General features: G+C 36.3%; 3 protein-coding genes and 1 pseudogene across 5 annotated transcripts; 1 reads left to right on the top strand and 3 right to left on the bottom strand.

Annotated features, from left to right (window-relative positions):
- Positions 1–12817: 12817 nt before the first annotated feature.
- LOC147509583 (BNR/Asp-box repeat family protein) lies at positions 12818–18786 on the bottom strand. Its single transcript, XM_086601879.1, has 8 exons — positions 18456–18786; positions 18288–18374; positions 17375–17502; positions 14520–14616; positions 14354–14431; positions 14031–14256; positions 13724–13947; positions 12818–13159 (listed from the first exon to the last, which is right to left on the bottom strand). Exons 1-8 carry the CDS (start codon positions 18657–18659, stop codon positions 13136–13138), a joined length of 1068 nt encoding a protein of 355 aa, XP_086458005.1. The 5' UTR covers positions 18660–18786; the 3' UTR covers positions 12818–13135.
- An 855-nt stretch (positions 18787–19641) lies between these two features.
- LOC147509582 (uncharacterized) lies at positions 19642–38882 on the bottom strand. 2 transcript variants are annotated; one of them, XM_086601877.1, is made up of 18 exons: positions 38695–38882; positions 36393–36573; positions 34498–34636; positions 32782–32933; positions 31470–31553; positions 31304–31366; positions 30282–30407; positions 29986–30192; positions 29594–29713; positions 27911–27960; positions 24441–24603; positions 24192–24329; positions 22700–22822; positions 22509–22607; positions 22222–22311; positions 21993–22077; positions 20226–20356; positions 19642–20128 (listed from the first exon to the last, which is right to left on the bottom strand). In XM_086601877.1, the coding sequence occupies exons 2-18, from the start codon at positions 36522–36524 to the stop codon at positions 19976–19978; spliced, it is 2055 nt and encodes a 684-aa protein (XP_086458003.1). In that variant the 5' UTR covers positions 36525–36573; positions 38695–38882; the 3' UTR covers positions 19642–19975. The 2 variants fall into 2 exon arrangements, with proteins under 2 accessions (XP_086458003.1, XP_086458004.1); XM_086601878.1 differs by having other exon boundaries at positions 36393–36568.
- An 11137-nt stretch (positions 38883–50019) lies between these two features.
- LOC147509581 (ubiquitin-conjugating enzyme E2 19-like) lies at positions 50020–50968 on the bottom strand (annotated as a pseudogene). Its single transcript, XR_015216581.1, has 4 exons — positions 50744–50968; positions 50595–50658; positions 50444–50501; positions 50020–50354 (listed from the first exon to the last, which is right to left on the bottom strand). The product of XR_015216581.1 is annotated as a ubiquitin-conjugating enzyme E2 19-like (transcript).
- A 7948-nt stretch (positions 50969–58916) lies between these two features.
- On the top strand, positions 58917–59741 carry LOC147509580 (uncharacterized). Its single transcript, XM_086597855.1, has one exon. The coding sequence runs from the start codon at positions 58917–58919 to the stop codon at positions 59739–59741; it is 825 nt and encodes a 274-aa protein (XP_086453981.1).
- The last annotated feature ends 12348 nt before the right edge of the window (positions 59742–72089 follow it).

The raw sequence follows: 72089 nt of genomic DNA, 5'->3' as shown, positions 1-72089 counted from the left end.
AGATCTTTTTATGCTTATTTCTTGGATAACGAATGGATTGAACAAATGTGCCTCATTTTGGGTAAATATCATCAGCAAGATAATATCCCATATCGTAGGCATTACCATTCACATTAAAATTAATAGTAGGAGCCTCACATTGCTCTAATGATTTAAAAACATGAGAACGATGAAACACGTTAATGTCATTATGCGAACCTGGTAAGCCAAGAAGCAATGCCAGATTCAACAGTGTTTGTCTGCAACGGCTTCAAGTACCAAAGTTGGCTCCTTCTTGTACCCCACATGTTGTCCAACCCATCCAGTTGGATAATTCTTCCACACCCAGTGCATACAGTCGATTGATCCAAGCATTCATGGAAAACCTTCCGCATTTTCAGCTAATATCCTAGCCGTGTCTGCCTGAGTTGGTCGTCTCAAGTACTCTTCCTCAAACGTTGTGATTATTACAGTGCACCAATGCTTCATAGATACAGATTATGTAGAATCTCCAATTTGAAAATACTTATCCGTTGAATTAGATGAATAACCAATTGTTAATTGTTCAACTGCAGCTAATCCCTTCTGCAACCCAGAAGTTGCTTACCGACCCAATCCATCCACCCTGTCTTGGAAGTAGTCGTTGAATTCTACAACAATTTTCAACATATACGTAAAAAACTCTATTTGCATATTGTACATTTGCCTAAACTTATGAGGAGGTCACCTACAAGGTGTTGTGAAGTAATCCCTTAGTATCTGTTGTTTACGTACATCACCCCCATCTCTAAACATATATGATCTACCCATCACAGATCCACCGCGTTTGTCTGTATCCACATATTCAATGGCTGCTTGAGCCATTAATTCCCCAGCAGTGTATAATAACTGCTACCTCTTCCTCCTCATTCGCCTAATCATATCATTATGCTCATCTCTTACTTTTTCCATATAGTAATCTTCAGCGAAGTACCAGAAGATGTGGTAGTACCAGAAGATGAACTACTACTACTAGATCCCCATAAACTTTGGTTGTATGCAATTCTATCTTGTCTAGACATTTTTTTCAATATTTAGTTTGGTTGTGGGGAAGAAGATAGTTGTTTGTTTGATCTGGAAGAAGAATAAAACGAAATATGTAAGGTAAAGTCACATGTGAATAGGTATGCTCGACTCTTGCCCCTGAGAATTAATCATGCTCCAGTGCTAAAGGTTAGACTCATCAAATATCTGTGGAGTTCTTTGTGGCATCTCAATATCATGAAACACCTTGGGTTGTGACTGTGGCAACTCCACTCCTTCTAGGAAATGAATGTTAGGCCTCAATGCTTCAGAAGTAGGCACTTCAAAGTTGGTGCCCCGGTATAACGCACCTAGCAAGAGACCTCGACCAACCCTCTTCCAATACAAGTCATAGTCTCCCGTAAAAATGGAAGTTGTTGCGTTCGACCAATCATTTGGGTTTGCTCTATAGCATACAAGAGTTGCAAGAAGAATATCAGAGGCTGTCATATCTATAGGTGGTGGGTAAGGTATAACAATCTCTCCAGATACTTAACGCCAACATCGGTCTCCAAGGTACCATGCAGTTACTGACCCTACAAATATCACTCACCGCTGAGAAAGAAACCTTGCATATATATATATATATATATATATATATATATATATATATATATGGTACTCAGTGTTCTCTGGAACATCTGGAATATCCTCATAAGGGGTCTAAAAGATGAAGGAAGAGGCCTAGGGTTGGCACTCAATTCGTGTAGCTCCTAAAAGCTTAATTTGTTGACGAGTGTTATGAATATTATGAGATAGATTATTATACCCCCTCTGCCTACGATGAAGCCCCCATGCTTGAATACGTGGAATCAGGTCATAAGTCTCATTCTCTTGCAACCTCTTCAACACAGGATGCATTACACAAAAATATTCGTACCACCAATACTAAATCAATAGATAAAATACAATATCAACATAAATATAAACATGTCAACATTAATAACTAGATAAATAAATGAGATGAAACAATAACTTAATAAATAAGACTTACCGGTATAATCCAAACAAAGGCTCACAAATTGCCTTTATTAACTGCTTTAGTCTCAACTGTGAGGTCTAGCCAATGGTAAATGTACGCTAAGATCGATTGACACCAGTCATAATCCCACATCCTCTCTACGTCTAAGATAGCGGCCATAAAAAACTATCAAAGTATCCAAATAGTACAGAACAACAAAGTAAAAGAGGAAGGCACGTATATATTCTTTGATCGACTCAATGCCAATATGATAGTCTATTAGCTTCTCCTTTAGCCTATCCAAGTATCTCGAAGTAAATCAACTTATATTTATAGCTTCTCCCTTAAAGTGCTCAGCTGATAATTTCAAGAATCCGTATTCCTCATCATCTTTTACCAAATCAAAACCTTCAAAGAAACTCATTCGCAATAGTAAAAACTTCCAAATTTTCATCAAAAGGAACGACATGTCCATAATCAATTGGGATACCCGTGAGCATTATGAAATCAAGAGGGGTAATCCCAAGCTCACCCTATGGCAAATGGAATGTGTGGGTAGATTTCCACCACCGCTCAACTATCCCAAACAACAATGCTTGATCATTTTGTCCCAAATTTGAATTTAAAAAGTTCCAAAATGGTGTAGCGGCTATAATGTTGGTAACCGTGACAAAATTAGAATCCATTTTTTATTTCAAACAATACCACCATAACACAGCATTTAAAAGTGCACAACACACTTTCCATAGGTGTATTACCTACATTCATATTACACGCAATACAACAAACTATTCAATACGATCTAATTTCAACTCAAATTTTTTTAACACAATGCAACAAATTCAAACTAATTACACAACAACAAACTTGATATAAACTAACATAAATAATAATAATTAACATAAAAAAAAATCTAAAACTTACTTGAGACTCCGCCACTCTATTTGCTACGTGTTGGACCGATGTTGACGCTAATGGTGGGTGTTCGTCGATTTCACAACGCGGTGGAAAGTTAAACCCAAGTTCAATTTCATCCTCCTCGCCCACATTTTGAGTTCTTGACGACGATCCTTTTTGCCTTTTTTTTTTTTTTTGATATTTTGTAACTTCCAAACCATTTACTACACTCTTCATGTGGTGAGGTTGATAGGGAATCATTGGTGGGGGGGGAGAAGTCATTAGGAATTGAAGAAATTGAAAAAAAATTGGAAATGGCGCCAAGAAAATCGCAATGGAGGCGCTGGAAGAAAGTGAAAGTGGGTTGTTTTGCGTCTGTTATATTTTTGACTCACAAAACGAGATGTTTCATTCCGTCTCGTATAAAATACCAGACGGGATGTTACATTCTGTTTCGGACAAAATATCAGACGGAATGTTTCATTCCCGTCTCGATCAAAATGCCTCTAGACGAAATCCAACATCCCGTCCGAGATTAATATTCACCTTTGCATTGGGCAGATAGCCTCACTTTGTTTTTCACCAAAACGGTGGAAAAAAAGGAAAATAGAACTAACGTGGAAGTGAATAAGAGTGGCTTGCATTGAAAATACTCTAACCCACACTTTGGGGTATATCGGGCGTGACTTGAAAACACACGTACCAGAACAACAATCACTTCGCTCATTTGATATGGGAAAGTTGTTGAAATTTTGGTGGTGAATGGCTGGAGATGGACTTTTGCAAATTTTAGAAAATTTAGGATTTGTGTTTGATTTGGTGTCGCCAACTAAGAATGTTTTTAGACTCGAAAGATGTGTCTTTTTAGGTTGTCATCTTTTGGAATATACCTAGCCTCTTTGAAAAGGTGTGATCCCTTTTTCCGTGGAAACACCTTTTGGAAAGGTGTGGTGACTTTTTGAAGATACATTTTCTTCTCAATAATTTCACGTATATGCTCATTAGTACTTTGTGTACTTTTAAAAGTATTTACAAACACAATCAGAGATCATTCAGTAGCCACCACAAGAGAAAATTACGGAGTAGGATGAGTTTACAATTTTTTACAACAGAAATTTAGATATAAATTACATATGCATTCGCGAAAAACAAAGAACCTAATGAACATTAGATCAGATGGAAAAAAAAAACTTGAACTTTTGAGAGAAAGATCATTACAACTGGAGCATACAACACTAAACACCAAAGCACATCCACCACCACCGCTACCCACCTCTCTTTTACAACTATATATATTCACCACCTTAAAAATGATTGTCGTACTCGCAAGTTATAATGATCTATTATCTCATATTCTCATCTAGTCCAAATGAGTACTATACCTCACTAGAGTTATCATATATTTTTTTTTTTTTTGATCAGTAAGCGAGGTTTTTAGAGAGGTCCCCTACCCCTTTTCATAATATAAAATAATAGCTTGTTACATCCTTACATATTGCTTTCCAGAAGCATCATCAAAAATAATTTTCTTTACATCCTCAGAGAAAGAACTAGGGACTAATTCTATGTATCTACTAGACGGGATGTTATGTGCCAAAGCGTCAGCTAGCCTATTTGTTTCCCTGAATACATGGATAATATTAAAGTACTCGAGCTCTTCCTTCATAGCTTGTATACTTCTGATTAGCTTCTCTACCACCCATGGATGTTTTTGTTGGTGTTCAAGAATGATATCACATTAGTCGAATCAATGCGATCAAGTTTTTGATGCCGCCTTTATTGCCATTTGAATGCCTTGCTCGATGCCAGCAGTTCAATCATCGAAATACACTTCAAATGTGAGCTGCCTTTACTTGCTGCTATCACTTCACCATTGCTATTGCGAATTATTGCTGCCCATCCCCCTTCTGATCCTTGTAAGGTCCCGTCTGTGTTCATGTTATGTATTGGCATTTCTGCCCGCACCCATTTGCAATACTCTTTTTCTCCTTTTTGAATGCCACTTCAATGTTCCATCTATCCATAAACTGAGCTTGTGGGCCTTGTGTCATGGTAATGTTCATACCCAGCAGCTTTAGTCCTTGTGTCTCGATCACGCTCTCAAGCATCCGTGGGCATCTGGCGTTTTATTGTTGAAGATAATCATTTCTAGCTTTCCAGATCATATACATGAATGCATTCCGCATAATACGAAACCCATCTTGAATACACCCTTTCCCTCTTGTCACCGATACAACCCATTCCAACTCTCCTTCCCATGTCGAAAGCAATCTCATTAAATCCCATTCTCTTAGTAAGTTCCATACCGCATTTTGTAAATTACACCAAGAAGAGATGATTTTCTGTTTCGGGCATTAACCAACATAGAACACACGACGGCTTGAACCTTCTTCCATTCTTTTTAGTTTCTTCAAGTGTTTTTCAGCCCCCACTCAAAGCCATCCAACTAATAAAAGAGTGTCGGGGTATTCTATTTGAAAACCAAACTATTTTGGCCCATGAAACCTTTTGGCGAAGATCATACACGCCTCTTTCATACTATACTCTCCATGGATTGATGATGTCCGGACTATCTTGTCTTCTTGCCCCATGATTTCAACCTCCTCTATCTCCCTCAAGAAAATCATTTAAGTGAATCTTAATCCATTGTGGAATGCTCCATCTCCCTCGCTTCTATATAGTCAAGAACCTTGTTCTCAACATGACATGTACTATCATATAACAATGTTTGTGGGAATTTCGACCTCAAGATCCCAAGAGAATACCGGGGCTCATTCCGTAAGCTTGTTTTTCTCCCATCGCCAATTTGGTGTGTGACAATCTCACGGTACCTCTTTTCGGCTTTAAGAATGTTTCGCCACTCAAGAACGATCTTGTGGAACCTTCATCACCCAAAAACTCTTGTCTTTTATCTTGTTCCTATATATCCATGTAACCCATAAGTTGTCTGCCTTTGTTACAATCTTCCAGATATGCTTCATTGTTGCCGCTTGGTTGACCTTTTCCAAGTCTCTAATCCCCAGTCCTCCTTCTTCATAAGGACAACATGCAGTTTCCCACCCTATTAAGGCATGTGATCATTACACAATCTGGCCCTGTCCATAAGAAGTTCCGGCATAATCTATTGATGTCCTCAAAAGTTTTCTGAGGGATATTGAACGAAGCCAGCCAGTAAACACTGAGGTTGTTTAAAACAGCTTTGATTAGCTGTAACCTTCCTGCATAAGATAGTAGCTTTCCCTTCCAGCTTTGAATTCTTTTTGCCACCTTCTGCACTAGAGGACTACAATCAGCAGATCTTAACCTTGTAGTAATCAAGGGTAGACCCAGATATCTCACTGGCAGCTCTCCTCTTTCAAAATGCAGAACTTGCTCAATATCTGTTCTTATGCTATCATCCACTCCTGCAAAGAATATATTACTCTTCTGTAGGTTCACCTCTAGCCCTGCCATTATTTTGAAAGTTTCCAGATTCTGCTTAAGAGTATTAGCACTTTGTATATCCCCATACATAAATGCCATTAAGTCATCAGCAAATGACAAGTGAGTGATGATAGGGTCTATGCACTTGTAATGTAGCCTATACATACCTCTCAAGCACTCTTGCATAATATCGATAAAGAGATCCATAACCATAACAAAGAGATAAAGGCGAGATTGGATCACCCCTGCCTTATCCCCCTTTTACCTCTAAAGTAACCATAAGAAGATCCATTAATCATAATAGAATAAGAAGTCCTCCACACAAGCTTTAATCCATGTAATGAACTCCGGGCCGGTATACCCACTCTTTGCATAGCAAATTCCAGGATCAATCATAGGCCTTTTTCAAGTCGATTTTTACAGCACATCTTGGTGGATGCTGGTCCCTGTGATAATTATGCATAATCTCATGCGATAGTAGAATATTATCTTGTATACTCCTTCCAGTTATGAAAGCTGATTGGTTAGAGTTAACCACTTTCGGCATATAGTCTTTCATTCTTTTCGTCATGACCTTGGTTATGCATTTGTACATCACTCCACAACATGCAATAGGCCTGTAATCCCCTAAGGAAGTAGGTATAAGAACTTTTCGGGATAAAGAGTAATACATGTCGAATTTACCTCCTTTAGCATCCGATTAGGATTGAAGAAATTTTTGCTGCTCTTATAAAATCTTCTCCAATAATTTTCCAAGTGCATTTGTAAAAGAATGAAGAGAAACCATCACTCCCCCTGAGCTTTATCATTACCAATGTCTGCTGGGGCCTCTATAATTTCATCTCTTGTCACTTCCTCCTGTAATCTATCCCATTCTCTCGTGTCAAGTTGTTGCCGAGGTTCCATATCTTGACACACAGAGAAATCCACTGGCGGCATGTTACTAGGGCTGTAAAGAGTTTCATAGAAAGCTACACACTCATCTCCTATAGCTTTTGAGTCTTGTATAACATTTCCAATATCTTTCAAGCAGGTTATCTTGTTTACCACCCTTCGTGCTTGCATAGACTTGAAGAAGTATTTGGTGTTATTATCTCCCACTACTATCACTTGATCCCTCGATTTTTGTCTAAACATGTCCTCCTCAGAGTTAATGGCTTGTACATGCGCTGTAATTGCTTCCCTTTCTTTTCTAATAAGCGTATGATCCATTGGCGAGCTTGCAATTGCGTTTGTACTTGATCCATTGACATTTTGTTTCACTGACTCTATTTATCACATTTCCCACTTCGCTCTCTATTCCATCAGATAGTGCCTCCTTTGTTAACCTTAGCTTTTTCATGAAAACAAACATCGGATTCCCAAATCACCGGACTCTTCCATGTATCCCCTACTACATCCATGAATCCCTCTCAAGATACCAAAAGTTAAAGAACTTAAAAGCTTTGCGTTGCTGATTTCTCGTGCTATAGATGTTACTATCATGGGTGAAAGTGATCGAAACTGCTCCCTGGTTTCTAAAATCAGCCTCATGGTCCCCATAAAGCTCCTACCCATTCTGCATTGGCCATCACTTTCGGTCCAATTTACTACTAACCCTCACCTCTTGCTTATTACTCCAAGTTAAGAAATTCCCTTTGCTTTTTATATCAACCAGTCCTGCAAAGCAGAAACAATACAATCTAACAGATCTGCATAATGAAACGGTCTCACCTCTGTTCCTCCTATCTTCTCTTGGGTATTTAGTATCGAATTAAAATCCCCAATATAATCCATGGTTTCTCGAATCGTGCAAGAAAGGTCTAGAATACTCCTCCATAGTTGCCTTCTTGTCCCCATGTCATTACTACCATACACCACTGTGGCTATAAACTCCTCTCCGCTATTGTGGCCACTTCCATCGTTATATGTTGCCCGTTTTTTGTAATAGCGTAGCCTCACATACTCTTGATTCCAGCATACCCATATGTTTCCCATTTCATTTCCATTCTCATTACCCTCCATATGCCATTCTGTAAAAGCTTTATTAAAAACTCTGTCTCGATTTTTATTCTTCACTCTAGTCTCAACAATACCCATCAAACTTATATCAAACTTCCTCGTCATTTCTCGAATTTCCACTTGCTTGAAGGCTTTGTTAAAACCCCTCACATTCCAGCATGCGAGGTTTAACATTTAAAAACTAGTTCACGGGACAAAGGACTTGGTGCAGTCCTTTCTTTGCTACTAACCTCTCCACTGTTGTTTTCTAATCCTCTTTTCTCACTGCTATTTGTTGTGCTTTTACCATCTCTTTCCTCGTCTGAACTTGTACAGAGAAGCTTAAAACTATTATTTTCACCTTGTTTCAATCTCTGAACCCTTTTCTGAAGTTCTGACTCACTTATTTTTTCATCTCGCTGGGACTTCCCCTTGTTAATCTCGAGTCCCTTCACTTCTTCCCCATCTGAGCTAGAATCAGCACCAATACTTCTTGCTTTACAGCTGTGTTTTTTGGACGGTGTTACCCATTCATTCTCCTCTTCCACAACTAAGATCTCCTGAACTTCCTGTGCTGAGGCACCCTTTTGTTTCACTTCTGTGTGTACTTCCATCTGTTTCCCCTCCTCATTTTCCAACCCTTTGTTAGCCTCATCATTTTTTATAGTCTTCTTCAGCCAAACCTTTTCCTTTCCCCCCTCTGTTCTGGGCTTCTTTGGGCAGCTCTGTTCAGTATGCCCAAATACTTGGCATGCAATACAACTTGGGGGTTTCCAGTTGTATTCAAAATCAATCTTATAGGCTCTTCTTTGGTCAAGAACCACTGGAATGCTCGTTGGATATTGACATTTTGTATTGATCTCTATGCACATCCTTGCATACATTGTTCTCGCCATATTCTGAGTAAGTCGGTCTGTGAACATAGGAACTCCTACAGCACTTCCTACTTGGCTAAATCCATCCTTATTCCACATCTCCATTGGTAACCCTTTAATGACGACCCATATTGGTATCGTTTTTAATTCTCGTGTTTCTGCCTCGACAAACAGCTTCCAAGGCCTAACCACAAACAACTTACTAGCGATGTGGAATGATCCGATATCCAATACTGCCTTGCGATCATCGTCCTTCTCAAACTTAAAAGTGAACATCGTGTCTGCATAAGGTTTCATTGTGAAGTTCTTCACTCTCCAAGTTCTACTAACGATCTCCTTAACATAGGAATAGTTCATCCTCTTCCCTACAAAAGACCCAACCACCAGGTTCTCAAATTTTTTGTTGAACTCTGTAAATTGAGAGCTCTGTACATGAATTACTGGTTTTCCATTGACTAGAGTCGGTGGAATATAGCTGAGTTCTTCTCTCCCATCAGACCCCTTTCCAATCACCTCTGCCCAACTGCTTTTGCTGCTCGATATTCCATTTCCGTTCAACAAAGCACTTTTACTATTTGCAGCCCCACTTTTTACATTCTCTGCATTCCTCTGTTGCTGTGTTTCTTCAGATCCTATATTTACGGTGTTGATGGCAGAGACGCTACCTTCAATATCTCGACTTCTCTGTTCCTTTCCGTAATACTCAACATCTTGTTGAAGTTTCTGGATCATCTCTTGGTTACCCACTTCCCCTTCTTTGACTCCTTTTCCCTTCAGACTTTGTTGCTGCTCGACTTCGTTTTTGTTTTCCAGTGCACCACAACTACGATGAACTATGTCCAGAGCAAGTTCTTTGATGTCTTTCTCTTCTGTTCTTGCCTTGCTTGGTCCCGTAGCTTCTCCAGCTACAGCAAGATCAAGTCTTTTTCTGAATCTTTCGAGGGATCCCGCACCATATGTCTTGAGAAAGACTGAACTTACCAAGTCCATATTAGACTCCTCACTCGAAGGTGATATTGTACCCAGTTCATCTCCCTCAATGCATACTCTAGCTGGTGTGCTAGGGTTTGCGCTCACTAAACTACCGAAAACTTGTGTGTTTTGCATGATTTTTGAATTTTTTTTTGTAAAAAGACCTAATTACCCCTAAGGTTAAGAATCACCCCTTAGAGGCCACCATTAACAACTAACTAAGCTCCTTATACTTGCAGTGTAATCTCCAGTTTACATAGGTTGTACTTGCAGTGTAGGCCTACAAGCTTTTGATAGTCAAAAGAGGAACCTGTTATTCTTTGCTAAGGGAACACTTAAAAGAGAAACAACTAATTTGTGGAGAAAAAGAGTGTAGTATCACAAATCAAAGTGAAAACCATTAGAGAAATAGTGAAGGGACTACTCGATCATGTGGCTTAAGAGCTTGGGGACGCCTCTTTAAAGATTACAATATAATATAGGGGGGCGCTGCGGGATAAAAAAATAATTGGTGTGCATATGAAATTATGAATGCACAATCAATGGGGTGCTCATTGAGCGCTCACATCTTAGGATATTCAGTTTCCCCCTCATAACTTACTGTACTAAAATGGTATCATGTTCTAGATGTTCTAGACAATGTAAGGGTGTCTAAAATGGATACCCATTTAATCGGATCAGGAACTGTAGAAAAAATCATAGTTACGGTTTCTAATTTTATGAACTATTTAAAAATGGGTACTAAAAAACCCGACCGTATAGAACCAGAATTGAATGATATTTTAAACAAAAGAATTGGACCATAACCGGAACCGAATGTTATCATACTTTTAATATAAAAATATATATAAATAAAGTATATAAAAACTCAAAACGTTCATTGATATATTACTAAATTATATTTATCAGTGTAATATATAGCTTTCATAGTATTTAATGTTATAACTAAAATAAAAATATAGCTTACAACTTTAAATATATGATTTTACTTAATTTTATTATTGAATGACATAATTACTTATATCAATATTTAAAAACCGATTTGTTTCGTGCGGTATTTTTGTGTTTTTAGTACACTATTTTTTAATACAAGAAATAAGCCAAAATGTCCAATTTCCAATTGTAATCATAGTCTAGGACAGTTGGATTTTGAAACCAATGATAAGGATATTTTTTGGCTTATAACTATTAGAAAAACCATATTTCACGTTTTAATTATTAATAAAGACACACACACACACACACACACACACACACACACATATATATATATATATATATATTTTTTTTTACTCTTTCCAATTTTATCTTTCTATGCACTGACATATGTGTATACTTCGTATACCAAGAGGTGGTATGCACTAACACTTGTGCATACCATTTTCTTTGTGATGTTTGGTATGAACTGATGTTTGTGCATACCTTGCATGGTATGCACTGACACTTGTGCATACCATTTTAATTGTGATGTTTGGTATGCACTGAGGTCTGTACATACCTCGCACACAGGGCCGGCCCTGAGCAGGTGCAATGTGGGTGACTGCACAGGGCCCCCAATATACAAGGCCCCCAAAAAATAATATTTGTAGAAAATGTCTATTTGGCAAATCACAAGCCCAAACCAATCAAAAGCCCAAAAAATTGGAAATTTTACAAATCACAATAAACAACGAAAATATCCCCTCATATTCTCTTTCCTCATTAATTATTTTCGTACAAATAGGAAATAAGATATATAATAAATGATCAGTATCGAAAAAAAGAAAAACATATCTCTTCTCAACGACTAGATATCTCTCTCAACGATTAGATACCTTATTAATTATTTGCCTAAATTAGTCAATTACTCAAATACAAAAAAATGAGTAAAAAAAAAAAAAAAAAAAAAACCCTCATTTTGTAGCCAAAAATGCAAAAAGGGAAATATTTCGATGATCCTTTGTGTCGATAGAAGAGTATTGGAAGAGGGTCACATTTCATTTGTTTGCAATACTAAGAGATGGTATGCACAAATGTCAGTGCATACCGATAGGTATCCACCGACACTTGTACATACTGTTTTCTTGTAATGCTTGGTATGAATAGACGTCGGTGCATACCATTTTATTGTGATCCTTAGGTATGCACCAACATTTGTGTATACCAAAGTACCGATAAGTGGTATGTACCGACACTTGTGCATACCATTTTCTTGTGATGCTTAGTATGCATAAACATCAGTGCATACCATTTTATTGTGGTACTTAGGTATGCACCGACGTCTATGTATACTAGGGTAATATTGTTTTTTTCAGACAATAGTCAACTAATGTACTTGAGGTGTTTTTGAAATAAGGGTGGGTTTTTGGGTTAATTATTTCATAATTTTGTCCTTATCAGTTTTGTTCCTTTTTAATAAGACTAATAAAAAATGTGTGTAAATAGTGAATTTCTAAAGAACCGGAATCGAGAATACCCACTATGAACCAGTGGTTATTATGGATAATGTTCCACAATTTTAAAAACCAGAACCGAAACCCAAATTGCAAATTAAATGGTTCTTGATTCTTACAACACTAAGAACTGGACCAGAACCGGAACATTGACCACTCCTAAGGCAATGAGTCTCGTAAGTTATTCAAGTTGTGCTTGTATCAGGTTGCACCTGCTTAATATAATTCTAGATAAAAAGGCTTAAAAGCAAATATATATACATAAATATAAAATAATATGAAATGATCAGTTAGACAAATGCCATAAAACCAGAAATGAAGTACTTTAAAAATTTTAAATAGCAGGAACCCTCGAGCGGAACCATTTTACACTGTTCATGTAGATATATCAAGATTTTGTTTAGTATAGATGACTCATTCAGTGTAGGTAACACAATTACCAACAGAATGTGTCTTCACGGTTACCCTTGATCTCTGCTTGATTCTGTGGTACCTCCTACTGGAATATGAGAGCCGGGGGCTGCTGCCCAAGGTTTCGCCAATACCTTGTCAAATCAATTGACTTTCAGAGTGATATGCTGCTAGGTACAGAGCAAAAGGGATTAGATTCTTTGTTAAGTTAAACGTAGCATTACTATGCAACAAAACTTTGAATGAACAATAGGCAGCACGAGGTTTTCTTCGTTTCCCCCAATAAGTAGGCAACAGTAGAACAAAATTCATTGTATGCATATGCAGTCATATGCTATGGGTTAGCAGAGACATGATGAGAACACCTAAACCCAGTCCATGTGGTATTGCTTCAATTCCACTACGTAGTAGGTTCCCTGATTTTTGTGAAAGATTATCCGAAAAACTCTGGACTCTGGATATCAAAAAATATCGTTTGCCTAGCATAATTGGTTGACAAATTGAATAGTTGGATGCCAATCATTTTCAGAATTGGTTTGGGACTGTTGGTAGGAATGGAAGAACTTATGGAATGGGGAGATTTTATATACAGATTATCAATAAGCAGATAAGATTGTATCTAAAATAAAAATCAGTGAATACTAAACATGTCTAGGTGAACCAAACAACCAGGAGCTGAAGTTTTCGATCAAGTTTTCTGAGCATGCGAAAATGGAAACCTAGTTAGTTACCTTGATTTGGGTTCTCTTATAGGTGTAAGTGATATGAACACATCCATCGCTGGCTTGTATGACAGCAGGATACGAGAACTCCATTCCCAAACTATCTTCTAATGTTAGTAAATCATTCCAGGTGTCACCATCGTTTCTGGAGACAGCAACTTTGAGCACTCCTCTCGATATGGTATTGTAAGCAAGTAGCAGACGGCCGTCTTCCAGTTTAACTCCATCAATTCCTATCATATAGACCTTCATGAAATGAACAGTGAAAGTAAGGGGACAAGATTGCACATGCGAAATGCAGGTTTAAATGCAAAACCTGAGTTTGGGTTGGGGAGTTCCGTAGGCTTCGCATAACTCCAGGTCAAGCCATCATCATTGGATTCTGCTATGCAAACTGAGCCAATCCCTTCAAAGGATCTTAGTAGAACACGCAATGTCCCATTCACAGTCTGGTAAGGAACTGGTTGAATTACACTAAGTGGGTTGTCTTTGATGAATATTGGTCCATGCTTGCTCCACGACCGTCCTGAATCAGTTGTAACCTATGACATAAGAATCCAAGAGTGATAACCTTAACTTTGCAGCGACAACGATCATAATGTATAGAAATCATCATTGAGATCTGTGGCGTTTAATCACCTCCACCCATGCACCCCAAGAATTCCAACTTTCCACTGAGGATCCACAGAGCAGGCGCCCACTATTAAGCAAGATAGGCTAAAAAACAGACAGCAACACAATGCTTACCATTTTATACATTCTATCTTAACCATATTACATATTGAAACTTGAATTCGTTTTGTACCTTATTCTTGCTTGGCCCCAATATTCCAGGTGGAAGCTGTTGTCTTTCTGACCAAGTGCAACCTTTATCAAACGACCGTTTCATGCATCCACTCCACCTGCAGTTTGAAATGTCATCAGAGAAACAACTTAGTGGGAAGATATTGGAAGCTTCCTTTCAATAACAATTCTTTCATATGGCACTATATTATAGATATTGGTTTTAACTCATTTAAAGTAGTTACTCAAATTGAATTCCTTGAAACAAGTATATGTACATGACGCAAATGCAGTTTGTCAGTCTAACGGACTAGATAACATGCCTACTGGTTTTCACATTATTCTTTTGAAGAAAGCATGTCCTAAACAAGCTTAAGGTCTCAAAAAGGCGATCTGTTTTAAAAGATCGTTGGTTCTCAGAAATGCGGTCTGTTCTTTGTGGAAGCTAAGTTAACACATTTTTTTGTAGATTTAATCGGTGGAAGAAATGATTAATCAACTCCACACATATATCAAATAGCAACCAAGAGTCCTAGTTCTTCATAAACACTACAAATCACACCTTTTAATCTTTCATTACTCAGAACACAAGCCCTTATTTATAGAATAGGATTTCTTGGACTCCAAGAATCCTTTACATATATTAACAACTAATAATAATAGAAAACGTAATGGGCTTGGGCTTCTTGATTGGACACATGTGCTCACCATGTGCACACTGTGCATACATATATGCACCGCATCACATTTGATCAGTTTGTATCAGTTCCTTGCTGGGAGAATATCAAAGGGAATGGATTCCTTTCTTAGAGGACCACACTACTTTGTATATAAGATAGATAGATACTGCAAGGGTGCAACCTAAAAGCAACTATGGGAGGATATTACACTTTTGAAGATGGGTATTAACACCTGAAAAGAGAGTCAAGCTGTTTGTCTTTCAGGGAATAGAATTTCAAATCACCCTTTTTAAGAAATAAAATGTACAAAGTTAGTTCTATATAGAACTCTTTTCCTTTTTAGAGTCCACTACTGCCAGCAAAGAAGATCAAACTCTTGTATCTTGTCTTACGATATACTATGGTCATCTGAAGTAATTATATGGTATTTTATGTCTTTGATGCTATTGCTCTTGGTTGTAATTTTGTATCTATCAAAATGCATGAAATTGCTATTCTCATCCTAATTGATGTTTCAATCCAATGTTCTTTTTGTTTTACTTTTGCAGGTCTGACCCAGTTTAGACCACTTGAGCATATCCACAGGTGCTCCTTCACCATATGCTTCCCAGCCCTATTCTATTCACCATCCCACTTTCTCAGTTTCAACCCTTTCCTATTCTGTTCACCATCATCAGTATGCCCACATGGGTTGCTCAACAAAGGAGCTGTAGCAAAGTGAACAAATAAGAACTGTGCAATCACCTTGTGTAATACTTTCACGTCCGAACCACAAGCTCATTTAGTAACAGATGCAAATTTTAAACTCAAGCTTTTGGACTCCAATTCAAACCCCGTTGCTGCAATTTTGGCATTTCCATTTAGGCTTATAAGTTGATCTTAAGGGATTGCTAAGTGAGTCGTTGAGCAACTTTATATTATCAAAAGTGCAACCTTTGTATTGGATCACATTTACATTTGTAATAAACAGGATCCAATCGGATCCGTGTTGTCCTTATTTGCCTGCTTCATGCCAAACTGGCTATATAATGCTGGAAATGGTTTCAGCTATCAGCATTTGCTCCTGCATTCTTCTATGTGGCAATGTAAATTTTGTAGAGCCATTGCTCTTAAAAAAAATTCTTTCTGAATTGGCAACCCAATTTTTAAAGCTCACAAGCAATGTCCATCCTTAGTGAAGAAATGCAACCCCCATCCCCATGGGTACCTAGATTGCAAACGATTCTATTCTCCTGGCACTCTAAAAGACAAAAACACAAGAAAAAATATCTTGCTCCTGCAGCGATGGATTGCCTTTCTTAATCTTCGGTTATCACTGTCACAAATCTTTCGCAGTTTGGCTCACATAATTTAAACCCAGAGTTCCGTTCTGAAGAAAACACAATCTTATATGAGAACTGGAAAGATACCAGCATGCATATGGTCCCTAAGGATGCCTCCCATTTGCTCCCATTACTTTTTGTTTTCCAATTGATGTATCTCTTGATCAATATTCATTTCTTCTTCTACTAGGTATGGGTATAGTAGGACTTCTATTAGGTGGCTACCAAACAAAACTATAAAATTGCCTACATGTCCAAAACAAATTTGTGGGGCACCCTTGTCAGCTTCACCAACACCACAACCACGTTGATGTGATCACCACTTCGCTGCAATCACCACCACCTTACTACCTTAGCAGTTCTCTCACTGCTCTTATTCCTCTTCTCCTTCAACTCTCTTACCACCACCTCTTTTAAACCACACACGCACACAAGTAGAATTCTCCGAAGTGTACATCTTGGTAAGTGGGTACAGTTTTACATCCACGTTGCTAAAATCAGATATCCCTTAGAAAATAGCATGAGAAAAACCCTAGGATAGAACTTTCACAAACTGTCAATTATCTTTACTTAACATTCGTGATATGATTGGAAGCATTTATGGACTCCTAGATCGATCATTTCGATTTTTGACACCCACACACATATAGATTATGATGACCAAATCATTGAAACAACACGTTAGGACCAGTTTGTACACTAAAATATGAAACTCCAAACCAATCAGGTAATCTGGTATATTCATTCCTGTCAGCTTTTAAGTTAATCCTTGTGCATGGATGGGTTTTAAGTTAAATTGTTATTGGTGTAAGAAAATTATATAATGCAAGTATAGAAGCAACAGAAGAGTATACATGGATGGGTTTATAACTCACTTTTGAACCTCCAGCCCAATTTTGTAGAAGATAAGCAACTCCGATCCTGAAATTTTGAACAATACAGGATTCCACATGGGGACATCAGGTTGCTCATCAACGACTGTAGGAGATTGCCAAACACCATCCTGCATGATGGTTAACCTACATTATTAGTCCACTACATTCTGCAAATCAAACAGCCAAAAACTGGAACCGTACAGTGTTTTGATCCCAACAAGACTAAGGGGTAAGAATCTACAACTTCAGGTTCCACAGAATGCACTAGTTGGTATAAATTTATCAAACGTTTGCTGGTCAAAAGAGGTGGTGCATAAGTGAGTGTAAATGTTTGAATTGGGTGAACCTTACGTGTAGGAAATTTGGGGAGAATGATGTTGTGATTGAGTTCGACCGATCGAACTGCCTACGTATCCAGTTCCCTGACGAACTGGAATCAAGTTGAACGTAGTTCATTGTTTGGATTTTGTGATCGAATAATCGATGGCGAATAGAGAAGATGGAGAGTGGAGAAGAAGCATCCAATTCTCCTCCTTTTGGTAGAGTGGCAAGGAAATATATAGAATTCTCTCCCCTCTTTGGTGCTCCGTTGGTTAATTGCATTGATAGCTATTATTGTTCCATGCACATATTGATGTTCATTTTGTAACATATGGTAACTCATTACTCTTGAGATGACCAATTGTAATGATCCAATAAGTTAGTCTCAAGAAATGATCAGACAATGACACGTGTCGGCAATATATTGATGACAATATATGTCCCTCACAGTGAGCATAACCAAAACCTCTATTGAACATGAAACTCATTCATGGTTGACTTTAGAGTACTTGAATTATATACATTGATGAATTAATGATCAAAACGCGGCTCTTACTCTAAAAAGGGAAAATCAAGAACACTAGTTACTGACCTTGTACATCTGCAACCAAATCTTAACATCAGGTGCACCCTCAAAAGAACCACCAAAATAAGCAACCAGAAAATGGTCATTCCCAACCTAATAAGAAACAAACAATAGTAATAAATAAGTCAGTAGTGCAGAATGAAATGACATAATGAGAAAGAAGCAACTTCAGACCTCAACAATAGTGGAAGCATGACAGCTGTTAAAAGGAACAGAATTGAGAGGAAATGTGAACTCCTCCTTTAACACGACAGCATTATTATTACTCATCTTATCATCTGTCATTGCCAATATAAACCTGCTACTTGGGATTGAGTGGAAGAGGTTCATAAGCTGGCAAACGAAGAGAAAGGTTGACACAAAACTAGTCATTGGCATGATGATGTTTCATCGTGTTTTGAGGATAGACCTTTTTTCTTATTACAACAAAAAGACAAATCCACCTGCCAAAATCAAAATCAAACTCAAACTAGCAGTTGCTGTCACGTTGTCTCGTAGCTGCTTATGTGGTGTGAATTCGCACGTGGGGCTTGTTTAAAAAACTATTATACGAAACTGGGCTCATTGTGTTGGGTTTTTCATTTTTGAACTTGTGACGAGCGACATTAATAGCAACTTGATCACTCGCTACGCTAGTTCATGGTATTTATGCCCAGGGAAACATAACTTCAGATTTTTCAACGCTTTGAAAGCCCAAATGGTATTTTCCCTATTCACCAGGACTTCATGCATAATATGAAGCCGCAAGTCTCCCCTAAACTGCGAACAAGTCCACAAATACTATAAGTCTTGCCGGTCGACCAAATCTGACAACTCACGACTCATGAGCCAGCAAATTTGAAAAGGCCAAACCAAGGCCCAAAATGGATGAATTTGTTTTTTTTTTATTTTGGATATATCCATTTTTGGTAACCACGGAAATATCGGATATATCGGTTGTCAAATTTTGTAAATATTTTAAAATGGTCAAAAAAGTCAACCGATATATATCGAAATCTATCGATTATATCTTATAAAGCAGCCTATATATCGTCAAAATATGCAATTTATTTGCATATATCTATATCTCCAAAAACCATAAAAACGCAATTTATTTGCATCTTTCTCAAACCATAAGCATCTGAGCATGACTGAGCTTCCACCTATTCTTCACCTTTCTAGTCATGTTTAACACCAACATGAATCTCAAAATTAAGGCAATAAAACTTAACCCAGACCCATGGCCAAAGAAAGTAACTGCTCATACCAGTGTATGCGGCGTGGGGGAGGGGGCCAACTTTTGGCAGCTACCCTTCCCTAAGTCTGTATGTTGTACTGTCTCATGAAAATGAGATCGCAACAACAGTACCAAACTACAAAATTAAGCTAACATTCTTACTAACACAAATTAAAACTTCAGAATTTACACGGGTAAAGAGAACCAATTTTTTTTTCAATCAGAGCAGAATGAAAATTATGCACACTAAGAAATGAAACCTTGAACCCACCAACTGCACCAGCCGAGACACAGTGTGGTAGGTGTGAAAGGAATACTAATTACACCATAACTCTCTATGAACCCTTGAATGATATCCCTATGAAAATAGCAGGCTGGGGCTGAGGCGCTCCGTCAAATATTGTTGGGCACGGGCCAAATGAAACAGCTCCATCTAAGGAAATATTGCGCCTGAACCAGTAAGAACACTAACCATCAATCACCTGCGGCGGCCTACATTTGAGTGCTGGTGTGGCGTGTTGCCTTTGCTATCTTTCATTATCCTATCAGCATACATTGGCAGGCGAACAATTTCACCAATTTCATTTAACAGGACTTCTTCCGTAATGTTATCCTTTATGCTCCGCATTACCTGTTTAACAATTTACTATCTTTGTTAGTATCATCCCCTTCAGCAACTAGTTCTTGCAGGACAACATAACAAACATGTTTAATCTGAAAAGTTAGACCTTCTTGTAGGTATTAAAATCATTAGGGGTTGCCTTGTCTACCCTGATACGCATACACACCCAGACCTCGTCATCAGAATCCCATGAACATTCTATTATCTTCCCCGAATACGCTGAGGGTTCAGATCCATCTGCAGTTTTATAAATCAGACTGTAAGTTAAAAGACCTAGAGATACGCTCAGTATATTTATAATAAAAAAGTTGGAATACAGCATGGATAATTCATATTAACTACCAGATAGAAGCTGGACTGCTGAAACACAAAAAAGGAAGTTATGGAAAGTCTGTGCAAGACATGAAATTGACACTCAGTGAAGATACTAGTGTCTCTGCGGTGCACTTCATATATTATTAAAGTTAACGCAGGCACGTGCACTACACATGAGAACCTGTGCAAGCATATGTATCTGCTCGTGTGCACACATGTGCAATACTCGACGTGAACCGCACTGTAGTACTTGTGCATCTCTGTCTGCTTTGTATTTAGTACATCTAATTGAGTTTATCTTAAAAACCCTAAGTTACAGCATAGAATGATAGGCACTTGAGGAGTTTTCTAGGTTCTCATTAATTCGTTGGGAGAGTTCCTAGACACTTACATGAACCAATATAAAGGCCTAGAGACTTCTAAACTTTTAGCACATTGACACTTCTAGCACATGAAATCCTAAATTAAGTTTAGTTTTAAACAATTCATACTGTTCTCTCTGACAGGGACATAATGTATGTGGCTGCCCTCATGAAAACACTGGACTCTATTCCTTTAGTGAGACCGGACAAAGATAAACAACTCTGGCTTTGTGACCAGAGAGAGAGATTCTCTACTAAATACTTTTACTTTTGGCTTCGGTACGTCATTCCCCTCTGCGTCCAAGACCTATTCCAAATTTTCCTGCTTTAAATCATTTGGGGTTCCAAAGTCCCTTCCAAAACTGCTTTTTTCATTTGGTGTGTTTCTTTAAATAGCATTCTTACTTTAAATAACCTTAGGAAGAGATGCGGCAAGTAGGTTTTTATTAACTTTTGTCCCTTGTGTTTGAATGATGATGAGCCCGTGAACCATGTCCTCTTGTGTTGTCCTTTCTCTTGCAGTATATGGAGTACCTTTATTTGTTTGGCGGGTGTTCAATGGGCATGTCCGGGTTCGGTGGGAGATACTTGCCTCACGGAACTTGAGAGTGCACTCACAGAAGGGTGGACGCATGTGGAGTATGATACCCTTCACGGTTATGTGGGGAGTGGATTGGGAAGGAATAGAAAACACCTCGACGGTGAGGTGAAGACTATGGAGGACGTCATAGGGTCCATCCAAGGCCTCTTATTTTTCTGGTCTAAGGTGCACAAGGAGACTCAAGATATACCTTTCGAGCATTTTATGTGTCGATGGGATCATGGAAGTATTTTATGTTTTAAGTGGATGTTCTCATTTGTAGATGTCATGTTTATTTTCTTTGTTTGGCTTTATTCTCTTTCGAGCTTTAGTTCTTTGTACTAGTAAGACAACTCAACCTACTTTCTTTTATTTGGTTTTATATTAATAATAAACTTTATTTACCGACCCGAAAAAAACAGGGTCAAGGTCTAGTCAACCCAGTTGGACTGCCTCTTCAATTTTGATTCAAACTAGACCCTTCACTTGACTATGAAAACCTGATTTCGGAACATAAATTATCTATTTTGAACCGGAGCCAAAGTTTGAGCCTCAAGTCGTTATGACCTTAGTAGAAAGACAAAAGGAAAGTGCAACACAAAGAAAAATATTGTACCTCTAAATTCAACATCATTTCCTTCCATCAACTTCTTCTTTCCTCGCTCATAAAGATAAAGAAGCTGACGATTCTCATCTACCACCTGTCGGACATTATTGAGGGAAGCATGAGCACTTTTTATTTCCATTAGATGTATGAATAATTGAATACCGACAAGCATTATGAAATGTGTATATATTTTGGTAACCACAGCAAGCAGTGAATATAGAAGAGCTCACACAACAACCTCAAAGAGAAAATCAACCGAGTTCATTTCCGGATATTTCCACTTTAAGAGGCCTTCATGTGTACGGGGAGTATAAGGATCATCCCAACCCTGAAAGAATAAAAACCACCAAAATTTATTGTAGGACAAAACAATTGAAAATGTGATACTTTTTCACTGACATGTTCTGTACAAAACAATCAAATGCACAATAACAAGCTATAGTAAAAAAAGCATTACAAAATAGCAATTTATTGAAAATGTGGAAGTAATAATAAAGAGTTACCAGAAAAAATAAAGTCCTCTACCTGAAATATAAGACCATCTGCTGCATGTGAAAGCTTGGGAATGAATTCTGTTAGCAGCTTTGTAACAGTAGATAACAACCAAAAATCTTTCCTCCTCACCTGTTTGAGTAAAAATCATTAGCAAAGTAAAATGTAGAACAGGGGGAAAAAAGGTTTCCTTTCCTATTCAAAATCCAAGGTTCTATACATACTCTGAATGGTTCCATGTCATATCTATAATGAGGATTTCTACTCTGCTGAATTGTATGGCGCTCGAAATTCCGTGGTTCAATCACTTCTTTCTCAAGCAACTTCCATCTCTCACAAAAAGGCCTCTGCATCCATCAATTAATCCTCAAAAGTAGTAGATGCAAAGTTAACCGAGTATCAAAGACACGGAATGGCTACGCGTCCGACAGCGGTACAAACGTCGGCCACAAAGATCCGACACCCAAAAAGCAAAATTTAAGTATTTTTTTTTTTTTTTTATCAGTAAAATAGAGCTATTCAGTGAAATGGAAGAAAAGAATAGGAGTAGTTATACATAGGGGAGGGATCCATATTCAACACTTTTTATATGACAGTTCATACAGCACCCTTTTATAAGTTGAACTAAGGGCTAATACTTTGTGGTTATGATCTTACCACAATAAAGATCATATCTACAAAATATCATATTATTTAAAAATCTCTACCCCTTTCAAAACTTTATTTGAAATGTGAGTTTATTTTAACGGCCAAGAATCATAATTTTGCTAACCATGGCATCTTTAGAAATTTCCTAATGAGGTCATTTTTGCAGGGATGTTATCCATGTTGGGAAGATGACATTCATAAAAAATCAAGTCGTAAATAAATTTGTAGACTAAAATGGAGGCCAATTTGTATAAACTGTTGTATAGAAAGTGTTTTATATTGCTCCCATCCCATATGGCTCAAAAAGAACCATACAATCTTTAAGGACAATTTTCCTCCATTGAGTGAGTAATACTACACTGACACAGAAAAATGACAATCAACCGACACAGTGACATGGAGGATGATACATGTCATGTATCATGTGTCAGAAGGATGATACATGTCATATATCATGAGCAAATATGATGATATATGACACGTATCATCCTCCACGTCACTGTGTCAGTTGACTGTGTTATTTTTCTGTGTCAGTGTAGAATTAGTGGAGTCACACATAATGTAAAGTTGTTTATTCAGATGTAATCTACTAATGACACTAGGGTGAGGAGACTTAGACTAGGAGATTTTATCATTCTTATGCTCTGGTTAGATAGAGTTATTTTAGCTAGCCTCTGTTTTCAGCTATGATTACATACTCCCTTAGTGCCTAGTTTAGAATGGACTCTCACTTTCTTAAAACATAATAATAATATAAATAATAATACCAATAATAATAATAATAAAATAAAAATAATAAATGATATCAAAAGAAGAAATGCAAGTCTCTCAACAAGACCACCACAAACTTAAGAATTAAAGATTTAGATCCTGTTTAAACCTCTAAAATTTCCAGAGATGGGACTACACAGGCAATGGATACATTTTACCTCAAGGAAAGCTATGATATGCCTGGCAAGACTAAAAGAATAAGCGGAAAAAAAAATGCAGCAGCAAAACTATAATTGTTGAGGTAAAAGGACTTTGATCCAGACGGAAAAACCATGTAAGAATTACCACATCACTAACCTCAATAATTGATGCTTGATTAATTGCCATCATATCATAGATCAAATAGCGCCTTTCTTGCTTTTGCGTGTCTGGGAGAGTGTCAATCACCATCTCGCCATCAAGTAAAGTTAGGTTGTGAGTATCTTTTGCCAGACCCTAACAAGAGAAAGCAGAAAAAGAAAGAGTGGGATCAAAGTCAGTTTCTAAAGGGATTCGGAGATATATGAACACAAAAGTTTTGTGATGAGAAGAAATGCACGCATATACTTCATGAGTATGTTTCAAAGGAAATCGCATCTGAACCCTCCGGAAACAAAAATTTCTATCAATCAAAAAACACCCGTCACACGTTATAAGCATCATGTATCTTGTTCCATCAGCTTTCCATGTGGCGTAGTAATAACGTTGTCTCAGCAATTGTAAATTTTCACTGCAAAAAAAGCACAAGAGAATAAAGTTCTAACCATAAAAAAAAATAGAAAACAAAAGTATTAGAGAGAGAGAGAGAGAGAGAGAGAAGAGAGAGAGAGAGAAAGAGTTCATGTAACAAGAACTTTTAGCAAATCTTTAAGCAAAAATTAGGGAGGACAAACAGACGTTGTCTGCGACAGAAAAGAAAAGATATGCGTCTTTATCAAAAACAAACAAATACATAAATATTAGTTTGAAACAAGTAACAATTCCCTTATATTACAATACCGCAAATGAATACCAATCTTAAACTTTGGAACATCCAACTCATAACCAATTGGTGATGAGTGGGATGCAGGAACTGTAATGCTATACAACAATACTGCAAGGCTTTAAACATGACCATTGTGCTATGGAGTAAACGGGACAATTTGGCCAAACGCGATAGCCTGCTCCATGTGCTAATCCTTGCATTAAGGAGGGTGACCAATGAAGTCTTTATGTGAAGGAAAATGCTCGGTCATAAAGTCGGTTGTAATAGGGAATGATGGTATCTCGAGTAGGTCAAGTCGCTCCTTGCTACAAGATAAGTATCTTGTAAATCTTCTACTTTGATATATTAACGAATTAAATGTTACCAATTAAAAAAAAAAATACAGTAGATCAAGGACGGGTTTCACACTATTACATCTATTTTGAACTTCAAATTTTGGAAGTTAGAACTTATCATCAAGAACAAATCCTTAAAAAAAGTTTGAAGAGTGATCTATAATTAACGGAAATCAGAATTTATCATTTTACGCAAAGTTTGTTTGATTTTGAATACAAAGACTATGAAAACTTCTAAGACTTGGAACGTTTTACTTCAAGCTCGCCCGAGATACGTTGGAAGTGTTCAGATGCACAGCATAAAATTTGAAGAGAATTACACTTTTCAATGGACCAAATTGCAAATTTTATTATTTCACTGACCCAATATCTAGCATGCACACATCTGATGATAGCTAGCTAGCTTTCAACCGAAAATTAGCAACAAGATGTCAGAGTATATATGACGATTTATAAAATAATATCCACCCAACCAACGTGCTTTCCCCCTAGATCCCCTCACCCGTCCCCTATCCTTATGTAAATCTCCATCACTCATCATCAGATCCACCCACCCGTTCGCCAGAATACTCGAAGTCGGTCATCCCATATTCTTTGTTGTCTACGGAATCTTCGTAGTCGTCATAATCCTCGAGCAATATGCTTCCTCTCTTTTTTCCCGGGAAGGTTGATACAGGAAAGGATAGAGATTTCTGGTTTATTGTAATTAAAAAAAAATGATTGCGGTATTTCAACAAAAGCTCGTCTTCAACTATAAAAGTCACAACATCAAAATGTTTGGTACCATTGGTGCTTGAGAAGTTGAGAAGCATCAAAAGAAAAATAAGGCGTTCATTAAATGTAGAGTAGTTCTGAGCAAGCTTTCCCCATTTCTCCCATTTAAGACAACTTCAAACCCCACAGTGAATCAAGGAATGACTTGTACATGCTTGGCTACAGGTCTACATGTCTATTTGCAACTTGAAATCTTATATTGCCATATATCTTATGGTCTTACCAATGCTACTGTGTGGTTAATTCTTAGAAGTAGCATAATGTCTAAAACTGAGACTGTAAACTACAGTGGGATACTCAGATGTGTGTATAGAGGCAACCAGTGTTGTAGAAACCGAAAAAAACCGTGAATTCACTAAACTTTCGAACCGCATAGAAATCGAAGTTGACTCCCCATTTGTCTCAAAAAACTCTTAAATCTTACGGTTTGAAATCTAAATAAAAGATGAGGAAGAAGTAAAAATGAGAAAGAAGTGAGTAATCAGTACCTATTTACAACACCACACTTTCAAAAAATATAAGCACATGAGGCACTTGAGAGAAAGTAGAAGTGGAGAAGAGAGAGGCATAGAGATTGAGTGGTCGGAGTGCTTGAACTGGAGAGAGAGAGAGAGGCGAGAGCAGATCGAACCAGAGAGAGAGGCAGAACTGTTGGAGAAGAAGACTCCCGATTGTTTTATTTTCTAAGCCCTAGTGGGCTTTTTTAATTGGTATTTGGGCTTGTAACTTAAATGTTTAATTGGGCTTTTATATTTCTTTTTATTTTGGACACACCTTTTATAAACAATTTGAGCCAAAAAACTTGGAATATTGTTTTAAACTATGCAACAATTACAAACCGGGCCTTCTTTATTGGGCCTACTTTAAAGGTTTATAAGTAACATGGTTTTAAAACTTCATTCATGTATAGGTTTCTAATCATACATATATTTTTTGAGGTCTAAAATACTTGGAGAAAAAAAATCTTAAAACATACTGAAGTTCTGATTCTAAACATTGGAAGCAACGCCATGGCATCCCACAAGATCAAGGAATCACCTCACGAAACCTCCTTTTTTTTTAACACAATAGGTAGCCACCCCAAAGAGGAGGGCTTCCTCAATGGAAGAGACAAAAATCTATCATAAATTAGGTCGAAACTAGATTTATAAAATATAACACTAATTAATTAAAAGTATAAAAAATAAAAAATAAAAATAGGGAGGTTCTCCTTTCCTTGTAGAAGCTGACTTGTGGGAAACTAAATTAGTAAACTATTAAATTGCCGATTTCTGCATAAGCTCGAACTTCTGGAGGGCAAATGTAATTAATGTAGGGAATAGGCTCAATGACAAACATAGGTAGGACACACCTAGAAATTGGTTAAACTCTACAATTCCCCTATTTTTTTTTTTGGCAAGCCTGTTTTAAATGAGATCAGTAACTCTTTGATGCTGGCGGGGTTCGAACCCTAGACCTCTGGAATCATCACCCAAAGATTTTACCGACTTTGCTAGTCGGCACCTGCAAAAATATGCTTGTGCAATTCCCCTCAGCTACACTTGGCACTTATTTACTTTTTTGTGCAACTACACTTGGCAAGACCTAAACTTGGGACCTCTTATAAAATGAGCAGTGACACATTGTCAAATTGTCAATTTCTCCATAAGCCTTGGAGATGGCAAATTTTATGAATATAGAGAGGGGATCGGTGACAAGCATAGATGGGACACACCTAGAAATTGGGTGGAATAATCTCACTGTACACCTTCTAAACACTAATATAACAAGCTTTACAGTCATATCCAATAATTCAATAAAACTTTCGGGATACGTGCAAAACACATTCAAACACACATCAAACCTACCTCGAGGAAATAAAATATTTAATTTGTTCCATCTATAGGCTAATCTGAAACAAATAGATTGCAAACTAATTAGTGATGGTTGTGAAGAAATCAAACCTGTTTAGAGAAACTGGATGAGATCCAGGAAATTGGAATGCTCCCTTCGCCTGAAGACCAAACAATTGAAATAATTATAAGAACTTTTGAGAACATTTTACATACAATGCAAAAACATTCTTCCCTTAACAAATAGCAGACTATCAGTACAGGCAAGCATATGCCATGTATTTTATACATACAAGACAGCACAAAGTTTTTTAAAAACAATCATTAGGGCATTAGAAGGAAAAGGAGACATAGTAAAGGAATGTGTTTATATGCTAAACCATAAATGTAACATAAAATTGGCCAAGTTTTATAGCAAATTCGTAGACAAAAAAATATATACGTACCCAACCCATTAGAGAAACATTCATTAGTCATTACAACCTTAGTTCATTGTGAAGCATAAGCCCATGTGGTCTACCACATCCTGTATAGTACATTCACTCAAAGTCTCTTTGTCATAACAGTCAAAGCAATCAGCTTATAAGATGTGTAAACACATTTACATTGTAAACACCAAGGCAAAAGCCTACAATCCCAAGTACATAATTTTATAAGTAGTGGTGATCAGAATTTTGTAATATACTAATATATGATACTCATATATTGTTGACCAAAGACTAGGTGTGTCCCATCTATGGCAACATATTCTATTATGTAGGTGTCCCCCCCCCCCCCCGAGCCTCCTCTCATATTCATAATAGAATATGCCCTTCTACATAAGTTTGAGCTTATGGAAAATTTTGCAATTTAACAGATACCTATCACATGCTTCACATATATACTTTTAATAAATGGAAATGATGTGTTGCGGACCTGTATGGAGTCCTGCCTAAAACATGTCGGGGATGATGCATCACATTACACCGCAAATTATACTTTACAATACATATAAGAGTAAGCAATTGTTCCTAAAATTTTCTAAACCTTCATCAGACGACCTGCTTCTATTATATCAACATTCAACCCTATAAAGAGTTTCCTTTTAAATGGATGTATAACAAATGCCTTCTGGCACTTAACCTTCCAATAGAATAGCCAAAATGTCGCATTTGTTCTTTTCGGTTTAACTAAGATCAGTTTATTCTTTTTTTTTGGATCAGTAAATTAGATATTTTATTGATATAATAATATAGAAACATAGAAACAGTGGGATGAGGGATCCTTACAATGGAAATATCTAAAAGAAAAAACAACAAACAATTTACATAAGAAACAAAACACAATGGTCTCAAGTCAAAATATCTTCCCATCTACACACGAAGTGCTCAAAAGGAATATTATTAGTTTCCTCATGAACTTTGTCCCAAATGAATAAGAGGCCTTTAATCAACATGATCACTTCCTCCAAAGAAGCCACAACCCCCTCAATAGACCCCACAAGACCGCAAAATGTGTCATACTCCATATACATCTTCCCCTTTGAGATTGCAAATCCGAAGACCAAGAGGCTAACACACATTTAATCTTACATTATTCACTAAAAGTAAAACAGAAATATGAATACATGTTTTGGCTCCGATATTTCAATGTAATGGTGGGATTGGTGGCAAGACCAGATCTTCTAATACAATTCAAAGTGTTACCACAAAGGGATAAGAAGTTATCTCAACCCTGTAAGATGGTTAATGAAATGTTCCAAAATGAAATACATAATAACGAGCCAGATGATAGAAGATGTCTCATGATGCCTACCTTTGTACCCAACTTGAGTGTATGATAGCAGAATTGTCGCATTGCCTCTTGCTGATCATAAGGTATTGCATCACCTAGAACGTCATCGTTCGTCATTACCTCATTTGGTGCATGATCTTCCTGTTACGAAAAACAAGTTTAGAGAATTACAAAAGCATCTGAGTCCAGTACATAATCTTATACAGATTAATTGCATATTATTGAAGATACATCATCAATGCCTAAACAGCTGGAACTGGTGGAACGAACAGGTCCTCCAATTCAAACGAAACTAATGCCTTTTATTACTTCATATATCTAATTATTATTTCCATCGCTTAACTATGTACGGATTTGTCAAGAATACATGTAACATTCACTCGTAAAGCTAATCCAAAAATTCAAAATCATACTTGTAACGGAGCAGCAATACCACCGTCGTCATCCTCATCTGGGAGGGCTTCTCCATTGAGATCAAATTCAGATGATCTTTTCCAATCAGGGGTAGAAGGACATATGACTGTCTCAGGCTTCTTTTCATGATAAAATGTGTACAATGCCTCGATATAATCGTGTTTATATATTCCAGGAGGACGTGCATTAGCAAATATCTGTACAGCCTGTTGAATAGACATCAGAACATAAGATTAGTGAAGTATTACAGACACCAACACAGATTCAAACAATATATATTAAAGGGATCACTAACCTCACTGACAGACATTGACTGTGAACGCATAAGAAAGTGAATGATCATATAACCAGTGCGATTATGACCGTGAGTACAATGCACTAGAACATACTTCTTTCTAGGACGCGAGAAAAACTGTAACACCTGAAAAACATTTTAAGGGTAAAATATTACAAAAAACCTCATGTGCATTCAAAGAAAAATCTCAAACATAGAATAACTTCTCTTTGGCATGTTGGTGTCCTCTTTCAATTGAAAAATATAAAAAACAGTAGATCCAATCAGAAATAGAGTACTGGGATTATAAATCTTAAGTTACAAGGTCACACAGGAAGAAAAACACAGTAGAGAGTCCAGATCCACATACATAATTAGTGACTCAAATCTGTCATTGTCCATCAAGGATTCTTATCTAAACAAGACTCGTACCAAAAATTTTACCAAACGAAAATAAGTTAATTATTCTTACCATCAAGGATTCTTATCTAAACAAGACTCGTACCAAATTTTTTACCAAAGGAAAATAAGTTAATTATTCTTAATGATCAACTCGTCCAAGGACAAGGCTCTACCCTCAAAAGTTTACCCTGTTATTATTCAATCAAAGGCCCAACGTAATAACAAAAAGCACGACGCTCTTAAACAAGGTGGTTTACTGCTTCTCACATGCTTGTTTTTTCTGATGATGTTGTGGAAACGTTTGTTGTCTATTCTACCGATAAAAAGAAAGATACATACACCAAAATGAAAATTTTCATGTTTCTATTGCAGAGAAGTCCTCGAGATATTAGTACAGAAATAATAGAACTTTGATTCTTACATTTGTGACTCAGTACTTGACCTTAATATCTTAATGCCAAATTATGTACATGTTCTTGATAATTTTCAATTGATAATGACAGTGAAAGTACATAGAGTTTGCTTCATGGGATGAAACAAATGCCTCCTGGTCAAAGAATGTGGATCGAAAGGTGGAAAATATTAATTTTAAGGCATGGATGTATAAATCTGTTGATGCATTTTGGCCAAGAGAAATTTACCTCATAGACAAAGTTATTAACAGATTCATTATCAGGCACTGAATCCCTTCCTCTGCATGCAATCTAGTACACACAAAGTCGATCGCATCAAGTCTCACACACAATATGAAGAACATCAAAGAAAGATAAACTAGGAAGAACAAATAACATAACATATGCTACTCACCTTAACATGTTTGATACCTTGTTTCTTCCAGTCTGCCGGTGAATAATATCTCGTCGTATTTGTCAGATCAATCACTAAACCTAACTGGGAAAATATAACATAGACGATAGTGTTAATTCATATGCTATTTTTTCAAGTTGGGAGGTTAACCAGTCATTAAATAAACATTCCAGAAGATATACCAATAAAGTCAGAACTCACAACAATAAAAAAGCATAGAATCCTTCCAGTAAATAAATAAAACAGTTGTGGACATGGAAGCAAAAGGGCATGCTCAAAGAGAGACACAGATCTGAAGTGATCATACAGAATTTATAAGTCCATCATTCAACTTAAAAATAAATATTAGCAACACTCTAGATCCTCTGCACTATAATCTACATATGCATATTCCATGAACCTAAATCCTACCTCTAAAATTTATTCTCAGTGCAAAATCTACTATGGTTAGTAACAAATGTCACGTAAATAAAATCATTAAAAAAGATATTCGGAGAAAAACCACTCCTAAGATCTAATGTCATCCTAATATATCATCATAATCACAAATGAAGTACCACAAGTATATCCAATGTTGTCACAATTTTCTCAAACCAAAACATTTGTCATCATCTTCACTATTGATGGAACCATACTTGACCATGATGACATAGCCCCAATGCCCCCATAAATTATCAATTTCTTCATTTACTAAAAATTTCAATTGCAACGCTTTACTCATAAGGTTGTCGCTTTTGCGACCCCAAAGTGGGTTTTTTAGGTAAAAGAAGAAGCAAACTCGTTATAATGTCGGATAGAGCCAACATAAAATCTGGGACTAAAACACATGACATCTGTATTTACAAAGTACAAGCATTGTCAATACAACATTAACCTAAATCAGGTCCAGCCATTCATTTAATTCAATCAATTCAGTTTAGTTATACCAAATCCTACCTTAGATAATTAGAAAACAAGATATCAATAAAAAAAACAAAATCAAAATCAAAAAATCAAAAAATCAAAAAAACAAAAACAAAAAACAAAAAAACAAAAAAACAAAAAAAATTGTGATAAAGTGACAACTTAAGCGTTTATGCCCCAATACAATATCACATTGATTAAAACATTAGAATTAGGCTATTAGTGACCTCATATGCAAGATAAGAAAATTACATTTGATTAAACATGTTGAATGTAGAAGCAGGATATTTCAGCTAATGGTTGATGATGGCATGTATGTGCTACCATTTATGTATTGAGCTATCAATAACTGAAATGAAATATCCAAATACATAATATTTTGTCTCAGAGGTTAGAAGAAATAACTTACTTCCCTCCCCAGCACCTTTTGTTGATGAACCACTTGTCTCAAAGAGTACCTTTTACCAGGTACAACATAGTCGTTATAATGTTCACCAAGAGGAACCTTCGAAGGGATAATGTAACCAATGCTCTGCCCAAATGCAGGGCAGTCCAACCAGCCTGTAAAACAAACAACGAATGTGACAGATATGGCACAACATGAGTGCAATAAGTTCAATAGCAACGATAATTGATTGCACACTGTAAAGAAAAATAAATAATTTGAAACTATTAACTCTAAACAACAAATTCACCAAAAGTCCAGAACTCTAGAAAAAATAAAACATTAATAAGGAACCCAATAAGACCAAAATTTCACAGCAGTATAGACAGCCAGAGGATAAAACCCATAAACTTTTATCTTAGTATAGGAAAATCATCCATTTGAGCTAGAAGTAGTTCATATCCACAACGTGTATTAAGTTTTTTCACTTTAGGAGCCATCCAAACCTGAAACAAACCAAAACACAATATAAATTGGAAAAAGAAGAGGTATAGCTGTTTGCCTTATATGACTCAAAGAAATGAAGAAATAAAGCTAGATTATATTCCTTCTGTGAGACCGGACAAAGACAAAGATAGAAGACTTTGGTCAATCAACAAAAAAGGGATGGTTTCTACTATGTCTTTTTACTTTAAGCTTCACTTGCTTAAACTGCATAGGACATAAGAACACACGTACTCCTGTTATACACTTAATTGTAGAGGTCATGCTATCAACATCTTACCTGTTGTCCCCACTCCAAATATAGTATTTTTATCCATTTCACTCTTAAACTCAAAATCTCTCTGAAACAGTAAAACTTACCCCCAAGGAAGCTTAGTTTCTTAATGTCGTAAACACCAAAGTATTGTCAACAAACTGAAGATGAAATATAAGGATGTTGTTGACCCCACTCTAAAACCATCTAGCACCCCTAAAGATTGGCTCTCTAAGTCATCATTCCGATAATCGAGTAACACTGCATACTTATTTGACCAACTTCTTCCCAATCCCCTTTCGGTTGTTTAATCACCACCGGAAATTCCTTCTGCCCTTACCAAACTCCAACTTTGCAATATCCGATGTAAATAGATAAAGTGTGTTCCCAATATTGGGAATTTTTATTATTTTATGATATCACTTGGTTGTTCCAACCAAAAATATTTGGCACTTATATCTAATTTTCCCTTCACTTAAATCACACTTTCAAGTTTCAATATATTAAATACTTTCTTAACAACACTATTTTGTATTTATTCATCCTATAGCAACTCGCTCATTTACAGAAAATTCGGTCAAGTGAGGTTCAATCTAGATGAGAGCATCCCCAAAGTCCCGACGGAATGAAAGTTTTGTTTTTCGTAAAGACGCTATAACAAGTAAACTTCATGTCACACAGTCACACTCACTTAGCCCTCAATGTTCATCAGATTATGCATTCTACTATAAAACTATTCTGCTGAAAGCTCATTGTGCATTCTCATTATGTGCATCTAAGCAAGAGGCGTCTATTGGTAATCTGCCAACAAATAAATTGCATTTACAAGCCATCCGCAGCCTACAAAAATCCTGGATACAATGGGAAGTGACAACATGAAAGCAATGTAACATACATTTGGACTTTGTCTAATCCAATAACAGAAGTATGGATTGTTTCAAAAATCAATACCAATATCATTGTGAAACAAACGTAGAACCTACCTGGTGGGAGCTTGTTCTTGTCATAAAATCTAGTATTTTGAATTTGCACCATGGGGACTTTCTTTGAGGGCTGGACAGTCCTTTTTGGTCCATCCTCTGGTTGTTCTCTCTTCAGCCGTTGACGCCTTTCTTCACGCTCCTGGTAAATAGGAAAGGGATATCAATAGTCAAACACCAAACCCAAAATTAAAAATTGAGTAATTAACAAACGCCATCTAAACACATTAGGAAATCTCATTCCACAATATACCCATTTTTTATTTTCTGCTTCCGTACGTTTCTTGCATTTCCACAGTTGCTGTAATTTCCTTCCACAAACGTTTGTTGGTTATTATTACAGGTTTAGGCCTTAGGATATAAATTATGTGACGCTTTATTTCTATGTAACATGGACACAAGAATGTTTTGTGTCGGATACATATCCACGTGTCCGTGTCAGACACATATTGTATGTGATATCCCTCAATTTTTTAAAATTCACCGTGTCAGACTCTTTGTAGCCATGTCGGATACGGACACCCCTATCCATGTCAATGTAACTTAGCTTTATTTTTAATGGGGCTGGGATTTTGATACTTGGAGATTAGTTTCAGGCAAATGTCTAAGGTTTTGATGTAATTGTAATTGTTATATCAATGAATATGAAAAAATAAAATAAAAAATAAATTCCACGTTTGTCCTAATAATTTGTAAAACTCGTTATAATATCATTATCAATAAAACTTCCACTTGAAAAAAAAAAAGATGTTAAACTGAGAAGATATAGCAAAGCGGCTAAAAGTTTAATAATTGAGAAATAAAATAGTAATAGAAGTGAAATTAATGAGATTCAAATGTAGTTCAAAAATCAGGACGACTGTTGAAAACAGAAGTGCAGAAATATTAGGACATATAAGCCAAAAGAGTAGTAATGGCGTCTACGAATATGTGGAGCTTCTGTGCATTTGTGGATTTTCTTAACTCCAAACTCTAGGAAAAGTTTCTTTCAATCTGGGGAGAACGATGCATGAACATTAAACAGAAAAAACTCTAGGACAGACACGCATTAACATACATTATAATAATGATAGGACACCATAAAGTTCTACACCCTTGGCAACTTAAAGCTTTCAATGCCAACCCAGATATATATTTCGAGATTTTATGTGTAGGTGGGAGGATATTAACATATATTATGTAAATTGTTTGTATGAGTTGAGGGATCGATGTAACTAGTCATAGTATGTTGCTAAAATGCTGAGTACTAGTTAATCTGTAAGATTGTAAAAAAACTTATTGGTGGAATGAAATATAACTTTAATTGGAGATCTTAAGGGTGTCTATGAAGAACATGGTCAAAACTTCAAACGTGTTCATTTTCAAATCTATTTAATAATCTTGGGAGCGGTATTTTTCAATTGTTCACTATTCGTTTTCATAGAAAATCCTCTTGGTCCTATTCACGAAGACACCCAAAAGGACAACAAGATGAAGAAAGAACATTTGTCACTCTTTGAAGAGGTGTAAGAAAATATGTTCAAAAAGTTTATGTACTATAACAACACAATAAAGGGCAGAGAAAAAAAGAAAAAACCTGAAACACACCCGGGTTTTTGTGTCACAGCCTCGCAGTTTTTTTTACATTTCCATCAAAAGCAAAGCATTATTTTCCTGAACTTGTTCTCTTTTTTCCACTGAAAACAGTTTCCTTACCAACAGCCCAAAGCACCATAAAACAAAGAAAATACAATTGCCACTTTTTGGAAGAGACAATTGCTCAACAAACATACAATAAAGGTTTTGTAAAAAACCATAAGAATCCAACACAACCCAATTCAAGTAAATATGTCACAGACTATTTTAAAAGATCTCAATAAGCATCAAAAACTATATTAACAAAGAAGAAGGCTAATTACTCTGCGCAGCGTTTCAACAGCAGTCTCTATGTGTTCTTCCGCATGAGTTTCTTCCTCATCATGTCCTTCAAAGGTCTCTTCCTCGTCTTCGTCGGGCGCTGGCGAAGCATTTAAGTCCATGGAGATAATCATACAACATCACATAAGCTACCTCCACCTACATACAATCTCGGAACCTATACTGAGAACAAAACCAGCAAAAATATTAATGTCACCAAATGCTCAAGGTTTTTAAAGAAATACATCGTAAGTTGGAAGAAATAATATCTCATAGCACCACAAAATACACTGGCAAGGGGATGATACTTTTAAGATTGGAATCATATCAGTGAAGCTTTCTTGTATCAATAAAATATGTTGTATTGATATAACTAAGGAAGTTATTATCAACACCCAAAAACAAGCCGAAGATAAGTTTCCAGAAGAAAAAGATCCACCTTGCCTAGTAGTTAATACAACCAATTACATGAAGCTGCAAAGCAGAAAATGCAAGTATATATATATATATATATATATATATATATATATAGGGTAGGTTCCGTTTACAACACTTTTTATACAACGTTTTATACAATACCCCCCAAGATGTTATAAGGGCTAATTTTTTATAGATAAGATGTTCTCACCATGGATATGACCTCCACAAAAAAACAGGTCCTTTGAACATTTCTAAGTTTGCCAAAAAAGGTTACAAAATCAATATTTCTGGATTGTTGATAAAAATTCATAGGTTGAGAGCAATTTTTCTCATGGTTAGGAGTTTTCAAATGAGCTGAATTTTTGTGGAGATGATCTCCATGGTGTGAAGATCATATCTACAAGGAATCAAGACTTAATTCCTATTTTCAAGGGGTATTGTATAAAAAGTGTTGTAAACGGAACCTACCTATATATATATATATATATATATCGGCTATCTGAAGGACGTCCTTAAACGGACTTAAGCTAAATATTCAAAATATCGGTGAAATACACTCTCACGAAGGTGTAATTTAGGATTCAACTTCTAACACCTTCGTGACAGTGTATTTCACCGATATTTTGAATATTTAACTCAAGTCCGCTTATATATATATATATATATATATATATATATATCGGACGCCCTTCAAAGAAATATTCAAAATATCGGGATGAAATACACTATATATTTAGGATTCAACAAAAGGCGTAAACCCAATTTTGAAATTTCATCAAGTCCGCTTTAAAGAGCTGAAGTTTATATATTAACAAAAGGCAGAAACCCAAGAAATGTCATCGTATTAGTGAAGTTTTTTGCGCTTCAGTGTAAAAGGGTAAAGCATTAATTATTGTCTTCTACTTTAAATTACGTAACTTTCTATCTCTTATTGTGGGGCCCACTTACATATCTCATTTTTACCTCCTTTAATAGGTATATAAAAAAAAAAAAAAAATTGAGTTTAATATTTGATGTCTGATCACAAGTTATTTAGAAAAGTAGATATATATTTACATGTCAGTGATAAATTCTCATATAGTTATATCATTAATAAAGTTTATTCAAGTTGAGCGCACCTCGATATACCCAAAAATGATAAAGATGTTTAATGGAAAGAAGTTATTTCCTTTTGAGGGTTTCAAGAAAACCTTGTAATACATCCAACAGACTTGGAAACACACTTAGATGTGTTTGTGTGTGTAACAACCCTTAGATCTCATAGTTGTTTTCTAGGTTAAGTAACTAAATTTTCTAGGTTCTGCAAGGAAATCAACTTCGTTTATTAATATAAATATTTGTTTTCCTCAATTACAGGATTTACATCCCTTCCTAAGTTGGAGTAACTTATCTATCTCATTTTTGCTTGTTCTCCTCTGCTGTATTCTCTCTTCTTTCTGTCCTCTCTTCCCTACCATCTCTCTATTAGTTTATTTGTGTCCACAAATTTTAATTCCCTGAACCAAACATAGCCTAGACCTTTAGTCAGTTGCTGCTAATCAGCTCAATCAAATACGCCTAAAGCTAGAACCTATTCATTATTCTAATCGTTTAACAGTCCTCATAAAATAATAAATTCAATAAATGTGAAATTAATTCCAACACAAACAACAAAACAAAAAGACATTCCTAAACCCTAAACCACAAACATTTATTACAACAAATTAAATCCCATAAACAAAAACCCTCTTGATCAATAACAAACCCTAGATTGAATCAACATTTCAATCAAATTCAAACAATTGACCTTAAATCAACACACAAATAACTCAACCCCACACCTCATTTTCATCCAATTGGTCATAGAACAATCAATTGAAGTAAAATAATGTGTAAAAGAAGTACCTTTATTTTTTTTCTTCTTGAACAACTTTTGTTCTTTGGAGGTGAAGTGACAGGAGTGAGTTTTGAGGACTTGTTTGTTTTTGTCTTTTGGTAAAAAAGAGTTGGAAATAAAAGAAAGGAACTCGCGCGTGATTGAGAGGGTGCAGAGTTTGTTTGCATAAATCTAGGATTAAAATAAGGTTTGATCCAGTCTTTTCTATCCGCTGGCCCTGTATTATATTACACGATATTTTCTGATTTATGCCCATTTTTTGTATTGTGAAATTGGGCCCAAGTTAAATGGCTTGAAACTTGTTCTAGACTCTAACCGTGAGTGCTATCGCATATATTAATTAAGACGAACAAGGAATAATACAACACTCTAAGACTAGTATACTGCTAAGCAGTAGGGGTGAGCGGAGTGGGAGAGGAAGATAGAGGAGTGGAGATGGAGAAGGAGGAGTGGAGATTTTTGTCTTTAGAGAGGGAGAGGAAAAGAGAGAGTTTTTAGAGAAGAAAAAAAAAACCATTTTAAAATTATTTCTTCCATTCCATTCCATTCAAGAGATGAGGACAGACATGAACCAAACCAACCAAGTTTGTTAAATTTTGTCCAAAGGAAAAATAAAATGGGTGGTCCACTAACCCTTCTTCCCAAAATGTTCGCAAAAGCTATGGAAAAAGAATAATTGTATTGTTGAGTGGACAGATTACCTTTCCATAAAAATTTCGGGTTAGTTGCCGTTTCCATTTGTTTCCATATGAAAAGCCCATTTCCTTTCCACGTGTTATTACAACTCTTATTTTCCTTTCATGATGGATCGCAACTTAAACATATAAGATAAATAACTAGTTTTCAAACCCATTCTACGAATGTATACCGTTATATTAAATTATTCTAAAAAATATTAACAATTATGCAGAACTATGAGATATATATGAAAATTATATTAATCACTCATTCAAATTTTTGCACCACTCTCAATAAAAAAAAACCACTAAACCTTGATAAAACCTATTGACTTTTTTTAGTTATTAGGTTTAATAATTGAAGTTTGATTGAAGTTTTATTATAATGCTCAATGTCGCGAAGATGATATTGAAACTACTTGAATAGCAAGACACTCTCAATCATAATAAAAGAATTATGATAAACATTATTTAAAATGCAAAACTATACTTGTTGAGACATTATATTCCCCCTACAAATAATACAACTATATTTTGAGGCTAGTTCAATGCATTTGCATCAAGTTTCTGATTTTATGTTAATTATTCATTGAGGTTAGTTCAATGTAGTTATTGCATCTAGTTTCCATTTCCCATTAATTATTCTTTAAGATTAATTCAATACAATTGTATTAAATTTTCGATTTCCCATTAATTATTCTTTGAGGTTAATTCAGTGCAGTTGCATCAAGTTTATGATTTCTCGTTAGTTATTCATTAAGGTTAATTTAATGTGGTTGCATCTAGTTTTCGATGTTTCGTTAATTAGTTTTTTAGATTAGTTCATTGCATTTCCATTCAAGTTCTAATTTTTCATTAATTACTTTTTCAGATTAGTTCAATACATTTGCATCAAGTTTCTGATTTCCAGTTAATTATTTTTAGAGGTTAGTTCGATGTTCAATGCATTTTCATCTAGTTTCAAATTTCTGGATTATTTATGATTTGAAGTTAATTCGACCACTTATATCCGATTTCTGATTTCTAGTTAACTATTCTTTGAGGTTATTTCAATGCATTTGTATCAAGTTTCTGATTTCCCGTTAAATATTTCTCAAGATATTGCATCCAATTTATGATTTACCATTAGTTAATCTCTTATTTTAGTTTAATACAATTGCATCCAGTTTCTGATTTTCCGTTAATTTTTCTTTGAGGTTAGCTCAATGTAGTTGCATCCAATTTTCGATTTCTAGTTAATTATTCTTTGAGGTTAGTTCAATATCAAGTTTTCGATTTCCCGTTAACTATTTTTTTAGGTTAGTTCAATGTAGTTGCATCAAATTTATGATTTTCCGTTAATTATTCATTGAGATTAGTTCAATGCAGTTGCATCCATTTTTCGATGTTTCGTTAATTAGTCTTTGATATTAGTTCATTGCATTTGCATACAGTTTATGACTTTCCGTTAATAACTCTTTGAAGTTAGTTAAATATATATGCATATAGTTTTTTATTATTTATGCTTTGAGGTTAGTTCAATGCAATTACATCCGGTTTCTGATTTTTCGTTAACTATTCTTTGAGGTTATTTTAATACATTTGCATCTAGTTTCTGATTTCCCGCCAATTATTCTATGAGGTTAGTTTAACGCAGTTGCATTCGATTTTTTATTTTCTGTTAATTATTTTTTGAGATTAGTTCAATGCATTTGCATCTAGTTTTTCGATTTCCCATTAATTATTATTTGAAGTTTGTTTGATATATTTGCATACCATTTCCAATTTTCCATTAAATATTTTTCAAGGATTTGCATCCAATTTCTAATTTCTCGTTAGTTATTCTCTGACGTTAGTTTAATGCAGTTACATCCAGTTTCTGATTTTTAGTTAATTATTTTTGAGTCTGGTTTATTGTATTTACATAAAGTTTCTAATTTCCTACTAATTACTCTTTGAGCTCAGTTCAATGTATTTGAATCCAGCTTCTGATTTCCTTTTAATTATCCAATGCGATGTGTAATATCAACTTTAAACAAGACATAAAAATAAATTATGTTTGATTTACTACGTGGGATCATAAAAAATTATCCAGTCCCGATTTCCCGTTAATTATTCTTTAAATTATACATGACTCACTATATGGGATCTTCAAAGATTATCTACAAACGTTTGATGTTATATTAATTATTCTGAAAAATATTTACAACTATATATACAAAACTATTATATATGAATATTATATTGATCAGTCATCCAAATTTCTTATAACGTGAAAACCTCACTATCCATTCAAACAAAAAAACTCACCATTAATAAAACCCTTCAACTTCATTTTGTTGTTTAATAATAAAAATTTGATTGAAGTTTTGTGAGATTGCCTAATAAGGCGAAGTTCATATTGAAGCTACTTGAATAGTAAGGCGTTCCCAATCATACGAAAAGAGATAAGATAAACACTATTTTAAATGCAAAACTATACATATCGAGATACTCCCACAACATATAACACAACTATGTTTTGAGGTTAGTTTAATACTTCCTCCAATTGGTAATCAAATTAAGGTCAACATAGATGAGGCTTCTAGAGGGAACCCAGGTCCAGCTGGGTTGGATGGATCCTTTAGAAATGTTCATGGTGATTTTGTCTTACTCTTGAGCAAGGGTATCAGAATTGCAAACAACTATACAGCCGAGTGCATGACTATATTGGAGAGTGTGGAGCTTGCCCTTTCAAAATGATGGAACAATCTCTGGGTGAAATCAGATTCGGCAGCAGCTGTCACAGCTTTTAACTCAAGTGCATCCCTTGGCAACTCCTATGCAGATGGAAAATTTGCACGATGAAGGTGCAAAGCTTGAAAATGTCGCACAACTGGAGAGAGGCTAACCTAGCCGCAGACCAGGCGGCAAAATTTGGATCTTTCTTAGTCAAATGAAGCTTTTTGTATCAAATGGAATACCCCCATGGCTATATGAATATAGGAGGTTCCATATGGTTGCTATTTTAGAATATCTTGAGCCTACATCGTATAACATGTAGGTTCTACCACTCATGTACAATTCTTTTATTTCGTTTCTTTCCTTAATTCAATTTACACTTACTGTGCAAAAAATAAAAATGTTAGTTTAATGCATTTGCATCCAATTTTTTATTTTTAATTCCGTTATTTATTTTTTTATGTTAGTTCAATGCAGTTGCATCTAGTTTCGATTTTCAGTTATTTATTTTTTGAGGTTAGTTCAATGTATTTGCATCTAATTTCCAATTTTCTATTAATTGTTCTTCGAGGTCAGTTCAATGCATTTGCATCCAATTTCTGATTTCCCGTTAATTATTCTTTTAGATTATTTTAATGCATTTGCATCCAATTTTTTTTATTTATCGCTTATTATTCGATAAAGTTTCATTTGCATTTAGTTTCCGATTTTTCGTTAATTATTGTTTGAGGTTAGTTCAATGAATTGCATCCAGTTTTCGATTTTCCGTTAATTATTTCTTGAGGTTAGTTCAATGCATTTGCATCCAGTTTATTTTTTGAGATTAGTTCAATGCAGTTGCATCCAATTTCCGATTTCCTATTAATTATTATTTAAAATTAATTCTACACATTTGCATAATGTTTCCAATTTATAGTTAATTTTTCTTTGATGTTAGTTCAATGTAGTTACATCAAATTTCCGATTTCCCATTAATTTAATCATCGAGGGTTAGTTCAATGCATTTCCAACCAGTTTTCGATTTCCCGACAATTATTTTTTTATGTTAATTCGATGTATTTGCATCCAAGTTTTGATTTTCCGTTATAGTCCGATTTCCCATTAATTACTTTTTAAGATTAGTTTAATGTTTGCATTTGCATCAAGTTTCCGATTTTCCGTTAAATATTATTTGAGGTTAGTTCGATGCATTTGTATCCAGTTTTCGGTTTTCCATTAATTGTTCTTTGAGTTTAGTTTTCATGTAGTATTATATATATTTTAAAATATTTGTCATTATTGGTTTGCCGTTATTTTTTTATTTTTTTTTATACATGTGAGCTTGTATTATAATGAATGCAAAATTTTCTATTATATGTTTTGTGATGTTATTTTTTGTATAATTTAATTTTCCATTGTAATTTGTTTTGGTTTGGTATAAATATCCTAATGATTTTGAGTTTGTTTAAGTGTCAAGATAAAATAGGGGAGGGGTTCTAGGGACATATTTTATCTTGACATATAAACAAACTCAAAATTGTTAGGACATTTATAAATTTTGGATTAAGCTAATTTTTTGTAAATATAATCTCATAACTATTCTAAACGTTGTCACAAATAATAAAAAAAAAAAAAAATTTCTAAACTTGCCAAATATAGTATCAAAAATGGTGAAAATGAACGGTATACAATTAGCCAAATTTTGTAAATTGTTAACTACATTTGGCAATTTAATTTTTAATTTTTAATTTTTTGATTATTTGTGACAATGTTTAGAATAGTTAGGATATCATATTTACAAAAAATTAGTCTAATCCAAAACTTATAAATATCATAATGATTTTGAGTTTGTTTAAGTATCAAGATAAAATATGTCCCTTATATATATATATATATATATATATATATATATATATCAAGATAAATAAACACTAATATATTATAAAATTGGAAATTACATTATAGTGTTGATTTTTTTTTTATAAATTCATAAATTTAATTGGAATATGTTGTAATCACTTAGAATATGTTGTAATTACTGTGGTTTTTGAAATCCTTAACGATGACTAAATGTCTAAATCCCAAAGTGGATGATGCATTAAATCTATCAAACTTTATTTGTTTAGGCCCATATAGACATATAATGCATACAATACAATTTTATTTATTGTCGGCTTAGTTTTGAGTGTACACTATTACTTATTTTATGATTAATTGACATTTATTTTTCTTTTTTTGTCCCAGTCACATGTGTGGTTAACAAATGTAGAAAGTAAATGTTCATGCAACTCAATTCATTTTTTTCCTTCGTTATTTCATTGTCTTTTTCTAAAAAGAAACTTTGATTATATAAAATTTCACCTAAAATTAGTATGGAAATTATTATTCGTGGCGTAAGGGTTTTAGAAAAATCGTTTTAGGTGAAAACTATTGTTTTTAGCAATTTAGCTTTTTGTCTCCTATTTTTCCATAATTAGTAGTGTTTAGGAAAAGTTGGAAAATCTGTGAAACTCTATATAGGATTGTTTATTTCTTTATATCATATTTTTTTTTCATAATTAGTAATAGAATTTTGAAAAAGTAGGAGTCTTTGTGAGTGCTCCAATTGTCTGATTTTTTTCATATTAGTCTCTTACTTTTTCGTAATTAGGGCAAAGAGTTTTACAAATATTGGAGACTATGTAAATGCTAAAAAAATAGAGCCAAGAGGGTACAACTATAATATATATCTAAAGATTAAATATGCCAGCTGTTTGGGTTTTAGAAACAGGAAAGAACCAATTACTGGAAACAAAAAATTAAAAAGAAAATGAAAACAACTGTAAATCCATTATTTATCTGTTTGGGTTTTGGGTTGCAAATAAGAACCAATTATTAGAAATGCACAGCTATGCGATACCATTTCAACTGTTTGAAACAAAAGCACTGTAACAAAAATATAAACTTGATAACTGATTAAAAAAACATAGATGGAATTGACTACAACTGAAAAACCAAAAGAACTGAAAAGAAATGATTTTCATGTTATAGTGATTACAGATCTGTAGATTGCAAAAACGCCACTTCAACAGTGTAATGAACAAATATGGTAATTAGGGTCGGAAAAAAATATGAAGAAACAAATTAAACAGTAGGAGTCGAATAAGATAAAGCATGAAGCAAGAAAAGATAGATAAAAGTAGTCCTTGGAACCTTCAAACCCCTTCACAATTTTATGGTTATAATGAGATGAAGACCCCGACAGGCACCTCAATAGCTAAGTATGTCACTGCTCTCCTTCTCTTCAGAGGCTACGTCAAAATCTTTCTTGCCACAAATAATCGTTGGTTCTAGAAATGGGTTCATTCTGTTACCCATACGGTCTTCAACTAAAAATGTTTCGGGAAGGGGGGGGGGGGGGGGAGTTGCCATCCATCGTTCCGGCTATCTCTAACAGTTCAACCCTTGTAACCATTGATGTATTGCATTGGCCTGCTGTGCTTTTTTGCTTAAGCAAAGTTGCAGCTATAAACAGATGTAGTCCATGGATCAAGAATCTATGATAATATTCACTGTCAATAAGGACAACATGGTATAGAATAGACTTTAGACGTAACAATATGAGATTTGAGCATATATGTACAATATGTATGAGATTAAAAATCTAAATTACTACACATGCTCATATCATGATGCTCTTTCCTACAACATCATACATTAATTGTATGTTGTAAAAGCTTGAGCTATTAACGAATGTGGTTTTTTGAAGCCAAGGCACATGAGAAGGTGGACTGACCAGAATCACTAAGTATACTATACATCAACTGCTATGCATATTTATATAGAGGGACTTTATGTTTTCAAAAGTGTGAATTGAAATAAGCAATGTTTGAGAAGCAATCTACTTGAAGCAACCTAAGGTTTCCTTTTCAATGGTCATGCCATTAAAAAACAATGAAACTTTTTAACACAAAGGGGTCAAAATAGCTCTTAAATTTACAGTCCATTCCGTCTGCATTTGCACACACAAATCTATGTGGACTCATTGCATTAAAAAGCTTAGTGAATTCAGAAGTAAGGTTCACACAGAAATCTTTCACATAGAAATCTAATAGATGGTAAATAATACAGATGGTAAATAATACCTAAGTATGCTTGCAGATTTGGAGCTTAACAACGAAAATCGTCTTTTGTTGTTGCAGATTATAGTAGTACCACTTGAATTGGAATAAGAGATTCTACAGAAACCCCTTTTCCTAAATAAGAAGAGTAGACTATGTATTGAGTAAGTGACTAACAAAGTCAAAGTATACGTACGAAAACAGACAAATTCAAATATTTGGATTTCCAACAACTCAAGTGGAAACAAAAATTAGTGCTAGTATAGATGCCATTATTTTCTTCTAAGTTCCTCTATGTACAACCACTGTAGTGACTCTCATTATTTACAGACTTAAAACGGATTTGCCAAAAAAGGCTTTCTTGTAATATCCCTTAAAAAGTGGCGATATACTTTTCCTTTTTTCTATCTCTATTAGTAAATTGAAACCTCTTTCTTCTCCAACAGTTCGTCCTCCCAGTCCTCAAACCCTCACACATCTTTCTTCTCTCAACAATATCACTTCGAAATTGTTAGCAAAGACCAATGATACGCAAGGTCGCAAAAATTGCTATAAGTAGAAAACGTAGGCTTCAATTCTTCTTCTATTTTATTTTTCCAAAGAAAGCCTGGAGCTTAGAAAAAAGATATTAAGTAGAAATTCATCGCCGTAAAAATACCCAACCTCTTTGTCTTTCCCGATTTCTCTACTTCCCTTCTTCTTCCTCTTTTGAAAAGAGCTTCTCTACTCTAAATCAAAATCCTTTTTGTAAAGATCAAAGTATCAAACAACTCGAGTTTTTATGGGATTTTAAAATATTAATTTTATTGAATCATTGAAATCGGTGAGTCAAAAAATGAAAAAATAAAATAAAATAAATCATAAACCAATTAATATTTAAAATTGTCTATTTATGCAACCAATTAATATCAACTACTTTTAACCAATTCTTATAAAACAGGTTGTGAATCTATTACCATTTTACTTATGATCCCTTGTATCCAAATTTGAAGAGGGAAAAAATATAAAACTAAACCAATTATTAACACATAAAAGCCTTGGGATGCCCAATAATAAATTTATACGAAGTTGACAAAAAGTAAAGATCAAGCATACAAATAATAGAACATTCCAATCAATATTACACCAAATTCAAAGTTACCAAACATTGACTTTGTTCTTGCTTGGGCTTTGTGAAGATCAATCAACTAAAGAGCATTGATTGCTTGCTGGAGTTTTGGAAGATGGGTTTGGTTTGATTAGAGTTTTGGAGAAGGTGGAAAAGAAACGAAGAAGGAGACCGGTACGGAGAGAAAGAGAGGAATAATCGAGAAACGCAGAGAAAATCCTTTTCGATTGTGAAAAGACCGAAATACCCTCGCAATTGATAATGAAAAGACGAAATTACCCCTGTGACGTACGTGAAAACACTATTCATCAGACCCTGGATTTTTTAAATATAGTAAGATAATATGTGTTTGTTGTGCATTTCCATTCAAGTTCCCTTATTGGTTTGATCTGTTCATATTGGGCTTTTGGTTTCACATTTTTTATTCTATTTGTTTGACTGGGCGCGCTACTCTATGAGAATGACTAATGTTGATTGAGTGGAAGGGGGTAAACACACTTATCAGAGTCATTTCCATTTGGTCAACTGCTATCGTGATCTGCACGAACAACATGGATAGACATATTGCCGTTCAAATATTCAATGTGTGAATCATATGCAGCATGAGGAATACTAATCACTATTTGAACAATAATAGTAGTGCACTGAAAATCCAAATATCCCCAGTAGATAAAGGATGTATCCATGTCATCGATATATCCAAATTAATGCATATAAATTTGCCAGAAAATATTATCACTGAATATAGTCGTTGTAATAGTGACAAACTTTCATAAATAAGAAGCATTGAACCTTGGTAATAATTGTGATGGTTTCCTTTTCTTTATTGTCAAAGCCTTCTTATCTTCTTTGCTATTATTATCATATCTTTCCAATTGCTTTTCTCTTTTTCTTTCATCTCTTTAATTGTTTCCTTCAGCTCAAAGATCTTGTCTTTGTTTTCTTTGTCTTGAATCATACAATCTAGCATAACGTTTTTGAGGGTGTCAAACTGAATTTGTTTTTCTTAAACTTCTTTTCTTTTCTTCAAGAGTTCTTTAAAATTGAAGTCTTCAATTTCTATCACGTTCATCTTTTATAAATTTTATTGCATTAAAAGCAGCCGAATCTTCTGCTTTTTTAAAGAATATGCAGGGCTTCCAGAGAATTCTTTAACTATGACGTCTTCATTGTTAAAGAATAAGTCTTTTGGTACCTATAATCTTACATTGCTAGTGAATCGTCTGTTCTCTATTTTTGTGTTGTACACATTTTCCATTATGGATGTGGTTTGGGTGACTGGTGAAGAGAGTAAATCGGTTTGGATTGAGCGGAAAGAGATTTTTGTCGGAATCGGGTTTTGAGGACGTGGATAGAATTTATTTATATAAAAGTTGGGTGAGTTGAGTTGAAATGGGATAGTGTATGTTATCATTTATGGGGAACAATTGAAAAGGGCGTGGGATTCTTTTTTTCTTGCCGACAGAATTGGCAACATTTACTTATGTTCAAACAGGAAGTTATCAATCATCAATCATCAATTGTACAACACCTACATGGTATCGTTCACCAAGATTGGTTGACTTGATTTGGTATGTGTCACTGCAAGGTTTCGGTAAATGCACCAAAGCTTGTATACTTCGGGTACAATGGGTATCTTGGAATGAATTACTACCTTGAGAATGCAACATCATTATCCAATGTATTCATTGATCTCGACTATTCAAGGGGTAAATTGGATGATAGACATTCTCTACTTGCTATAAGTCTATATGAAAACTAACCTTGCTAGACTTAAATGAAGTCCGTTAATACATCATATTAAATTGAATAATTCAGATCTAAATCAATTTGAGATGATATTTATAATCATTTAAACTGGTTTATATACATAAAATCAGTCAAATAGGATACTGTAAGCTTTCTAATGATTAAAAGAGTTGTGCTTCTGCATAGAGAACTCCCCATGAGAACAATTTGTTCTTGCTGTTCGATTAAAAAAATGTGTTCTGCTGTTGGGGTTGCAATACATTTCAGGCTCCTGTAACTAAAATACTTGTCATGTCGTTCTTTCTAATGGCATTTAAATCCCATCGAATGATGTATTTTATTAAACCCATCTGATGGATCTATTCTGAGCAGTACGAACATTTATTTCGAAATGGCAACATGCCTTTTCTTATTGTCTACTCAACATGCCATTCTTGAAATTTTAAACAATATCAACTTCTCAAAATTATTTATTCAATCAGATATGGGCTACACAAATCATCAGCTAGGAGGGCATATTTGATGGCAGATATGGAAACCATATGTAACAATGCACCACTGCCCACTGAAGATGGTTTACTCTAAGCTGAATGTTTACAGGTGCACCATCAGAGAGATACTCCTATTAACATAACATTTCCTACTTCTTGTATTTCTCAAATAGGAATGAACTTGTGAGTTTCTGAACCAAACTGCAATGAACAATTTCGAACTGAACATTTCTATTTATTAGAAGAGGACGGCATGCTGCGGTGATTGGATTCAGAGGTTACTGCCAACTTTGTGATTTATGGCTGTGAGATGGAATTCTTCTGAACTTTGCATATACTGCTTATGAGTTTTAGCTCGTTTGTTTGTCTTGTGTTTTCTCTGAAGTAAATCCAAGTATTATGTTGCGTCATTTTTTTTTATCGAACAATATTTAATTTAGGATTTCCGTTGGTGATTAGATAAGATAGCTCCTTAGCAAGAAAATGTATTGCTTTCATGAACAGAGACCACACACAAATAGAGAGTGGGAAAGACAAATTTCATTAAATCTTTCAAACTTTCACACAGAACAATTAGTTATTTATGAGGTGGCTCCCTTATCAAGAAAAATGTATTGCTTACATGAATGATCACACAAACAGAAGAGGGGAAGACAAATTTTATAAAATCTTTCAAACTTCCACATAACAGGTTTATGAGATATTGAGATCCATACAAATGAGCTGGTATTTATATGACCAGACAAAGGACATATGACAGTGAACTCCACAAATCCAGAACTTCCCACTCATGTATGATGAGAGACAGAAGGGGGGCAAACTAAGCATCAGGTTTGTACAATTTTTGCACCATCTTCCTGTATTCTGATAAACAAAAAAGAGAGAAAGTCAGGAAACCAAATAATCAAATTAATGAAGTGAAAAATCACATGTTCATTGCAATTTACACATACCTTCCTGATTGCTCCAGTGCTGCTGCTTGGTTATTGAGAGGTGAGCTTGTGTTTGGTTCTAAAACCCATCATATTAGGCAGAAAATGTTAATTACTCTAACTGTTATTTCGCAAATCTCAGTAAAGGCTAGGGAATAAACTGTGCAATTACCTCCAAGCAGACTTTGTATAGAGAGCAATATAGTTCTGACATCATAAGCAGATGACCATTTATCCTACAAGAAATTCAGTTAAACATCAAATTCACCATAAGGGGCTATCAGAACTAACGTCTAAGCTATAATAGATTATCTCATATACCTGAAGAATGTCTAAGCAGATGTTTCCATAGACATTGATGTTCGGATGAAAACAAAGCAAAGGTCAAATTTAACTTTCGGAGACTTGAATGGATAATCTGTTGGAAAGGTTAGCGAGAGCTTGTACTCAGTTCCTTCGAACACGGTTTCTTTGCTACCTTGTTCCTTTCCAGCAAAATATGTTGTCCTCTTCTGGAAAAGCCTATATGCCAGGATCGCTGCTCATCTGCAATAAATCAAGAAAATGGTATACAATAAAGATCATTAAAAGGCTGTACAAACTGGATACCATCTCCTTGAAGTGATCAATAATTTTTTTTCAAAGAATACAAAATGCCGAGTAAAATAGTAGCTATTACCTACAAAGTAAAATGTCCTTGAATTGCTCTTCCTCAAAAGGGAAAGGTACTTATATGGGTGACCAGTTGTTTTAGTCTGATATGCCACTCTCCATTCGCCTTGCTTAACTTGTTCGCGTGGTGCCGCTGTACTCTATAAGCGCCAGGTTCACCCATCCCTTACCTTAACGCTGTACATATGGCACAACGTATAAATTTTTTAGTGAACATCGATATGTACTAAGATATAAACAATCCAAAATATGTGCACAATTAAGATTGCAGTGATTCATTTACTCAAATAAGAAAATGACTACTATGCACGCCTTAGGCCTTTAGTTCTTCCCAATATAATGGGTTAAATCCCTGTGTCTAACATATATAGTATGCTAGATTACAATTTCTTTATCTTCCTCTGAATAAAGAACCTTATATCAAGTGGTGGAATAGAATATTCACAACATGAATATGAATGAAGCCCACCAGTTCATTTTGTATCTCTGATAACTCTTGTATCAACTCCTTATAAACCTCATTGAGGTATTATACGTGTTCCATATAAGTTTTGATAGATTGTTGTGGCACCAGCTAGGACCAACTTCTTCCTTCTTTATAACCTAGATGGCTTTGTAAAGAGTCTGATTTCATATCCCTTGCTAAGACAGATCTTCATCACCCCTTCTACAGTTCAAGTAGCTCTACCTGTAAGAAAAACTTTTGAGATCCTTGAGCAAAGAAAACAACCAAGACAACATAACAGAGAAAATTGAAGTTTTTATCCTAATGTCTAGGCCAAAAGAAATGTTTCAAGATATCAAAGAGCAACATGGAGTTCTTGTACCCATTACATATATTTTTCACTAAAAAGATGTCTAAAGATTTCATGCTACGTTTGACACAATACACTTTGAGTAAGTTGATTTAATACTATTGGAAATGACTAAAGTCGGAAGTATATCCTCTTAGCCTGATCCACCATTTCGAAATGGAGACTATGATAACCCACCCTATTCACCCTAGTAGGAAATGGAAAGACTTGGTAGCAGCCCGCCATAGTGATTGAGCTCCAAGAATAGGAAAGTCTTTGGTTATTACCCGACTAAGTTTAAATTGTATCCTCCTACAGCTTTTACGATTCATCGCTCTAGTGCAGAAAAATAATCGAAAAAGACTATAGAGCTAGCTAAATTCACTTACTTGCACGACTACGTAATTTCAGATATCTCAAGTAAATAAAGATTTGACTGGAAGAGGTCCTCTTTGTGCTCTTGTTATAAATCTATGCACACACAAAGAAGTTTTCACTCCTTCAGGATTAAGCATTTGAAATTGGAAGTCAAAGACAAAACTAAGAACAAAACAGAAATCAGGGAAATGTTATAGATGAATATTATCCTTAGGAATTAGTCTGACCTTTGTAACTGTTATTCGAGATCCTTGAATGTGCATAAGCATCCGGATGGTTCGATTTTACTTCTTCAAGTTCAACATCTAGAACCTCAAGTTTTACACATAAACCCGTCACTTTGGCACCCAACTCCTCCCGTGCTCGTATTGAGTGTAATTGTCACGATTCTCGCTATGTCTCCGCATCAAGCCGTTCAATATTTGAGATTATGCCAATAGTGTTTTCAGTTCGATGATAAATTGCCGAGTCTGCATGACATGAGACACCAAGAACAATGAGTCAACATCGAAAGCTGTAGAAAGGTAAGGAAGTCTCTTTCACGTTGAAGGGAAATTGCACGTGTCCTACATCATGAGAGTCAACTGGCACAAATGATAGTGCTAAATATATATTGGATAATAGATAAGCTCACGAACTGTACTCTTTTTTGTAATCCCAAGTGATCAATCAAAACTTAAACCACTACTATGCACCCCACAACTATTCATTTGAGACCTCCTCCACCAAGTTCCTCCATTCAAACAGCTAGCTTGCATTGATAGGGTTATCTTGCCGCTTAAAAAATCATTCTCAGATTTCTTTTAGGAGTACTTTCATACAAACTTGACTGGTCATATGATAATTTTGGATCTAACATCAAGAAACATAATCTATTGAACATATGATCATATTTCAGAATAGCAAAATAACTTCCTTGGTTGTTCTTAATTAGAAATGAAGAAGACATTCTATGTTAAACAAAATCAATCCAGAAGACGTGAACGAAAATCCACTTCACCATTAAAAAATTAAAAAAAAAAAAAACGAACACGCTTTACCTCTTTGTTCTCACATATCATTGCACTCATGAATGGCGTTTGACCTGCTCTATCAATACAGCATCAACCTGTGCTCCTTCCTTGATTAGAAGTTCAAACAAAACTTGAGTTCCCAGTGCTTGTTGCCTGATGCAATGGTGTGCAGCCAACCTGCAGAAATGTACTCCAAAAATACCAATGACGGAGACAGAAAGCATCCACATAGAACATTTCATAGAAATTTAAATGGACATGAGAAAAAGTATTGGATACAAAGACCACCATCATTTTTCAAGTCGACATCTGCTCCTGTTTACGTTTATATAATTAGAAATAAGTAAATGTCCATTGGCAAGGGAAATGTATCTATAGCGTTTGCTTAGGAAAGTTATATTTAAGCCAAGAATAAATTTGCATGGAACACCGCCTACTCGAGACAACTATCCAAGGTTGACATTGTAGTTTGAAACACATGAAACTATAACGTAAAACTTTTAAACACAAATATACAACAAATCCGTTACAGATTTGTAAGCGGTTTTCAACTTTTGAATTAGTATGATGGACTATTACTATACATGTTAGGGCCAACATGGATGAACTATATAAATAAGTTTGTGCTACACATTGCTTCAAGGAAATGGATTGATGGACGAACCCCAGTAGTTTTGCCATGACGATCCATGGTTGCCAATTATCAATACGAGATTGATCCAATTCATCAAGTTAGCTAACAAAATAAAAACATTGGTTTGATCCAATTTTCGAACCCAACTCAATTAAAAAGAATCCAGGGGAAAAAATGACATTCCCAATTGACAAACATGAAAGAATCAATGAAATAATAAAAAGTAATTAAAGAAGCAGGCTTCTTACCTCCTATTAATAGATTTTTTCTTCTGCTTCTTCTTCTTAGCGATTGAAAAAGGAGAAATTGGTACGATGGGAAGAAGATGTTAAGCAAATGGTTGGGGGGTTTATTCGATAAGAACAGCAAAAGTATTGATTGAATTGATTTGATTCGATAAGAACCAATTTGCTTTACAGAGTATTCTTTTGATTGGGTGAAGCAGGCGTGGTGGAAGCTGAGGAGGATGGCTCGGAGTTGAGCAGCTAGGAGAAGGTAGGTGTTGAGTGCTGTTTGGAGGGAAAACCCGGACGGACGCCGATAGAGTTAGGCAGCTAAAAAGGACAGCTGAGGAGAAAAGCGAGGTGCACGGCTAGCTCGCCCACGCTGGCGGCTCAAGCTACAACGGCTAAGTTGGGCACGCTCTCTTAAAGGTGTTTAGATAAGGGCTGTGGAATGAGAGGAACTGCAGAAGATTCAAACAAATGTACTACTCCCCTATGCAGGTGCTAAAGGACATATTGAGGAAAATGAAAAGTTATCTTCAAAATGAACTAAAGGATGCTGACAACTAGGATTATGGTGAACAGAATGGGCATTCAAGTAGTAATCAGAAGCAAGGAGATTAAGCTAGTGCAATGGAACAAGCCACCCCCAAATATTATTATGTTGAATTGTGATGGTACTTTGCAAAATCTTTTGTTAGGTTTTAGAGGTGTATTTAGAGATGCAGAAGGAAGAGTCCTACTGTTGTACAATGGTGATTCAAAGAAGAAGTCCATAGTTCTCTTGGAACTGCTAGGAATAGAAGTCGGCCCGAGAATAGCAGTGGAAATGGGTTTTTTGTGCTTGCATGTCAACTCAGACTATGAGAGAGCAGTGAATATTGTTTTAGAAAATGAGATAACACTATGGTACTGCTTAAATGTAATACAAGCAATAAGGAAGCATAACCAAAAACTTCACTAGTCTGGACTCTGGAGGTGAAGCATATCTACAGAGAGAGCAACGTGCTGCTGATTATGTTGCCAAGTCATGTTGTGTGGTAGATGAAAGCGTAATAAGATGTTTTATTAGTTCACTAGGATATGCCCGTGCCTACGGCCCACGAAACCTTGACGCGCCAGCGGCACTACCCCGACAACTCATCGCGCCTTCGTCGCAAGGCGTACATGCATCTTAGGCACAAGACCAGCGAAACAACTCAATTTATAAGTCCAACCGTAAGGCTATCCCAATTACCCATTATCTATAAGCCCAAATCAATTGGAGGCCTAACAATTTATGGGCTAGCCCAACAATTTATAAGTCCAGCCGCAATTGTTGATTTTTGGACAGATCCCATGGTATTGATTACACTTAACAAAATTACACAAACTTTCCAAACACTTGAATCTGCCATGTCACAACTTACTAAAAGACAATGACAACCACTGGATGGAGGCCCTGCGGCCCCACACCATTGCTTTTTATTATATAGATTAGAGAAAAAGTTGGCTGTAATAATGCAGGAAGATGCCAGAGGATGTAGTTACACAAGATTTTGATTAATATGGGTTTGAGTCGACCAAAACCCACAACTTAAAAAAATAATAATAAATAAAAAATGCAATACTAGAAATCGGAACTGGATTATTTCTCCTCTGTAAATGCAACATCACCAGGTGGAGCTGAGAACTGGCAATAACAAGTTATACTCAATGTCATAGTGCGTGGAAAGAGATGTGATATAAATTAGTAAAGCTTTGAAGGACAAGAATAACAACTTTGATTGAACTTTTAGTCCTATTATGGCAAATGTATGCAATAATGGCTCCATAGATTCGTCTTTGACTCTTTGCTATAGAGAGTAGAGTGGGCATAATATATATACACAAATAAAGGTTGTAACTTAGAAATTTCAATGGCAATTGATCCATATAAGCATGTACCATAAACATTATAAAGTAAGCCTTATGGCTTCCAATTTATTACTCTAAAAGTAGAGAAAAAAAAAAAAACCTCTCCTACGGCTGAAATAGGGATGTCCAATTTGCCAGAAACCCGCTCAAAATCCTAACAAAATACCCGCACCGAACCCGACAAAACCCAAACTCGAATCCAAACCGAAATACATAGGGTAGGGTTTGGTCACACTCTCTAAACCCAGGCCTACCCGAATCCGACCCGATAATTTAGCCCTAAACCCGTTAAAAGACTAAAACCCGAAATCGAACCCGAAACGAAATTGAACCCCAAATCCGGTTTCAATTGCATACTACTAATCTCATATAAAAGAATGAGTTAGATAAATATTTGGATTATGATCTCTTTCATCATCAACGAACACACACACACACACACACACACACACACACAAATCTAAGATAGAATAGTTGCAAGAAGAGATGTAACAGCTCTTCTGTTCCAAGGAAAAAAGAGTGGTGGACATAAAATGTAAAAACTCTATAGAAGATACAGACAGCTGAAAACACTCTTATGGGCAAATTATATGGAGGAAGGCAACTAACAACCCAAGAAGTACCTGATGAGTTACACAGGTGCTGGCAAACCAGAAGTAAGACTAAGGTGGAGTTGATTACTAAAGGCTTCTATAAATTTGAATTTGAAGAAAAGAAAGAATACGATCATGTGCGAAAGAATGGGCCATGGCTGATACATGGATTCATCATCTCTATCAAGAAGTGGAGCAAAATGGAAAAGTATGAGGATACGCCGAAGTTTGACTTTGTCAAGTTCTGGGTACAGATTTTTGGTATACCAGCTTGACCGTATAAATGATGACAGTGTTAAAATTGTCAGAAACAACTTGGGCAAAGTTAAATCCACAGATCTTACTTGCTCTGCTGAGTTTAAGGCCCCAGTTGCTAGAGTCCGGGTTAAAATGGATATTAAGGAAAGGTTGTTAAAAGGTATAGATCTCAGAACAGAGGTGGGTGAAGTTTTCCCGGTGAAGTTCAAATACGAAAAACTGGACATTTTTTGTTGTTTCTGTGGTCAAATTGGTCATGATTTCTACTTCCGTAACCATAAGCCAAAAATATTGAGTGAATATTTTGAAATGTGGGGGATCCCCTAGAGATATCAAACATAACTTCTCATTCATACTGCGAACTAACGTCTATTTTAATGGAGTGGTTAATCCGCATCCTACTTCGGTGATCTTCTCTGGTACACCGTAGAAACCCCATTTTGATCAAGTTTCGGCGAGAAAAAAAGGGATTCCAGCTAACCGGAATTGGAATGGAGAAGGGATCTTGGCTACTCCCCTTGAAACCGACACGTGTAGAGACATCAATGACAGATGACCGTTGGAGGACAGGCTTCTGGGGGCCACCAGTCTACTGATACAATAGATAAATCAGGCAGTGCGCCGTGTGGAGGGTCAACATCAGATATGACCGTTGGGACTGTTGAGGTTTACAGGCCTAGGTCAGATAGTTTTGCTCTGGGCCCCAGCCCAAACTATTCGAGACAGGTTAGTGGGTGCAGTAGTGTTAGTGAGAATCATGTTTCTATGGAGGGCCCAAACTCTAATGGACATATAGCCTTACCAGTGGGCCTCCAGGATATGGAACTGGATTTGCATAGTGAAACGAGCTCACGGGATAGGGCTTTGGTGGTCCATACTCCAAAGAATCTTGTAGATACACAGGCACAAAACAGTAACAGGGTTTTGGTCATATCTAGCCACTCTTTTCTCACAACTTCCAATGCTATCTCTCTGGTTCTTGAAAAACCGGCTGCATCAAATGATTCTCATCCAATTTCCTCGAGCCCAATCCCAGTTTACAGATTTCTTAGCGCACCAACACGTGGAAGAGGCTACAAGACCATGGCTTCCCGAGGACGACTAAGGCGAGGTAAAAGAGTGGGAAAGCACTCTCTGGATGGTTTACCTCATACAAAATACAACTTTTCATACAACAAATTAGCGGTTATGGTGGGGGAAAAAAGAAAAGCTGAATCTTGTCAAGGTTTGGAAATGGATAACAATGATGATGGTATCTGGGTAAGAAGGAGTGTTCGTGTTATGTAAAAAAAAAACAAGACAGGAAGCAAAGGAGCTTAGGGCTAGGGGTGAGGGACATGTCCTTATTCCAGAAGATGCCCATATTATCAACATTTCTAGTGACTCAAATGGATCTAACCACTCTTCTATGAGAAACAACACAAGTGGTGAGGATTCGTCTGAGGAACCCTCTTCTGATTCAACTCATCAAGAAGACTCCTTACCTGACTCAGATGTGGTCTCATGTCAAAATAGTGTAGTATCTGAGCATCCACTAGCTATTGTGGAGCCGTTGCTTAATGAGCTGGAACCCTTACAATAGTTTGGGGGTGAAGTGGGTCAAGGTAGCAAACAACAGTTGTTGGAATATGGTTCGGACTCTGAGAACAGTGTCACACAGCTACGACCTCTAGCTATAGATGATTCCTCAGTGGTACGTAGACTACAGTTCAATGGTGGGAACTTGGATTTTGGGGAGAGCTCTAATAGGCATGGGCAAGATAGTGATGAGTTCAACTCATATGGTACTTCAGGTATACATGGCAGTGGGGGTTTGTCTGTCTCTCCTCCAGGATTCGCGGTGGCTGTTCCTCAACAGCTGCCTCACAAACAATGATTCACGCCTGGAATTGCCGGGAAATAGGTTCGTCCACGATAATTTAAAATCTAAAGGATCTGGTTCGTCAACATCAATCGGACATCATCTGTTTATCTGAAACGAAAGTGAGTAAGAATAGAATAAATATGCTTAGTAAGTTGATTAAGTATGAACATGTCTTCCGTGTCCCTGCTTCGCCTTCGAGGTGGCTTGGCTCTCTTCTGGAGGACTGGAGTTGACTTGGAAGTGCTTAGAGCTACACCAAACCAAATTTCAGGTAAAGTAAGTAATTATTATAGTAATGTGCTATGGTATTTTACTTTTGTGTATGGAAAACCAAATGCCAACATGAGACCTAGATTCTGGACGGAGTTAAGGGAATGTGCACCTTTTATCCCTGGACCTTGGCTAGTGTTTGGGGATTTTAATGTTGTTAGAACCCTTGATGAAAAAGTAGGTGGCATATCTATTTTTACAAAATGTATGAATGATTTCAATTCGGTGATAAATGATCTAGGGCTTATAGACCTAGGATACAAGGGACCTAAATTTACATGGAATAATAACAAGAAGATAAATGATAATATCCTTGAAAGACTTGATCGTGCCTTGGCTTCTGCTGATTGGTTGACTTTGTTTCCTTTTATGACTGTTAAGCATGTTGTTAATGCTTCTTCTGATAATTTATCTTTGATTATTAATCTTAAAATTGTTAAGGAGAAAGCTGATAGACCTTTTAGATTCTATAACATGTGGCTTAAGGATGACTATTGTAAACCTTTGATTGACAAGGCATGGAATTTAGTTACTCATGATCTCCCTGATTGGAATGTCATACATAAACTTAAGAATACTGAAAACAGCCCCAAAGAATGGAATAAAAAAGTTTTTGGCAACATTTTCCATAATATAAAAAAAACCCAAAAAGATTTGGACAGAATTTTACAAAAACCTTTTAATGTTGTTAACCATGAGAAAGCAAAGTTTTTAAAAAAATAACTTTTGGATTGGTATGATAAGGAAGAAGTTTTCTGGAAACATAAATCTAGTCAACATTGGATAAAAGAGGGGGAGGGCGGGGGAATACAAAATTCTTTCACTTATCCACTGTTTATAGGCGTAGAAAAAACCACACAGATAAGATTAAGGATGATACAAGCACTACAACATAAAAGAGTTGTTGTGACACTTTAGAAATGTCGTCTTTTGTAACATTTCAGTAAATGTTGTAAAAGCCCTTGTTACAAAGTTTGTAACATATATAAAATGTTACGAATGTACACTATGTAACATTTTGAAAATGTCACAAAATCCATGATATTTTGGAAGTGTTATGAATTGAGCTATCATAACACTTTAGAAATGCTACAAAGCTGCTTTTGTGGATTACCAAATGGACGTGATCATGTGACTACATCAATCCACAGATTTGGGAACTCACATGTTATAGTAAAGAAAGACCTAAAATTAACCATCTTGGAGAATGAACTGTAGAAACATGAAAAAAAAAAAAAAAAAAAAAAAAACTAAGGATGTCATTAACCATCTTGGAGTTTTACCAAAGTATCATTTTAGTCTATTACACATACAGAGTCAATTACAAAATCCCCAAACGTAATGTAAAGCAACAAGCAAAGTAGCGACATTGCAATGTTGATTAATCCAGCAGGATTAACACTATTCTCTATAAGATGAGCCACAATGCTCAAGGCTCTGTTTGGTAGTAGAAAAATTCGTAGTAGCCAACCTGGTTTAGCTGATCTAATTCTGTAGATGTGCAACTTAAAGCAGAGTAACCTGGAAGCCGCTTTTGGCGCTTACTCGCTTACATCACAAGTTTGGTGTGCTCGCTGTTTGGTTCACATTGTATTTGTTACACTGATAACCTATTACATACTTGAAAAAATAATAGAACATTATAAAGCAAAGGGAAAATAATAACTTAAATGCCCCTATTCTCACCCAAATTTTTTTAAAAAAAAAAACTCCACAAAATATTTAATTAGAAACACATACCATCGATCATTTCATTCTTAACATGAAACAAATCTAAAAAGGAAAATCAAAATTATTACATCAATCTGCATTGTGATAGTCACAATAGTCATTCCACATTGCAATGGCAATAGACTTTCTATAATTTGATGCCATTTCTCGTATTCTATTTCTACTAAGGTTTCCTAGATCTTGTCTCCTCATTCCAGAGTCTCCTTCAAGTTCTTCTTGCTCTTTCCGATCCTTATCGAAAAATTCATCATTAAGTTTCTCTCTTCATATGTGATTGTGTAGAATATAACATGCTATTACTATCTTTACTTGTGTTTCAAACGGACATGGAGGTGGAAGAGCCAAAATAGCAAACCGCTTTTTTAAAATTCCAATGATACGTTCAATAGTATTTCTCAAGATGAATGATGAAGATTGAGTAACTCTTTGTAATTTGTAGGATGCAACACTCTAAATTCTTTTAGATGATAGCGAGTGCCATGAAATGGAGCAATAAAATTTGGTGCATTGGCATAGCCCGCATCCGCCAAATAATATTTACCTACATTGCAAATTAAATAAAATTAGGTTACAAATAGTATACAAAACACCCTAGAAAGATTTAAGAAACTCTTAGTTTATTACTAGAAATATTTTCCAAAATAGGTCTATGCACCTACAACGACAACATGATGAAGCTATAACTTTCTCTACATTCATCCAAATGACATGTGACTTGATTATTTAGAAACTAAGATATGTACACTTATTTTTTCATATTGAAAACAAAATCTCAATGCCAGCCTATCCTGGAAGTATATATAGCACAAACTCGGTAAAAATCATGATTTCTACAAACTAGAAATCAGACCGACTATCTTCCGGATGGCACATGTCTTTCCATATATGTCCAAAATCTATGAGGCCTTTTGCGTTGAAAAGAAGACTCACAGACCTTACTTTTATATGTTTTACAAAAAATCTAACTCTTATGGTAACTATACAAAAATGGGGCTCGAATACAGTGCGTAGAAACTGTATTCTGACAGAATATTTTTCTGCCAACCAAATTTCTAGACACCATAACTATCTCCACATGTCTCGGAACGGGATAAGGCCAATTGGATTAGAAAGAAGACACTCAAAAATTACATTTTCATGTTTTATCAAAAACTTAAATCTCAACGTAATCATGTGAAATCGTGGATCCAATCCAGTGCACACAACCTGAGTTCTGCAGTCAGAAAATTCTGACAGCCTAAGTTCTCGAGTCCATAACTCTCTCCTCACAAATCCAAAAGGACTGTGGTTTGCTGCATTGGATAGAGGACTCAATAAAGTTTCATTCAGAGTTGGATTTGGTGAAAAAGACTAACTATTCAATTTTATACGGAATTTCAAATATCACCACAGATACAATATTATAGCTAAAAGTAGACATCAAGTTTGTTATACAAAACAAATGGATGCAACAGGCCATCATTAGCTAACTTGTCACAACAAATGAAATGTATGAGCTAACTTGTCACAATAATCTTGTTTAGAAAAGAATGAAACAAAATGCTACAAGAAAAATGTACGAGCTAACTAGTGTTACCAAAAAGCTCAAACTAAAACAATCTATAAAGAAGCTAGTGTGTCCCCCGACTCTCTTATACATCCATACACTCTTACTTTGGCAAATATTTCCAACTTGAACACTCTATATAATTGATTAAGCAATCAGCAATTCAGCACTAGCTTCATGTTCGACAAGTCGATTCTTGATTCAACCTCATTCGCCCTAAGTAAGGCATATAGTCACTTATACATAGAGCATACTAGACTACTAGAGTAATAAGTTGTTCACTGGGCACCTTTTGGAAGAACTTCACACCTTAGTTCATGGGAACCTTGAACTAATATGATAAATGGTCTTCATCAGTGTAATAGTTTTAGTTGGACATAGTAACTCATAAGAGGGAATTGAACTAACCAGTATGTCATACTAATATATTACCTACAAGCCCACAAAATATGTAAATCGTCCCTCAGCTCCTTTTCCTCTTCAATTATTACTCTCTAGTTGAGTACTCCTTTTCCTAAAAGCCTATGGAGCTCTAATCGATTGACTCGCACAAACAATAGCATATACATTTTCCAAACTCCAAAGGCTAGATTGATGACTTGTGCCAACCACATACATATTTTTTCAAAGGCTATAAAGTCTTGCAAACTACTGAAACTAGTTACTCAGTTAGTTAGAAACCATTTTGCATAACAAATTGCCCAAACTTTTAGCAAAAGAATAGAACGTACAATAACTGTAGAAAAGTGATGGATTTCAGGGGGTAAATTTGTGTTTTCAATTTACCAACATTCCTAAATTTTGAAACCTTTTTATATTGTTCAAACTCACACTTCCATTACCAATGTTCTTGAAATATAAAAGTAAGAGAGAGAAGAAATACCTGAGTTTGAATCAAAAGGCATTAAGGTAGAGAGATCAATGGATAAAAATGGTGGGAGCTAGCTGGTAGCAGGTTGTTTCTTCACTTCTCTTTCGCGGTCATTTTTTTTTTCTTCTTGTGGTTTTTTTCTTCTATTTTCTTGTTTATGGGTTTTATAACTTAATATGTAGATCGGAATCCAGTGCTTCACAAGTGATACCAGTATACACGCTTTTGTGGTTGGGCCAACCAACTAGTTGCCTACGGTCTACGGAATTGGGCTCAAAATATAAGAACCAAACATAAAAACCTGGATAGTGCACCCTAACCCATGTACAGGTTGGCCCATACATGCTACCAAACAGGTCCCAAGTGTCCTCCAACTAGGGCTATCAATGGATCGGTTTGGGTCGGGTTCTAGAAAATCCGAACCCAAACCGATAAGAAAGTTAGGCACCTGAAACCAAATTGAACCGATAAGAAAATTGAGAATCTTAAACCGAACCGAATCGATAAAAAATATTACAAACCGAACCCAAACCGACCCGAACTGAAAACTATAAAATCAATTAAATCTTAAATTAAATCAATTAATTTCAATCACATAATTGATAAATATATACAAAATTAATCATAAATATTACTAAAATGTCATCTTATCGGTTCGGTGGAGGGCAAACCTGAAACCAAACCAATATCTTATCGGTTCGGTTTGGTTTCGGGTCGGTAGAAAATAAATCAAATTATCCCAATCCAAACCGTTTTTTATCGGTTTGGTTCGGATCGGTTATCGGGTTATCGAAACCCATTGACAGCCTTACCTCCAACACATAGAAACCAAAGAAATTTACACATCGGACTACATGGTTATAAGTACCCTCCGTTCTACACTACAGAGCACGTGTCCATAAAGCAGGACGTCTTACTTCAGCTCGTCTCACAACATCAGATCGTACCAACGACCCAACACCTAGGTCGTTACCAAACAGTTACAGCCATTCATGGAAAGATATCAACTAGCACAATCCTGGAGCTCAGTCAACGCAACAATCAAGGAGTCATTTACTTTGTAACATCAGAGTAATGACGGAATCATCAAGATAGCATACAAGATGGATCTGCAATCCATAACGGTTCAAACACACATCTATAAATAGAGAGAGATGAACTACGTAAGGCTTGATTCAAGTTTTACCCCGAGAAACTTGATACGTAGGCAACTCTTATCCCAAGAAGAGTGCAGCCACTTCCTATCCAACAAATCATCAGGTTGTAGTCCCAAAATAACCAACATCTACATTGGCGCCGTCTACCGGTTCGTTTCCTTAAGAAAAGAACAACCGCTCTTTTCTCAAGCCCACAAAGCTGGTTAGAAAAACCACAATGGAGCCCAACCTACAAGCATTTGCAGACCAGATGAAGACACTCCAAGAAGCCTTCATCACTTTACAACAAGAAAACCAGACAATGCGAGAACAGGCCAACTCCAACGCCAACAATATAAAATGGCACCACAGAAGCCGGGGAGCACAACACTGTTGCAGCCCTAACCAACACTACCAATCAGCATTTAGAGGACTTTGCGCAAAAACTAGAGAAGTCAAACGAAAGAGCCAGCACGATTCAGATTGCTCAGAAGATGCTAGAAACGTACAAGGCATCACCATTCATCCAGGATATCAGAGACAAACAGCCTCCTTCAGAGTTCATCCAACCAAAGTTCCCGATGTACGATGATACTTCATGCCCAGGTGAGCACGTAGCTCACTTCAGTCAAATCCTTGCACTCTACAGCCATCCAGACTACGACTACCTGAAGTGCAAACTTTTTCTAGCAAGTTTAAAGGACGGAGCAATAGACTGGTTTTACACACTCCCTCTAGATTCGATCAACAACTTCGACAGTCTTGTTGAGACGTTCGTAGCAGAGTTCGTCCACAACAGAAAGAAGCGTGCCGACCTGGACTCTTTGTTCCAGCTCAAGCAAGCTCATGGCGAAACGATCCGAGCCTTCCTAGGATGTTTTAAAAAGGACCTCCTCTCATTGGAGTCAGGACTCAGTGATGGTTTTGCAATTTCTACGTTCACAAACACCCTCTTGGACGACTCCGACCTAGTAGGGTCCCTCATGCGCAACAAGCTAGATACCTCAGCCGACCTGTATCACAGAGTCGACAAATACATCAAGTACGAAGAGTGGATGGCCAAGCGCAAAGGCAAAGAGGTCCTTGCAGTTAGCAACGAGCCAAACCCCAAGGAAAGCAAGCAATATTCAAGCAACAACAACAACAACAACAACAACAACAAGAAGAGATCCAACACCAGCAAACCCTCATACATAAATAGGGAATTCTCCAACTTCTCCAGGACGCCAAGTCAAATCCTAAAGAAAATCTATACAACACCATACTTCAAACCAAACATCAACAAGGTGATAGCCATACTAGAACGTCCATACTGCCATTTCCACAAACTCCACCACCACGACACCAATGATTGCTGGAGCCTCAAACATTACCTCCAAGACCTAGTGGAGGAAGGCAAATTAAAAGAGTTCTTGCCAGAAAATGGCCTGAGGCACAAGCTGGATTCCAAACACCACATAAGCAGGAGCCGCAGCAATGAACGACCTGCCAACAACAGAAACAGAAGCAGGAATAGATCAACTCGATAATCTAAGTCTCCAAGTCGGTTAAGGCACAACAGGAGACAACACTCCTCCGACCAAGATGAGGACAAAGAAATCAACATGATTACAGACAGCTCAAACAATAAAACCTCAGGTTGGGAGAAGCGCAGAAGAGTGGGAGCAATCCAAGAAATCTACCACCTCTCACACAAAGCCGAGATGATCAACCCCACCGACCCTAAGAGGACAACAACAATTTCATTCACATGAGAGGATCTAGACAAGGTGTGCCTACCTCACAATGATGCCTTGGTAGTGCATGTCAAAATCAATGGTTGGACAGTCAAAAGAGTCCTCATCGATCCAGGGAGCTCATGCGATATACTGTTCTATCAAACATACAAGGACATGCACCTGCCAGACTCGGTGATGATAGAGTCCAATGCACCGCCCTATAGGTTCAACGGAGATCATACAGATGCCATCGGAGACGTTATCCTACAGTCTCCATTGGCAAAAAAGAGGACATGGTCAAAACGTCAACATGCTTCAGCGTGATCGATGTCAGGTCATCCTACACCGCCATTCTAGGACGTCGTTAGATTCACAAAATCCAAGAAATTCCATCAACCCTACACCAGGTCCTATGATATCCCGGTCCCAGAGGCATCATGGAGCTTAGAAGCAACCAACTAGAAGCTTACCGATGCAACCAGGTCAGCACAACGACCTTACCCAAGCTTTAGGTCTTTGAAGCCAAAGATGTCCCAAAAAGGCAAGATCCTCAAACATCCAGTCCTCCAGCAACAACATCAAATAAGCTTAATGGAAAACAAGCTCAAATAGAACTAGGAGAAAAATTCAATTTGGGCACAACTGATGACCCAAAATTTGTTTATGTAGGGGCTAACTTAGACCCCAAGCTCAAGGAGCAACTTGTCAAATTTCTATCTCTCAATAAAGATGTTTTTGCTTGGTCGTATATCGATATGCCAGGAATTGGTCGCTTGCCACAAGTTAAATGTAGATCTAGCCATCAAGCCTATCAAACAACGACCTATGAAACTAGCTCTCAAGTTTCAAAAAGCCATCAACAAAGAGATAGAAAAGCTAAAAAATGTTGGATTCATCAGAGAAGTCGAGTACCCGACCTGGCTTGCCAACATAGTAGCCGTTCCAAAGAAGAATGGTCAGATACGACTTTGCATAGATTTCACTAACGTCAACAAGCACTGCCTAAAAGACAACTTCCCCCTACCAAGAATCGACATACTGGTAGATCAAACTTGCGGCCATGAGCTTTTATTGTTTATGGACGCATACAGTGGATACAACCAAATACCACTTGCAGAAGAAGACCAGGAAAAGACGTCCTTCATAACCAAGCAAGGTACGTTTTGCTATAACGTCCTACTTTTCGGCTTGAAGAACGTAGGAGCGACCTATCAAAGACTGGTCACCAAAATGTTCAAAGACTTGCTAGGAGATACTATGGAGGTATACATAAATGACATGGTGGTCAAAAGTGAAAAGGCAGGTGATCACATCTCCCACCTACAAGAAGCCTTTGAACGACTTCGCTAAAACAAGATGAAACTCAACCCAACCAAATGCGTATTTGGAGTAGCATCTGGGAAATTCTTAGGGTACCTTGTCTCACAAAGACGCATTGAAGCAAACCCAGAACAGATACGTGCTCTCCTTGAAATGCCAGAACCAACGACAAAGTAACAAATCCACAAGTTATCTGGCATGGTTTCAGCCCTCAATAGTTTCATCTCAAGAGTATCTAACAAATCTAGACCATTCCTGCAAATACTCAAAAAGGGAGCAACATTCACTTGGACAGGCGAGTGCCATAAAGCCTTCACCGACCAGAAAGCTTACTTATCAACTCCACCCGTCCTGTCCAAACCAGAAGAAGGAGAAACACTAGGGCTGTACCTTGCAACTACTGACTTCACAATCAGCTCAGTTCTCTTTCGCGAGCATGATGGAATCGAAAAGCCGGTCTACTTCACCAGCAAGACGTTGGCAGATGCAGAAAAACACTACTCTCCGATGGAGAAAACAATGCTTTCTTTACTCTACTCAACTCGGAAGTTCCGACCTTACTTCCAATCTCACACCATCAAGGTCATCACTAATGTGCCCATCAAACAGGTATTGAGTTCTAACAACAAAACATCCCGCATGGCCAAATGGGCTGAAGAATTCGGAGAACATCACATCGAGTTTGTTCCCAGAACGTCTCGCAAAGGCCAGGTCATTGTTGATTTCTTGGCAGATTTCCCCGTCGAAGACATCAACTGGGAACCCGAGCCAATCACTTCACTCCATCAACAAGCCACCCCAAACACATGGCACCTCCATGTAGATGGCGCATGCAATAACAGTGGTAGTGGACTGGGGGCTGTATTAACTTCACCAGAGGGAGCCCAGCTACAGAAAGCAATCAAAATCGATTTCACAACGTCCAACAACAAAGCAGAATACGAAGCATTGATCACAGGCCTCCGAATGGCACAACAACTACAAGTCTCAAAGCTTAAAGCTTACAGCGATTCCTAGCTAATCGTCAAGCAGATCACCAAAGAATATGTCACGAACGGGCAAACTTGGAAAAGTATGCTCAGGTCGTTTATGACATAATCAACTCATTCAAAACATTCTCCTTAAACCATATTCCTTGAGAAGACAACAGACATGCAGACAGCTTGGCTTTCCTAGCCTCCAAAACACAAGAGGCATGTCCGACCACAGTCTACATTGACATTCTGGAATGACCTGCTTACCAGAAAGAAAATATCAATAGCCTCATAGATTTCCAGCCCTCATCCGAAGAAGAGATCAATCAATCTTGGATGGGCCCATTCCTCAAGTTCATCTTACATGGTGAGATCCTATCAGAAACAAAGCATGCTCGTATAATACAACTCCGAGCCCCAAGATATACAGTGATCAAAGGAAGATTGTTCCGCAAATCAACAGGAGGACCCCTCCTAAGGTGCATAACTCCAAGGGAGGGACAACTTATTTTCGACGAAATCCACAAAGGTGAATGTGGCAACCACGCAGGAGCAAGATCATTGGCACACAAAGCAATCACCCAAGGGTATTATTGGTTAGGCATGCATATCGAGGCAAAAAGGTACGTTCTTAAATGCCTCCAATGTCAAACTTTTGGCCACAATCACCTAAGTCCAGCAAGGGAACTGATCAACATAGCCAGCCCATGGCCGTTCCACATGTGGGGGCTAGACATCATGGGACCATTCATCCCGCAAAAGAAATTAGGGCTCAAATACGTCCTAGCTGCCACAGATTACTTCACTAAGTGGGTTGAAGCAATCCCACTAGTCCAAGTCAAGGAAGTCAACGTAATCAATTTCATCTAGATTAATATCACACTAGATTTGGTCTACCCCACACCCTAGTCATGGACAACGGAACACAATTTGCTGGCACACAAGTCAAGGATTTTCTACAAAAATGGCGCATCACTCAAGCATTTTCTACACCTAGATATGCACAAAGTAATGGCCAAGCAAAGGCCACCAACAAGGCCATCAAAGAAAACCTCCAAAAGAAGTTGGAGAGCAAGAAAAACCAATGGCCAGAGCAACTCGAAAACATTCTATGGGCATACAGAACAACAGCTAGAGCCAGTACAAAAGAGTTTCCTTTCACACTTTGCTTCAGAACGGAAGCAGTGATACCATTAGAACTCACAATCATAACTACACATTCTGACATTGTCGAATTAGGCGTCAAGGACAATGTCTTGGCAAAAGAAGTTGATCTCTTAGAAGAACGTAGAAAAATGCAGTAATATCCCTAGCTCGGTACCACCAAACAATCCAACGTTCTTACAAGAAGAGGGTCGTCCCAAGATCTTTGCAAGCTGGCGACTGACCTTACCTCTTTTTGTGTATGAGATGAGATGGTATATGGATGATGTAGATAGATGATGGTCATTGAACAAAATAGAAGCGTATCAAAACCTAATTATCCCTCAATAAGTAAAGGATGAGTAGGGTATCGTTTCACTTTTAAGTGTATGTTTATATGAAGGACATGACTGGAAATGGGGTTTGAGGGATTAAAAACTATGATTATAAATATTATAGATTCTAATGCTAAACTAAACTAAACTAAACTAAACTAAACTATTGAGAATTTATAAGAAAGGGAATTCAAGAGTTTAGAATCCACCAATACTTTTGATCTATGACCTTCTACTTCATGGTTGTTCTTACAAATAGACTACAATTAGGCAATCGAGCGAGTGTCGATGCCCTCTTGAACAAAATATCATTAACAAATAACTCTACTTAAGGTTGTTCATATGTTTATGTTACTAGTATCTTCTTTCCTTTTATGTGAGCTTGGGCAGCTATTCAATGAATCACCATCTAAGGCAAACACAAAGAATACTTCCCTTACTCTAAAACACTACACAACTAGAAGAAAAGTAGAGAATAATAATATAATATTCAATTATAATAAATAAAACCCTATTCTAACATTATATTCAATTGCAATAAATAAAAACATGTCACTAGCAAATATTCAATTGTAATAAATAAAACCCTAAACTAACATGATATTCCATTGCAATAAATAAAAACCTTAATATATATTTCCATCCCCTGGTTTGGGCAATGGAACTAATAACTAAAAACATAAAGAACTAACCTGATTGAAGAACACCATAAACCAGAAGAATCATTAAACCTTAAGCACTGGCTTCATCTCCTCCCTTGAAGGAGAAGATTAGCTTTCTATAAAGAAGGAAGAACACGAAAAATGAGAAGAAGAAGAGTTGAAGAACATAAGACTAGAAAGACTAATTTATTAAGACTCAAATTAGTTAAAACCGATATTTTATTATTAATCTCTCTCTGCCTCAAGTTCTGGAGACAAGAATATAAGTGAATTGACAAATTACATGAGGCACTTAGGTCCTCTATTTATAGAGGTTACAATGAGCTCTAGAAGCATTCCAAACCACCATTTGTTTCCTAATATAAATAGACTTCTTTTAGAGTCCAACTTCGTCTCCAAAACTGAGAAGGAATTGACTACAGTGTCGTTTCATGCGTCTGGACTCATGATCCATGCGTCTCAGACTTGAGCAATGCGTCTGGGCTCACGATCCATGCGTCCCAGATGCAAGCATTGAGTCTGGACTCACAATCCATGAGTCTCAGACGCAGAAGTCTATTTTGTCTTTTCTGCTCTATCCTTCTATCCTCTTTTGCGGGCTTTGGTCCAAGAAATGAATCCTTTGGCCTTGGGCTTCCAAATAGGCTTTAAAATAGGTCCAAGTTGCATCTTTAATAGCTTCAATTCCTTGGCCTTCTCCATGATTGTCCACGAGCTTCCCATGTGATCTTTAATGCTCCGAATTGCTCCATTTTACCCCTTTTTCTCTAATATTCCACAAAACTCTCTCTTTCACCTGTAGAATCATAAAACATAACTTACAAACACTATTAGTCCACTAAGATGGCTAAACAAGAGGCATAATCGAGGGTTAAATTGCACTTTTTGAGCACTTATCACAACTCCCAACTAGCATTTTGCTAGTCTCTTAGCAAATAAGATAAAAAAATAGATAAGTGATCAAAATCACATCCTAATAACAAAAATAAAATCCTAACTCACTTTTCGCAGGCATCACATTGTATTTACCATATGCAACAAGGCTTTAAACCTTTAAGTTCCCAAAAAGGACGAGTTATAGTCTCGTGAGGGTTTTCAGGTGATATACCCACAAAATCAATCAATAGCATGTTCAAGAATAATAGTATTTTTCAGAGAGAGAAATTTCTTACCCACTTAGTGCTTACTCCAACAGACGATCTCCATTGCTAACTACATTGCTGCAAAGACTCATTGATTATGATGGGAGATAGTAAAAATTGACAAAATTCTCAATCAAGGCTTATGTGTGTACTCAGTCAATCTCCTATACTCTCCTATCCAAGAAACAGAATCCCTAGTTTACCTTTAGATAGATAATCTTGACTTTCAATCCTCACCGGTCATACTCTCAGAAAAGAATATCTCAGAAGATGGTCTACTATTTTACCTCATGTATGTGGGGAAAAGAATAATAAATACGAACATCCCACATACTACCTTGAAAAATGAACTTCTGGATGAAATTAGTCTCATGGAAAGAATGTCAATCACATATGAAGTGTCGGGTCCTTCACTTTAGCATCCTCTCACCTGTTCTAGACTTTGTACCATACTGTAATGATAAGTCATGGGTTGTAACTTGGCTTGGGTATT

This window comes from Coptis chinensis, chromosome 3 (genome assembly GCF_015680905.1).
Source record: "Coptis chinensis isolate HL-2020 chromosome 3, ASM1568090v1, whole genome shotgun sequence".
NCBI classification, from domain to species: domain Eukaryota; kingdom Viridiplantae; phylum Streptophyta; class Magnoliopsida; order Ranunculales; family Ranunculaceae; genus Coptis; species Coptis chinensis.
Note: the sequence above shows the minus strand (reverse complement) of the source record. Positions and strands in the feature narration are given on the sequence as shown.

Bases quoted from the DNA above. Each gene is read 5' to 3' on its own strand.
- LOC147509582 (XM_086601877.1), bottom strand. From the start codon at position 36,524: ATGATTATCTCCATGGACTTAAATGCTTCGCCAGCGCCCGACGAAGAC. The intron at 31,554-32,781 runs GTAAGTTATTTC...ATATTTTCCCAG, and splicing joins AAAAGGTGCTGGGGAGGGAA to TTAGGTTTAGTGATTGATCT. The intron at 30,193-30,281 runs GTTAGTGATCCC...TCTATTCAACAG, and splicing joins AGTCAATGTCTGTCAGTGAG to GCTGTACAGATATTTGCTAA.
- LOC147509583 (XM_086601879.1), bottom strand. From the start codon at position 18,659: ATGCCAATGACTAGTTTTGTGTCAACCTTTCTCTTCGTTTGCCAGCTT. The intron at 17,503-18,287 runs GTCAGTAACTAG...ACCATCATGCAG, and splicing joins TTTGGTTGCAGATGTACAAG to GATGGTGTTTGGCAATCTCC. The intron at 14,432-14,519 runs GTACAAAACGAA...TCTGTTTTTTAG, and splicing joins TGGGGCCAAGCAAGAATAAG to CCTATCTTGCTTAATAGTGG.
- LOC147509580 (XM_086597855.1), top strand. From the start codon at position 58,917: ATGTCTTCCGTGTCCCTGCTTCGCCTTCGAGGTGGCTTGGCTCTCTTC.